Raw genomic sequence first — 72,089 nt, 5'->3', positions numbered from 1 at the left:
CCAGTGGAGCATCCGCTGGCATGCCTGCGGGAGGTCCACCAAAGCCGCGGTACCAGCGGACCTTCCGCAGTCATGCCTGCGGAAGGTCCGCCGGAGCCGGCTGCCGCCCTGCCAGCAAAATGCCGCCCCAAGCGCACACTTGGCGTGCTGGGGTCTGGAGCCGGCCCTGGTCAGAGGGCGGGGAACAGGGGCATTGAATGGGAGCAGGGGTCCCGGGGGAGCAGTCAGGAAGGAGAGGCAGGGTTGGATGGGGCAGCAGGGGGCAGTTAGGGGTGGAGTGAGTGGGGGTGGTCAAGGAGCAGGGATGGTTGGATGGGATAGGGGTTTAGGGGGCAGGGCAGTCAGGAAGGAGAGGGGGGTTGGATGGAGCGGTGGGGGGCAGTTAGGGACAGGGGGCAGTTGGGTTAGGGGGTCTGTGGGCGGTCACAGAGAAGGTGTGGTTGGATGGGGCAGGGTCCCAGGGGGACAGTCAGGAAGGAGGGGGGGGGGTTGGATGGGGTGGGGACAGAGAGCAGGGCGGGTGGATGGGGCAGGAGTCCCGGGGGATGCCGTCAGGAGGCGAGAAGCAGGGGGGGTCAGATGGGGGGCAGGGGCCAGGCCACACCTGGCTGGTTGGGGAGGCACAGCCTCCCCTAACTGGCCCTCCATACAATTTCAGAAACCCGATGCGGCCCTCAGGCCAAAAAGTTTGCCCGCCCTGATCGAATACATAATAGCTAAGAAATGTCCCTGCATACTGCTAATGATGTATGTGTTTGATTTCCCTGCAATTTCATGTTGTTATGTTAGCTGAAATAGACTAGTTAGATCTGTTAAGTACTCGAAGTTGCAGACTGGGGGGGACTCTAAATCTGAACTTCGATCCATTGTCATTTTTTGCTACTACTTGAGGGAAAGGAAGAAAGTGTGACTGTATTTTTGAAAGCTGCTTGGTTTCACTTGGCCATATTAATACCTGGTATAACTCTAATGTGACTCATTTTTCATCAGGAATAAATTTGACCCATTATCTTTAACTGCTGAGAATTTTGAAACACACAAAACTTGGAGAATAAATTTCCATTTATTTCAACAGGCTGATCCTTGACCGTTTTGTGACCTATCCCTTTTTCAAACCTGTTTTCTCTGTTAACTGGGAATTGATCCATGACGCCTGGTGTGTTTGTTTTAAAAGTATCACGTTAACCTTTGTGACAGACTATTTTGTTGAGGTTAGTTGGTTATTTGGACTAGTCAGCTCTTTATTCTTGCTAGGCAGTGTTGCCTAGTGGATAGGACACTGGACTGGGAGTCAGAAGACCTGGGTTCTATTCCTATCTTTGCCACTGATCCACTGTGAGGGAATTGCCTGAGCTCGGTTGCCTCAGTTTTCCCATCTGTAAACTGGGGATGCCATCCTCCTTTTGTAAACTGCTTTGAGAACTACAGATTAAAAATGCTGTATAAGAGCTAAGTGTTGTTCATTATCTACTACTATTTATTGTTTTGATTTTAGACCAACATTTTGAAAGTGCATCCAAACCCTGATTTGCACAACTGTGTGTGCATAAAATGCACAGTTCCAAAAATTTAGGCCTTAATGTTTTGCATTGGTGTTATTGTGTGATGCTTAAATACGTACTGACAGGCACCTGTACAAATGTTCTATAGAATTATAGTGTAGAGCAAATGTATGCTCTAATGTTTAGCAATTCATGTTACATGCTTCTTTCCTTTTCTCTGCATTGAAGGTGAGCGTTGCAGCTAAGATGGCTCAAAGGATGTCCTTCGGCTTTTATAAGTACAGCAACATGGAGTTTGTACGGATGAAGGGGCCCCAAGGTAAAGGACATGCAGAAATGGCAGTGAGTCGAGTTTCAACCGGAGACACTTCTCCATATGGAACGGAGGAAGATTCGAACCCAGGATCTCCTGTGCATGAGAGAGTAAGTAGTATATGGAAAAACTGGATGGCTAAATAAACATTAATGCACCTTGCTTCAGAAACCAACATGTGGGCCAAGGCTGTGATTAGTCACGTGTAGACTCTGAAGTTTGCTTCTGCATGTTGTGTACAGCCAGTAGGTTGGTTGCTTTCTGTGCCCATTGCTCTTGACCAGATAGTGTATATAGAAAGTTATCAGACTACTCCACAGTTTTGGAGGGATATTTTAATGAAGCAATAGTCAGGGTGGTACAAGTCAAAACTGAGGCCATGTCTCCTTTGTGCAGAAATCAAAAGATCCCACTGCAATTTCCATAAGAGATGGGGGTTCCCTACTGAAAGGTGCTGTAGTAATTTAAAGTATTGTATGCATTACTACTAAATCTAATAGGACACAGCACAATGAGGAGGAACTTTCAGGGAATTTTGCCATAAATGTGACTTTTAGTCGGGGACCTGTGTGTTATTAAGGCAGAGATGAGGGCCCCGATCCAGCAAAGCACTTAAGTACATGCTTAACTTTTAAGCATGAGGCTAGTTCAGGTGACTTCAGTGGGCCTTCACTTGGAGTAAGGTACTATTCCATGTGAGAAGAGAGATCACAGTCTGCCCATAATTCAGTTATAAGCACAGTTTCAGCTAAGCTGTTTTGCCTGGCAGGTAGGGGTGATGCCATACTGTGTTACAACTATTTTTAAGAGCCAGGTCCTAGCCTAGGCAGTTACTGACGTATTTTCCTATACACGGTGATGGCTTATGGATGGAATACACTACCAGAAGAGCCCCAGGAAACAATGACTGCAAGCCACTGTATTCTATAGTCTCAGCAGTGGGCTCTGCCCCTCCTTCCTCAAAGTCCCTGTTTCATAGATTAAGGTGAGAAGGACACTTCTGCTCATCTGACCTCCTGCATGAAACAAGCAATCTCGTTTGGTCAAGGAGAGCTGAACAGGACTTCAAAGCTCATCCATGCTACCCCTTGGCCACTTCAATGTGAAAAGACCTTCCTGTGTCCGTGGCTTCCCAAAGGGGCAAGAAGAACTGCCACCACGGTGCTCTCCATGCTTTGCTGGTCTGCAGCGTGAAAGATCAGGCTCCTTAACCAAGCCTGGTGTCTCATATCCTAGAGTAGAATTCGTTTCCCTGCATTGCAACTTTGACGAGCCAGGCCTAGAGGGAGTTCCTGGTCTCTTTGTGTCTCAAGACTTCCAGTGTTCTTACTTGATGGTTGCTTGTGTCTTAACATTACCCTGCTGGTAATGGTTTTAATTATGCATAGTTTGCTATTGTTTTTCCATGTATGTGTTATATCTAGTGTGTACAGAATAAAGAAAATGCTTTTTCTAAGGCAGCCAGAAAATAGAGACTAAATACAAAAACAGGAGGATCAGATGGGAGTAAAAAAGCTTTTTAAATTTTTCATATGAATAAAGAGAAATGATGTGGAGGGATTCTGCAGTGCACCACCAACCTGGCAGACTTTGTTGTCATCCTCAATCATGTGTCACATAGCTCTTTATATGAAGGGACAGACACGAGCAATGTAAGACTGCATCCTACAAGCCGCAGCAAAATTGTTAAATTAACTGTGTAGAGAAGAAAAGATGAGATGGGGATTTCTGAGGCAGCAAAGTAGTTATCCATTTTTTCACTTGAAAAGAAACCATTAAAGTAATACTAGCAGCAGCACTCAACCAAGGCAGTGAAAGCGTTCCTGAACTGGTCAGTCCTAGTCCTGGTTTGGCCCAAGAGAAACTGTCTTTTCAAGTGCAGGATTTCTTTACTTTTCCATCCTCTGGCTTTTCTTCACTCTAGGCAGCTGTCTCCATGCAGTTGTCATCACTTAGCCTAACTAATCATTACTAGTCCTTTCCGCACATTTTCTCATCTGCCATAATGATGTACTGACTCCTTAGATCAGCATCCTGGTCTAAGGAGTTGCTTCCTGCCCCTGCCTCTGAGACAGAATGCCCTTCCTAAAAGATTCTATAAGGCAAGAAAAGTCCACCCCATTTCCAAGGCAAGGTGCATGTGCCATTCATATGCTAATCCACAACTTTAATAGTTGTTCATTCTTGTTTTCTTCTCCATTTTGCCTAACTTTTTAATGTTAAGTTTGATATATTTTTATTGTTACCCAAATCAGTTTATAAATCTTTTTTTCTCTAGTTTTGTTTCCTATGAATGAGGTGCTCAATAGACAGCCCTGAAGAATGAAGCCCTCTCTTTACTCACAGCACAAATAGCCGCAGTGCCAGACACTCTGCACTACCTCCACCTTGACAAACACTTCTACGCATAAAGGGTTGTCCAGTCACCATTTGCTTCTTGATCACTGTTCTGAAACAACCAGTGAGAGTGCCAGCTGTGGTGGTGATTTTTGCTAGCCTTCCTGAGACAACCAAATAAAAAGAGAGTTCAAACAGGAATTAATTCAGGGAAGTCTCCAGGCCAGTGTTATACAGAAGGTCAGACTAGATAGATCACAGTGGTCTCTCTTGGCCTTAGAATCTGCGAACTCATTACATAGAAGCAGAAGTCATCAAATAAAACTCTGCCTCCAAAAATTCTTCTGTTCCTATTTCCCTTTCAGGTCACATCCTTCAGCACGCCACCGACCCCAGAGCGCAACAATCGACCATCCTTTTTCTCCCCCTCCCTCAAGAGGAAAGTGCCCCGAAATCGGATTGCTGAGATGAAAAAATCCCACTCGGCAAATGATAGCGAGGAATTCTTTCGAGACGATGATGACGGAGGTGAGGGAGATTACATCAGAGAACCCAAGTGGTCTGGCTTAGGGACAGAGCTCGGGAAAGAGATCAAAGCTGGGATTTTCAAGGGGCCCTAAGCAAGATATGCACCCAACTCCACTGAAAGTGAAATACGCAAGCACTGATTTTCATTGGGCGCCTAATCCCTTTAGAAAACTTCTGAAAATCTGAGCCTGACTATTCCTACCTGCTTCTAATAATACCCTCCTTTATCTGGGGAAGAATTGTGGGAAGAAAATCCTTCATTTCAGATGCACTTTCCAAGGCAATAATGTACAATAAACTCATTGGCAAGTCCTCTAAATACCTTGTGTAATAAAGGCCTGACCCAAAGCTGATTGAAGCCAATGGAAAGGCTCCTATTGACTTACATGGGATTTGGATCAGGTCCTAAGTGCACAGACAAAAAGTCTGATACTACTAATGAATTGCATTTATGCATGTAATGATTTAACACTTCATACAGATCTTAGCATATTTTCTCTCTCCATGTCTAATTAAATTAGACTTGGTTATTTAATAGAAAAAACCAACAAGATTAATATTGAGCCCCATTCAGAAGATAAGTGAATACAATCACCTTATTTTCCAGATCATAATTTTATCATATAAAAACTCAGTGAGGAGAAAGTCAGAACTGTTTTTCATATTCAAAAATGTATTCAGTAGGAAAGCCAACAAAATTAGGCCCCTATTGATATGATAATATGTAAATACAAAGGTGGTATTTTCTAGATCACAAAATGTTAATAGAAATGATCAGTCACTGTTATTTTATATCAGTCAAATTTCAATTAATTTTGACCAGATTATCCAACCAGAAACCATGCAAAATTAATCCCTAATTAATGTATTGGTAAATACATTCATTTCTAGATCAGTGTGTCAAATAAAAAAGTAAACTTAAGTAACAACATTCCATTCAAATTCTGTGAAATAAAATCAAGGCACTGATCTTCATCTAAATTCTTGAAATGTTCATCCACGGACACCACTCCCTTTCCCTTAATTTTACTATTCAAAAAATTCACCACTTCATCATAACCAGAGAAGATATACTTAGCATACGTGACTAGACAAAGTTTAGCACAAGAGCCGAGGCCTGAATCCTGTACTGTGTAGTGTGTGGGGGGAAAACTTCTGTGACTACACAGAGTCCCACTGACTTTGTTGTGTTCCTGCTGCATGCAACACACTGTGGGATAGGGGCCTATGGGACTAATCCTGCTGAACTTGCAGTTGGTTATAATGCTTACTGTGATATCAGTGGGACTAGACTCATGATCGTCTACTCTGATCTCCTGCACATTACAGGCCACAGACCTTCACCCACCTACTCCTGCAATAGGCCTATAACCATTGGCTGAGTTACTGAGGTCCTCAAATCTTGATTTAAAGACTTCCAGACACAGAAAATCCACTATTTACTCTAGTTCAAACCAGCCCCAGATCCATGCACCATGCTGCAGAGCAAGGTGAAAAACCCCTAGGGTCTCTGCCGTTCTGACCTGAGGAAAAATTCCTTCCTGACCCTAAATATGGTGATCAGTTTGACCCTGAGTATGTGGGCGAGACACCAGGGAAAGAATTCTTCCCAGGAATTCAGAGTAATTCCCCATCTAGTGTCCCATGTCTGGCCATTGGGGATATTTGCTAATAGCAGTCATGGATGGGCCATACATTATCGTAGGCCACTTCGTTATATCATCCCCTCTATAAATTTATGAAACTCAGCCTTGAAACAAGTTAGGGTTTTTGCCCCATTCTGTTCTGTTCTAGAACTTCGCTCCTGTGATGGTGAGAAACCTTCATCTAATTTCAAGCCTACACTTGCTGATGGCCAGTTTATATCCATGGTAGTAAAATACTTTACTCGGTAATGTTTTGCAGAATCAGACTCTAAAACAGTAAATCCTAGTGACAAAAATTCTCACTACTTGGGGTCTCTCTCTTTCTCTTACTCCCTAGGAAAATACAGATTTGTTTACCATTATAATAAATCTTGTATTTTAATCTCAAAACCACTGAACACAATCTCTCCTGATTTTAAAGGGACACAAATATTACAAGAGTAGTTCAGGTTAGAGCGTTAGAACCAGATAGCATTACTGGAATTTTGTTGGGAATCCAGACATATTTTAACAGGTTGTAATAAGGGGTTAAATTTACCCATAGATCTAGAATTTAAAAGTAGATAAGTAATGTACATTAATTTGGTTCGTGGACTTCAGAAACCCAAGAATCCTAATGCTATTTGCTTAGAAAGTTGTTGAACTTCAAAGGCACAGCACAGAACTTACAAACCAGGGGGAAGGAGGACTAAGCCACCTTGGAGCCCTCCCCAGTCTTGGGCTGCTCTGGGAGAATGAAGAAGCCCTCGATATTACTTAAAGATCGTTGGGGGCTTGTCTAAGTTGTGGCAGCCTCTCTGCATTGCCCTGTAGGCCTCCGCATAGCCTGGAATGTGTTCAGTACTGCATGCTGCCACTGGCAGGATTGGCCACTATGCCAGGATTTGCAAGGGGATCCTTGGAGGACAGCCTTTTGGCTTTCTTCCACCATGCTTGTGCATGGGGAATCCTGCTCCAGACAGAGCTTTTAGGGCCCAGTTATGGTGCTGTGGCCTTTTTTACCAGGCATAAAGGGACCAGAGCAGTGGTGAGGCTCTGATCTCAGGATTCTGAAAGATTGACGAGCAATCCTCTAAGAACCCCTACTTTTTCCTCTGCCTTAGTTTGCAGATGGGGCATATTTCCTTCCGCTCGTCTTAGAGACACTTCTGCTATCTCTACTTTATTTTTTTCTGGAGATATTATTCAATCAGAATTTAATCAATTAGATGTGGGGTAAAGTTTTCAGTAGCACCCAAGTCATTTTTGAACATTAGTTAGGCACCTAAGTCACTTACATGCTTTTCAAAACTTTGTCCAAAGTCGAATTGAATTGAATTGGTCACGTACTAACCAAATTGTTGATAATACTCTTTTGACCCTATAATGCTAGATCTATGTATATTTGGGTTTTCTACGGCATCTCTTGGAATGGTATCTGAGTGGGAGGAAAAAATAGATTTATGGGCTGAACACCTCTAGGTCTCTAACAGTAAAGAGGAAAGATGAGACTGTCTTCTCACATCCTTTGTTCTAGGTGTTGCTGGAATGGCCACTCCTAGACATTTTTCTACTGTTAAGGCCTTTTGGTTATGATCTACCTTTGGGTTTTGAGCAACTCCCTCCTAGAGTTAGGATTTCAGATCCCAAGATTTTGTTCAGCCCAATCTCTACTTTTAATCACTGTTGTTCCTTATTAAGTCCCTGTTGTTCCTTCGAGAGCCTATTTTTGGAACTGTAGATTGACAATATAAATAAAGCCATATGGCAGGGGATCCCGGGCTATGGTCCATGGAATATTTGATGGAGGGGTGAACTGAACTGGCTCAACACATGATTCTGCCTCCCCTGGCTTCCAGGTGTTGATCTTAGTTGAGAGCTAAAAATACATTAATTTTCTAATACTACTTTTCCATATAAGGAATTTCTGTACAGGGATATTTTGTGATCAAGAACATCTCTGTATCCAACATTCTAGAAAAGCCCAAGCTCCACACTGTTGGTGGACCACTAGAGGAGTACCCCCCAGCTAATGGGTCACTCTGTTAGTTCAGGTGGTAATGGTATAGGCCGTGCAAGACCCTGCTTTCAGCTGCTACTAATGACCTCTGCCTGATGAAAGTGTATCAATGCCCTGCATGGAATTCAGTGCTAGATGATAATTTACAACCCCACCACTACCATCCTATTCGTGATGGGTTCTTTTCAAGATGAAACTGAGATCTGAACATGCCAGGGACATGGTGGATATAAAGCACAATTACTTTAAGGTTATTGTCTTCTACCTTGACAGATCTGCAAAATGCTTCGAATCTAAGGTCACGGTCCTTATCTGGAACAGGACGGTCTCTGGTTGGCTCATGGCTGAAGTTAAACAGAACAGATGAAAACTTTCTACTCTATGCACATTTAACCTATGTCACTTTGCCACTGCATCGAATTTTAACAGGTGAAACCTTTCAGAAATACCAGAAATGGTCTAGTCCCCAGGTGACTCACACCTGTGAGTTAGCTAGTGTCTTAGGGTTACGCTTCCTATAAAACTATCAAATTGATATTTTCTTTGGTTTTTCCCCATATTCATGTCAATTGAATACTGCCCAGTTAGTTGACCTATGTCACAGCCATGACATAGGCTTTCAGTAGTGGGGTTGGACACCCTTCATATATTTTGCTCTTGACAATCTATGTAGAACTCCTAAACACTCCCCTCCCATTGCACTATTTTCAAGGGTTTCAAGGACCATGGAAGTTGATATACAAGGTGATATATGTACACCAGTGCACAGATTTATATCCAGCTAACTCCCATCTGTCTACTAAAGACAGAAATTGTTGATGGACTGAGGGAAACAACTGGAAGGATCTGCACTAGCGCAATCAATCGAGGGAGCATACAAACCTTTCCATGATAAGGCTATCAGTCTAGAGTTCCTGTAGGATCCTGGGCTGCTTATGGATGTGGAGAAAGCAGCAGTGATCAAGAGTTCTTGTTCATGTCGGTCTGGAAACTGTGGCACTTCTCTTGAGGCAAACCTAACCATGCCCCTTTCAGTTCCAGATTGGAGCATTGTAATACCCTGTCCATGAAGGTACCCTTTAAGACCACTTAGCAAGTTCAGGCAGGGCAATATTTAGTTGTCCATTTACATAACGTTTCATGCTATAATACAACTGTGCTCCATAGTCTACACAGACTCAAAGATATTTTTTTGGGTGCAATCGAAGGAGCTGGTTTTGATCTGGGAAGGTATTTGTTACTTGGACCTCCTGTATCTTAGAATTCATCTATCTCTCTTCATGCTCCAGTCCAGCAGTTGAGATCACCTGGGACATGTGAGCTGATAGGTACTAGATTGGTTTGTCTGTGTGCAGAACTTTTACCTAATGAAATCACTTCTTGCAGTTCCAGTAAAACCCCAAATTTATTGCAATTCAAGGAACATTATAAATGTTATCTATTTGTCAGGGTCTTCCTGTGAGGTGGCTTGAAGAGGGGGTGGACTTGTAATAGGGGAGCTTTTATTACATATCCAACTAACGCTGAAAGAGAGAACTGACGTGCCTATCATGCCTCCAGTTGCACTATCCTATTATAATAATAGCTTGCAACTATATGCTAGTTTTTATTCAGGGATCTCAAAGCACTTTACAAAGATGCATCAGTATTAGCCCCCTTTTACAGACTGTGAAACTGAGGCAGTGGCAAATGCTGTAGATAGCAATGATATATATATATATATATATGTGTGTATGTATGTGTGTGTGTGTATATATATATGTGTGTATGTATGTGTGTGTGTGTATATATATATATATATATATATGTGTGTGTGTGTATATATGGATAGCATTTTGCCCTTTCACTGAATACAGCGATCAGTGTAATTCAGAATAAAACTACACATTTAAGTTCTATTCTTATAGTAACTATTTATTTATATTATAAAATCACCACTAGGTTGTTGAGAATATCTTTCTGCTGCATAACTGGAACCTTCACCAAGACCCATCTCTCTTACTATAAGATTTTGGAATAAGTAGAAAGTGTATGGTTTCTTCTGGCATTTAATACTTGTTTATTGGTTGGCATAAATGCCTCCATCCTTAAATATTTGCTGATAGCTCACACACCCTTCTGAGGCTCGGCATAGGAAAACGTTTAAAAGGCAGGCTTACAAGAATCTGTGTCTACATCAACCCGCAGCTGAACAGAATCTATATCTATATATATATATCTGCGGGCGGTCAGCATTTCAGCATCGAAGAATCTGCCATGTGGGATAGCTCTTTGTGGGGAGGATGTTTAGCTGTCTTTGCAGATAATTCCCAGAACGAGTGGCTATAATCACAGCTACAGTGATCAGAGGGGAAAACTGGATAGAAAGATGTACCTGGTTTCATTGTTTACAAGTGTGAGTGGGAGCTAGTGAGAATCTCGAATCCGTACTAATACCTGATTTTTGCAACTTTGTGTGAACTTATTTGATCTGCCTCCTAATTATGAAATATAAATCAACCCTCTTTTATACCAAATATTAATCGTTACTCTTTTTCTGTTGCCTAATTAAGGAGAGACTGGCAGTCCAATTTCTAAATGTTATTAAATATCTCAGGGTTGTGAGTTCAATCCTGGAGGGGGGCCATTTAGGGATTTGGGGCAAAAGTCTGTCTGGGAATTGGTCCTGCTTTGAGCAGGGGGTTGGACTAGATAACCTCCTGAGGTCTCTTCCACCCCCCTGATATTCTGTGATTGTAAATACAGATTTAAGTGTCTGCCTTTCAATGCCCATGTTGAAAATGAGGCCTGACTCTCAAAAGCACTCTTCCAAATTAATGTTTTGCTGGATTAGAACACAGCAAAAATGTTCCAAAATCCCTTAGGTTTTGTGTTGTCTGTAACCAAGGCCAGCAGTCAATGTTTGTCTCTGTCTCTGAGTAGGGTGACTAGATGTGACATTTTTATAGTGACAGTCCCGTTTTTTGGGACTTTTTCTTATATAGGTGTCTATTAACCCCCCACCCCCGTCCCATTTTTTCACAGTTGCTTTCTGGTCACCCTATCTCTGAGGCTTCAAGAAAACCAGATGCTCCGTTGGTCTGTGAGAACAGAATTTGGGTGCATTTCTCAGTGGCAGCAAAAGCTTGTTTTGCTGCAGTAATTTCTTAGTGATGGGGCTCCCACCAGTTCCCTTGGAAGACTATTCCACTGTCTAACAATGTTATCTGAAAGGATCCCCATACAACTGCACCTTTCCTGTCAAAGAACCCCATACCACGATAAAAAGTATACATTGAATCAGTTGTCATCTCTCTCTGATGACACATAGCTCTTGTTTACCACTACACTGTTATAATGCAGAACAAGAAATTAATAGGAATTTGGCGGTATACGATGTGACAGTTCTGCTTTTTAATCCCCTTCTGAATTAGTGTGAAAACAATTTGACTAACATGCAATCCATGAGTAGATCACTGGTTCCTCTGACTTGCTGTTTAACAATTATAACTTTTGCTAGATATTCTCAGTATGGATTGTAACTTGTCTTCCCTTGTCTGTTTAGATATTCTGGAAGTGCGGCAGAAACCAATTCTGATGACATAGCAGAGCGCTGGGCACTGCCTTGGAATTTTGCTGCCAAGTGCCTATCCATGATGGTTTTCTGTGACAACGCTACCATCTAGTGTCAGGAATATAAACCTACACAGAAAAAACGGGAAGTTAAGAATACCAGCCAATTAAAGTGCCTCTCTCTTCCTTCCTCTGCTGTCATACACCGTCTGCACACAATAGTAATACATCTCTTTAAAGTGTTCTGACTAGAGGACTTTCAAAAACAAAACCAGAAGGGGCTGTGTTTAAAAACAAAATCAATGCTTTATGAACAATTTGTTACCGTGTTTACTTTATAACTGAGAAACCAACATGTACAGAATGTGTTGAACTTTATTTTCGTTGAGAGAAACAACTTTAGGATTTCATAATGATGTACCAATGAACTTTGTTCATAGACTCTTGTCCATGCCCTCCTTGTTATAATGGCTTTGTGTGCATGTGTTTTGGGATGCAAGGGACAATAGAATATTTTGCTAGTCAGAAGGGGTAAGGAAAGAGATGCAACCACGGTGTGTTGTCGTTGTGGTATGTGCATTTGGTCAGGATGGAGCTAAAATAATGCTTTCAATGCTCTTTTTCTGTTGGTGTGTCGTTCCTGAATTCCTAAGATAGCTTTATTCCATGATGACCATTTCCCCATTTACCAAAGAACAGTGAAGACTTCCTGCTCTAGAATGGTCTAAGGGAAAGAGCCAACATAAGAAGGGAAGAAAATGCTGCTCTAGAAAATCTGTAGTCCAGTTCCAGTACTGCTGCTGCTATGATGTAGGAGTAAACCCAAGTCTTAATGTATAGAGCAATGGGAGAGCATAACTAGACTCCAGTACCAAACACGTTCAGATTATTATTATCCTTCTGCAATCGCGGGACTGCAGCGTAAGGAGTTCTCCTCCCAGAAGCTTTTGACTGACTCAGCAATTTCCCTGGATTCTGTGTGTGTTAGTTTCTGTGATGATTCACTGTACTGAAGCACAAAGGGTTTTCTTTAAAGACAAGCTTAAGTATAGTTCTTCTCTGAAAAGTAACTGAAATGACCTTGTGGGAGGCTTGCGGTTGTGTGCTGTGTTTAGCAGTAATGCATGTTTTTCTAAATAGCACCCCTGTAAACTTCTCTGGGAATCTGAAAGTTCAATTGGTAAATACTCTGCAACCAGCATTCAGTTAACAATTCTGATGGGGGAGCCAGAATATAGCATGGTTCCCTTTCTTAGCACTGCAGAGCCAATGCAGTAACTGGCAGACTCTAAAATACACACAGGAAGGAGATCAGTTGAGAGAGCAGATGCCATTCTTAGTTACTTTTCAGGGCTTGTCTACATGTATAAACAAGCCCTCAGAATATCACCACCCTATGCTCCATGCTGGCACTGCGGTTACCAGCATGGCATGTGCTTAAAGCCTAAATCTTTGGTTTTCCCCTTGACCTTTTCCCAAACTGCTTTGTTGTTGTTCTCTCAGTAGCATCAGGTGAGATGCTTCATTTCTGCCCAGAAGCCATGGAAACGGTTCCACTACAGCTTAAAGGTAGACTGTATTGCACACCCAGGATGATGGCTCCATCTGGTAAAATATACTTGTCAGTCTGTTTATAGTTACACTTTAAACCTAAATTAGAATATGCATTGTTGGAGCCTTAGGCTGGAAGAAGTCAACTTAATGCAAAGTGATGGTATTTCTAACACTGGCAATGTGAACATACTACAAGAAACTGTAGGCCAATTTCCCATTGACTTTAGGCAAACTATTTCAGCTCTAAGTAACTCATTAACCAGTAGAGTTTATTTTGTTAGTGCTAACCAATATTACTGCAGGTTAGAGACTGTCGTAAACATTGTTCCTCCAATCCCTGTGTCAACAATTAAATCACTTTTGGCAAGAGAGCAACCTCCAGTCTTTGTCTTGAGCCTCTGAAAATGCCCTAATTCTGCACTTTCATACTGCTGGGCTAAGCAAATCAATGCAGTTTTCCTTTAACTGTTCATTGCAGTGGGGAGGGAGAGGAGAGAGAACATTTGTACTTCTAGAGGCAATTGGAACATTGGAACCAAATACTCTGAGATTAGTAAATATTATGAATAGGAAAATGTATCCATTTGGAAATGTGACTTAGGTGTCTGAGTACTGTTCTGTCTCCAGCCATTTTCCCCCTCTCCTGCCCCCAGGCTGACGTCAATATGGTAGGATTAAATAACCTAAATTCTCATGGGCTGGAGGCACATGCTGTGTATATTTTCAGGATAAATGGCAAACACGGCATGATACTAAACTAATCAGGAATGTACGGACAATTCTAGGAGCAAGCAGTACAAATTCTAGAGCCTTATGCAAGACATACTGTCTTGCTGTAGTGTGTCTGGACTGGAGTTTTGCTAATGTCTAGTTTTTAAAGGGCTAAGAAAGTCAGCCAGTCATTTTGGTATATTTTATACTGTGTTAACAGATCTGCCACAGGCACTCTGAATGAAGTCACCTTTTTGACTAGCCGAAATGGGCTGTAACTGCATGAGCTTGGACAACCACAAGAAATACAAATCCATGTGTTTTGAATGTCATTAGTGCTCTGAGGAAATTGCTAGATGTACCAGACTGTAAAAGAGCCCTTCTAAAAATCTGAAGTAGAACTCTCTGTACAGCTCTAGTCAGTTGTTTTCTGTCAAGTGAAAAGCTTAAATATTTGTAATGAAACCTAATACTCCAGAGTAGGAGGATTTGGGTTGGTTTTTTATGAAACCCTAAGAATCAAAACCTACAGTCCTCGCAGGCAGGAGTCCCAGTGACGTTAGCAGGAGCTTGGCTTAAGTGAGGCTGGCATATTATTTGGACCTTGAGTCTCTTAAAATGCCCTTACTCTGCACTTTCATACTAGACCTTTAGCATATTATTGCACTACACTACATAAGAGAATGTGAGGTGGGAGCTCCTGATCTTTTTATTTGGAATTTTTCCATCCTGTAGCTCCAAAGCATTAAATCAATGGAGCTGAGGCACCACAGGAATAAAAAAACTACCAAGGAATGTACTGAAGTGTTGTTGAGCTCCATAAGTATACCATATAGATGACAAATATGAGTAAACAGGGTTTTGTTTGCCCAGTTACTGTTTTGACTATTGAAGCAGCAGCAATTTTAATGATGTATACTGAAGCTTGACAACTAGAATGGAAGTTCTTGTAGTATGAGAAAGCACTATGGTTAGCATGAGCCTGGAAAGCTTTGCTGCTCAGGTCAATCTGTTAATCAGTTGGTTATTCTTGTTTGGTCTGATAGCTTTTTCCATTGTGCTGCACAACCACCACCTCTGGAGAGCTGAAATTTGCCATATCCATCATCCTCGGGATAAATATAAAGACAGATGTCAAATACAAGCGTGTAAGAAATCTGTTTAGGTTCAAAAACTTAATAAGAGCTTATTACACCTTTAATGTTACCATTTCAAGACATTCTCCGTTATCAATTATATTGTATTAACAGGGCGGTGATGTGCCTTAAAGACCACAGTGTATGTAAAATTCCATTCAAAGTCTTTGCAATTCCCCCCAACCACCACAGGATGTCTTCCAAGTCTGTCCAACCTCTCGCATGTGTCACATCATTGATAGAGGCCATTCTAGAAATGTATAAGCTTGAGCAGGCTTGGTTCATCTAAACTTTGAGAATGGGTTCACCTTCCTTCTCATTGGATTTACTCAATCTTGAGGCAAAGCTTGACTGAGTCAAAGCCACATGAACCAACCTGGGTTTGCATAGTCCCTGTTCAGAAACATAAGTCAGGTCACCTTGCTCACCAGGGCAAACCTGGCTTTGAAAGGAAAGTAGGGGAGCCTCAAGTTTTGCATAGGTTGAAGTGTGATGTGACCTGAATCATGCTGTTATCCACAGCCCTCCACTTGCAGAAAGGATGTGATGGGCTTTTCTAAAAAGAGGGATACATTTAGTTTGACTTGCAAGGGGAGATAACACATTAAATTTCCAAAATATCTTCTTGTACCAGCATTTAGTTCTGAAACTTCTAAGGCCACACTGGATCCATGTAGCTTATATCCACACATGCAAGTGCTTGTAAATCCCCCTTGACATTGCTTTCAGCCAGTCACTGTAAGATTTTGCTTTCCAGCTGAGTTTGTTTTGTCACCTACTTTTTCCAAGTCTCAAATCTTCCTGATAAAAATAGATGTAGGGTAAAACTTTCCAAAGTGCTTAAGTCCCAGCAACAGTCAATGGGACTTCAAAGTTCTTAAACGCATGGAACAAAGGTACTTGTGAGAATTCTACTAGTGCTACAGGGACAGCCGTACTTGGCAGGGCTGGCTATTTCTTATGGACCCATCTTATACGCATTAGCAAATGGTCCTCATGGCCTCCACAGAGTTGTCACTCAAAAGCATTGGGAATTGGGTTCTCTGTGATCACAGCCCAGAGTTATCTGGTGCTACCCCACTTTGTATTATTAAATGTGACTGAACCAGACTGTGTAGAAATCGTGTGTGTTGAAAGTAAGTAGAATAGAACCCATGTAGAGAAACGGCTGAATGAACAAGTTGCCTGTACACCAAACCTTAAATGAAAAAACAGTATTTTACATCAGAATGTAACTGTACAGACGCTTGGTCGGGATAATATAAGACTGCAAGCAGGTTACAGTGTTCAACGTTCTCTGTGTACATATATAAATATATTCTCAGACTAATTTTAACCAACTAACACTTGTTGCATGGTTTTTTTGCCTCATTGATCATTGAGTGACAGATGATCAACTGAAAATCATGCTGACACTGCAGCTGAGCCCCTTGAACAAAGAGCGGTGAGAACACCTTTGTGCACCAAAAATAAGACTAATGTTACTTATTGCAACATGAAGACAATGTTGAACCCTGCACCCAATAAACAAAGACCTCTTCAATGACCATATGTTTTGTTAACTGTATTTTCTTTGTATTGTATCCTATATGTTTGAGGGTAGTATGAATTTATATTTCCAGAACATTACAAGTCTTTATATTAAGCAGCAAGTTAGAAATTGGTTGGGATGATAATGTGAAACATGTACGAAGGTCCACTAAATAGGCAATTATCTGAAGATGAGTGTCCCATTTACTGTTTACTTTCATTTGACCTTGAGTAAAAGAGATTCATCTTGTGTGACTAATACTGGCTCCTTGTGTGATCACTTTAGTATTTAGGGGGAGAAGGGAGGGGGAAATACAACACATTTTTAAAAGGTTTTTCATATTTTCAATTAAATACAATAGTAAAAAAAATCTAGTATCTTTTAAAATTGTGTTTTCCTTGTAATTCTCTGACTTAATGGCTACATAACTCATTTATGTATTTATCTATTGGAAAGGTTAAATAGAATGGAATATTGAGCCATGACTAGCTGGAATTTTTTCTTTCCTGGCAAGTTCAGGTACTTTTGAAGTCTCCACATGGTGAGGTATTATTAACATGAAACCAGATTAACATGGTTTGTTGTTAATCTGAATCAATGTAAAAGAGATGAGTTGTCCGTTTGGAATTGGTTCACAGCAAGAAGCTAGAGACATTGATTCTTAAGTCCTTATTTAGGCAAAATTGGCATGGAGTTCAGTGTCATCCTTGTTGGGATAAGGAATGCAAGGTTTGGGTCTTTACCCCCCATTTTAATTTTATCTCTGAGCATCATTTTAAAGCACCGTGAGTTAGATTTTAAACACTTTTTTTTTAAGCACCATGCATTTTTTTAAAAAATCATGGTAGCTTCCCCATGTTAAAGAATCAGAATTTTGAAGAGACAAGGCACACCACAATGCAGCCCCTCCAGCCAGTGTGTACTGTAGCATACATACACAGCAATACCTAATAGCTTGAGAAGAAATGGAGAATGGTGATCCATTATTCAAATTAAAAATTGGAAGTGAGGGATGAAGGAAAAAGAGAAGGGAAATGGGACACGTTAGGTAAGAATCCCAAGTGAAGTTTGGTGAGAACAGTGGCTTTTTTTTGCAAAACATGGAAAAGGATCACAAGTGGTCAGAAACTTAGTGTTCTGCCTCTCCTGGAAGAACTTATTCTTCCTGTGGAATGACCGGAGGGAGGAGGGAGAAGAGTGTAGAACCTACACTCATATCCCCTAACAAAATTATTTAAAAACAATGTTTTTTTAAGCTGTGGTCCATGGACCCCTGGGGGGTGGGGGGAGGTGCAGACTGTCAGATTTCCAATGGGGGTCTACCCTGGGGGGGGGGGGGGCGCGGGGCGGGAAAGAAAGTTTGAAAAAACACACTGCCCTAAGCAGGCTCTGGAGCCAAGCAAAGTTATTTGGCCAGCTCGTGGCATTTGCAGAGATACTCCATATATGTTTTGATAGTGTATGATTCATAAGTTTGCTTCCTCTTCATAGTTTAAGATTCCCTTGAATTATCTTTCTATTCAGTGATGTAAACAAAGTGGCAACTCACTCCACAGATCCAGAGTGTGTTTCAGGAGAAATAGACCCCTAATTGGCAGCTGTGGTGGATACCTTGTGTGCTGACACTCTTAGTATGTGAAAGCAAAGCCTGTTGTGACAGTGTGCGTAGCCCAAGGCTAACACCACTCAGTGCACTTTGGAAGTGTCCCCACCTGGGGTACATTGCTGAGGTAATAGTTTTACTCCTGAGTGAGTCATCTAATCATCTGCAAACAGTTGAAAAGGGAGGCAGAAGGACATAAGGGGGGGGCAAGAAGAGAGGAGGGGGAGTGACCAGAGATGCCCAAGATTTCAGAGGTGAGAGATCTCTTCAGTTTTGCTCTGCATCTGGGTAGTAGGTAAAGTCTTAGGGTGAAAACTTTAGGCCGTGGGGAAACAACTGTTTATGAAGCACATTGTAAATAAAGCACATGGTGTTGAACTTGCCTTTGGTGTGGATGAGGACTGTTTGCACTAAGAATCCAAGGCAGGGGAACCCCCACATGTTGACAGCTGCGTTGTCACTTGTTCCACTGTTTGTGCTTCCTAGAACATACCAGGTAAAAAGTTGTGGGGGAGGGTTTGAGGAGACATAAGGGAGAGAAAACTAGGAAGATTCTGGGCCTGCTTCTCCTCTGTGACTCTGACATGAATTGAAAATCAGGTAGTAGCTCTGCCTTAGTTAATAAGCGTGGATAAGCCCTTGGTAAGGAAAACACAAAGATGAGGACAAGTCTTGCCTCCAGGAGTGCTCAGACCATATCCCTGGTCCCATACAGCCATATCTGGCGGCAAACACCCCTTAGCTAGAAATGGCTAACAGAGCAGGCTGTTCTAATGACTTACTGTGAAATTTGCATCTGAAGAACTGGGTTTTACCCACAAAAGCTTATGCCCAAATAAATCTGTTAGTCTTCAAGGTGCCACTGGACTCCTTGGTGTTTTTGTGAAATTTAGGTGTGTGAGGGAATCTACTCCCAACTTAATCATGAGCAGGGAAGTACTGCTATAGAATTTGGGTTCTCTCACTGCTCATTTAGTATTAGCAGCTCCTGCGTGTTCAAAACCAGCAACAGTGGGATTTGTCAAAGTGTAGAACTATTTCTTTAAAAACTGTCTGAATATAAAAAGGAAAAGGAAGGAATCAGTAAGTGTTCTCTGGGCTGCTGGAAAGGTGATTTGTAAGGATCCCCCTCATTAAGAATCATACCTTAAAAATTAATTTGGTTAATGAACTTTGTTTTGGAAAATAGACAAATACACTTTTAGATCCTGTAGATAATTTTCCCTACCTGTTACAAACAGGTAAGGCACAAACACTTATATGCTAAACAATATTAGGGCTCTTAGCCAGAAACTTCAAACAAACAAGCCATCCCTCTAATTAGAAATAAAAGGAGAAACTTAGTAACTGGCACCAAAAAGCTCTTTGAAATATTTGCTAACTTTTTCCATACTTTATACAATTCAGAACTTCCAACTCCTCAATTTATAAATAGATATGAGCCTTGCGAAACTACCTCATTGCTCAGAGGATGACATGGTCGCTTTTGATAGGCAAATTTCTGCAGAGGAAGTTGAAAATGTAATTAATTTAAAATCCAGTAAAGCTCCAGGTTCTTAGAGGTTTTCTGGAGAGCATTACAGAACTCTAAAGCGAGTGTTGGGCCCTATTTTAATTGTTTAAAGATACATTGCAGAGGAATGAAATTGCAGATTCTTGGAAAGGAACAAAAATGGCAGTTATTCCTAAAGAAGAAAAAGATCCTACCCATTGTGCATCATACACCCCTAGATCTTTAACTGATGTGGATGCTAAAATGTATGCCAAGATATTAGAAAAGAGATTGTGTCCTCTTGCCCAAATATATTCAGCTGAACTAGTCTGGTTTCATTGCTGGTAGGTATCTAGCCAATAACAGCAGCAGAATTCTGAATTTTATCTCTAATGTTAATTCTAGCAATTCTTTCCATGGGCTGCTTTCAACAGAGAGTGAGAAGGCCTTCCACGGGCTAGAAGGCAAGCACTTCAGATTGTGGTAAGCTTTGGTTTTGGGAATCAGTTTTATAGGGGCATATCAGCCCTCTACTCATCTTCAAGCATCTACTGTGGTAAGTGGTCAGCAATCTCCTCATTTTCATTTGTCTAGGAGAAGACAGGTGCCTTTTCACATTTCCCTCCCCCTTCGTCAGTGGAGTCAGCTGCAAAAAATGGGAGAAACAGCCCCCTTTTTAAAAGGTATTAAAACACTGTCTGGACTAAACACAAACTAATTTTGTATGACACTCATGTTCTATAATTTTTAATGAAGCTTCTGCTCCTGCAAATATAGTTGATGTTGGAATTGGTGCAGGTAGCAGGCTTCAAAATAAACTACAATTGTCAAAAGCAACATGTTTGCTACATAAGTTTAAATGGGGAAAGGAATAAAAAATATTTAGGAATAAATATTGTGGAGAAACAACATTTTTAAGGCAAGTTACCCACCCGTGTGGATAAAATTAGCAGGAATGAAATAAACATGCAATGTTTCAATATACATAATTTATTTCTGAAAACTTTCTAATTCTGGACATAGAACAAAACTCTCAACTCCTAGGCGCTCTCTTTTTCCACTGAGTCCCAATCTTCTAATCTAATATATGCAGGGGCATAATCACACCAAGTTATAACTCCCAAAATTAGTGGTTTTGGACCAAATTAGTCAACGTCCTAAAAACAAATCACATCAATCCTCAAAGATGATCCATGAGTTGCAGAAGTGTATAGTCCCTAACATTGATTCATATCTTGTCAAACATCCACCAGATGCTCATTTTCTAAGTGATGCAACAAATTTGCACTTGCTCTTCCCACACAGCATGTGTACATTCAATTAACCTAAAGTGGCAGTAAGCATCTCATTGCAATTCCCTCCCCACCCGCTCAGAATATCCCCTTCCCTAAAAATCTGATTAAAAAAGCTTGCCATTGACTGAGAGCATATACATTGGCAAAGGTAAACCTTGCTAGGCTCCCCTTACTTAAAATATATCCGACTTTGCACTGGACTCTAAGACTCCATTGCTCCTTATTTAATAGCCCAAGGAAGTAAAAAGTATTTAGAAAAAATAAAAGACATCCTGAACACAACGCCCCTCACTCTAGCTCACCGTTCCTGTTGGAGTTCAAGATGGCCCCTCTGAGTTTAAGTAGCCGGGCTTTCCCCTGCCTCATCAGGGTCCTGCAGTAGCTTCCTTTTACTTGATCTGGCAAAAATGACTGAAGACCAAATAAATCAGCTCCTGCCCTTTACAACAGCTCAGTCCCTGTCAGCTGGCTCCTGGATCAGCCTCAACAGGTGATCAGTCCCCCAGCTGGTGCCATCTTTCCCATGCAACTTCTTCTCTGAAAAAGCAGTTCTGGGTGGAAGCTGGTGGATTGTTACAGTGTTTGTATGTGAACAAAAGACCATCCCAATTTAATTACCCTCCTGGTAGCCCTGTATTACTCTCCCTTGGAATTTCAGTCCAACGTAGACAGTACTGGGAGAAGTTCACAGTTCCAGCATGCTGCTCTGCCTTATCTCCACAGCAATCAGCTTCAAATTTGACCAAGTACAGCCCCTCCCACTATAGCTATGCCCTGCTCAAGGTGATCTACAAAAGGAAACAGTTTGGTTGTGTCCCTCCCAGGCTAAGGAAAGTTCACCCTTTTCCCCCTCAACTGTTTTTTAAACATTTTACTTTTGAAACTAGACACCCGGGTCACTCTGCCCTTGGTTTGCTGCAAGGCAGAAAACTTTAGCAGAAAGGTCTTTTCCCCTCTCTTAAAGTTAAAGAGATTTCAAGAAAATATTTTTGGCAGAATAAAAATCACTTCCTTTCATCCAGTTTTCACCTGCATGGTTTGAGCTATTAAATTTCAAGCTGAATGATTACAGTTTGGCAAGATAATCAACTGAAGACAGGACGTGTTAATTGTAGACCATATTACCAGTTCCATCTACTTTGATGACAAGTATTTACTTTACCATTTTTACTACTTCTTCTTCTTCACTCCCTGTAGAGCATAAGGCACCAACCACTCTCCTCCATTCATTTTGTTCTTGAGCGAGACAGCAGATTTCATCCCACTTCATTCCCATACCTTTCATTTCCTCTTCAATGGTCCTTCACCACGTCCCCAATGGTCTACCTCTCCTCCTTCTTCCTTGTGGTGTCCATCGTAGGGCAATACGAGGGTGTCTATCAGCATCCATTCTCAACACATGCCCCAGCCACCTCCATCTTCGTTGTTTGGCTTCATCCATTATATTGTTGATGCCCGTTAATCGGCTCACTTCAACATTGGTGATACGCTGCGGCCAATGTATGTTAAGAATTCGCCTAAGACACCTTCCTTTTTACTTATTACTAGTATGTTAAATCTGGACAACCAAAAGAAGGGAGAGAAGAGGCACACTTGGCAAATATCTTTGCCTGCACTGTAATTCTCTCCCCTCCACCCCCAAGCTATTCAGTATAAGGCTGCTGGAGGTGGAGTTGCAGTTTCTGGCTTTGCTAGTAAAAGCTCCTGTTGAGACCTGGATTAGCACAGCTATAATCCCTGGTTTTTGTGAAAACTTTTCCATTTTCACTTGGCCTGGCTTTGCTCTAAAGATCAAATTAAACTTTGGTACAAACAGGTAAAATTCCCTTGTAGTTAGTTGTTATCCCTACTTGCACCAGAGCAGAATCTGCCCTTCAAGCAGCTGTCACTTCCCCACTGGAAGTATTTGGCATTGCAGTCATAACCAAAAGCGCAGAGTCAAACATAAAAAAGGGTTGTTACATCTCTCATTTTATTCACATTTTCCATTGAATTTGTACATTTTCTCAGAATGTATTAGAAATAACATGTAAGAAGTTACATGACAAATCTATTATTCAATAAAAGATCAGTTCCTATGGAAAAATGAGCTTTTTGGTCTATTTTGACAACAACAGTGAATTGTTACATTACTCAATTCAGTAGCCTTTAATTACTGATTACTAATTCATGACATTTGAAGTTGTTTAATTTTGCTTGCACATGTACCAGCCACAAAATTTAGCAAACGCAAATAACTTAAGGCATCAGAAAAGTCTTGAGACATTTGAGAAGTCATGGTGCTGCAAAATGATCTAAATCAGGTAGCGTTCTTAACATACATTACCTGTTATGCTTAATTACACATTCAATTTAAAGATGCATCACTGTAGATTTGTTTAACTAGAATCTTGCTAGATTGCCATCAACAAGAGGGGAGTATGGGGCAAAAGCATGTACTCAATGACCCACTTCTTCGCTCTGAAAGCAAGTAGTTACATATACAGACTAAAAGATTGCAAGAGGAAGTTATAGGATTCACAACATAAAGGGTTTTGTGAAAACAGTGGTTTTAATCTTGTTCTTTTTTATGGGGGGGGGAGTATATCCAGAAGGCCAGAGCTCCAAAATTAGAGCAACAACCCTCAAACCTGTAAAGATTTGAAAAAAACAAACTTTACAGCTGTAGCAATGAAACAGATCATTTGTAACTCAGATTGGGAAGAACTCCCTTGCACAAATGTGCAACAGATAGCTGGTACTTAATGTCACAACATTGAATCAAAGAAGTGTAAGACTAGAAGGGACCAGAATAGGTCATCTAGCCCCATTCCCTCTGCTCAAGGCAGGAGTACGTAATAACTAGTCCATTCCTATCAAGTGTGCTAACCTGTTCTTCAATGACAAAGATGGCAGAACCTCCCAAAGCAATTTGTTCCAGTGTTTAACTACCCAACAGTTAAGATTTTCCGAATGTCTAACCTAAATCTCCCTTGTTCCAATGTATGTCCACTGCTTCTTATCCCATCCTCAGAGGTTAATGAGAACAATGTTTCCACTCTTCTCCTTGTAACCACCTTTTATGCATTTGAAAACTTATGTCTTTACTCAGTCTTCTCTCTCCTCAAACCCATTTCCCCCCCCCCCAATCTTTCCTTGTAGGTCATGTTTTCTAGTCCTTTAATCATTTTTGTTGCTCTGCAATGGACTTTCTCCTATTGTCCACATCTTTCCTGCAATGTGGCACCCAGAACTGGCCACAATAGTCCAGTTGAGGCCTTATCAGCACAGAGTAAAGTGGAATAATTACTTCTTGTCTTACTTACAACACTGGTGCTGATATATAGCAGAATGTTTGCTTTTTTTTTTTTTGGCAACAATGTTACTCTGACTCAGCTTGTGATCTTTTGTAAACCTCAGATCCCTTCCTGCAATACTCCTTCCTAGTCATTTCTCATTTTGTACATGTGCAACTGATTGTTCCTTCCGAAGTGGAATACTTTGCATTTTTTAATCGAATTGTATCCTTTTTACTTCAGACCATTTCGAATTTTAATCCTATCCTCCAAAACATTTGCAACCCCTCCCAGCTTAGTATTGTCCACAAATTTTATAAGCACACGCTATACCATTATCTAAATCATGTATCATATTGAACAGAATCTGACTGAGGACTGATCCCCTGCAGAGCTCCACACATTATGCCCTTCCAGCTTTAAGGTGAATCTCTGATAACTACTCTCTGGAACAGTTTTCCATCCAGTTATGCACTCACCTTCTAGTAGTTGCATATAGGCTATACTTCCCTAGTTTGAGGTCATGCAAGACAGTATCAGAAGTATTATTAAAGTCAAGATATACCATATCTACTGCTTCCCCCTCTTCCCCCCCACATATCCACCAGGCTTGTTACCCTGTCAAAGCAAGCTGTTAGGGTGGTTTGACATGATTTGTTCTTGACAAATTCATGCTAACGGTTACTTATGACCTTATCTTCTAGGTGGTTGCAAACTGATTTGCTCCCTTATCTTTCTGTGTACTGAAGTGAAGCTGACTGGTCTGTAACCCCCCCGCCCCCAGGTTGTCCTTATTCCCCTTTTTATAGATTGGCACTATATTTGCCCTCTTCCAGTCTTCTGGAATCTCTCCCATCTTCTACGAGTTTTTGAAGATAATCACTAATGGCTGAGATCTTCTCAGTCAGCTCCTTGAGTATTCTAGAATGTATTTCTTCAGGCCCTGCTGACTTGAACATATCTGACCTCTTCATTCCATTGTAGCCTCAGATCCTACCTCATTTTCACTGGCATTTGATATGTTAGATGTCCATTGTGACTAACCTTTTTGGTGAAAACAAAGGCATCTAACACTTCTCTTACCACATTTTCTGTTATTGCCTTTCCCCTCTCACTGAGAAACAGGTCTACTCTGTCCTTGGTCTTCCTCTTGCTTCTAATGTATTGTAGAATGTTTTCTTGTTACCCTTTATGTCTTGAGCTAGTTTAATCTCATTTTGTGCCTTGGCTGTTCTAATTTTGTCACTACATGGCTTTTGGATTATTTTATGGTTATCCTTCATAACTTGACTCCGTTTCCACTTTTTGTAGGACACTGAGTTTCAGATCATTGAAGATCTCCTGGTTAAGCCAGCATGGTCTCTTGCCATACTTTCTATGCAGTGGAATAATATGCACTTGTGCCCTTAATGGTAGTTTTTCAGAGACAACTCTCGAACTGTTTTTCCTCTTAGACTTATTCCCATGGCATCTTACCTACAAATTACCTGAGTTTGCTGAAGTTTGCCTTCTTGAAATCCATTATCTTTATTTTGCTGTTTTCCCTCCTGTTCATTAGAATCTCAAACTCTATCATTTCATGATCACTTTGACCCAAGCTGCCTTCCACTTCCAAGTTCTCAACCAGTTCCTCCCTATTTATCAAAAATCAACTCTAGAAGTCTCTCCTAGTTGCTTTCTCAACCTTCTGAAACAAAAGACTGTTTCCAGTGCATTCCAAGAACTTGTTGGATAATCTATGCCCAGCTGTATTATTTTCCCAACAGACATTTGCGAAGTCCACCATCAAAAAGCCTTATCCACCACCTTCCTGATTAGGAAGTCTACAGTAGACCCCTACCATGACATAACCGTGGTTGGTTTTTTTAACCTCTTTTATCCTTACCCAGACATTTTCAACAAGTCTTGTCTTCTATTTCCATCTCAACCTCAAGGGTATACATCTTTGATATACAAGGCAACAACCTCCTCCCTTTCCCCCCTACTTGTCCTTCCTGAGCAAGCTGTACCCTTTTATACTAAATATTCCAGTCCTGTGTATTATTCCACCAAGTCTGTGATACCAACTATATCACAGTTGCGATTATTCACTCGTATTTCTAGTTCTTCCTGTTTATTCCCCAAACTTCTGGAAAGAAGACAGCAATGCTCTATCTACAAGGCAAGATACAAAAATTATTTATTGAATTAGAATTCTAAATAAGACAATCTTTTATAATTAAGTAGCATATGACAGACACCCTAATGGTAATTGTCTAACAAACTATTTTTATATTTGCTTTAATAAGTTTTTAGAGCTTAATTTCTAGTTAAATTTTCATGCAAACAAACAATAAAATCCCCAGATTTTGACATCTGTAGACTAATCCCAGAATCTACTTTTTAGTTGTCTCCCTCCGAAAGTGCCCTATGAACTACAAAAATCAAACCATAGTGCCAAAACATTCATTTTTATAACTCTGGGAGCAAAATAATTTGTGCTGTACAATTGAACACAAGTAAAAAAGTAAATATTTAAGTTCTCCCTATCTCACAATTCAAATAACTGAAGTCAATATAAGATAAATAGAACTTTTAATTAGACAGATCAATTTTACACCGGTCAAATCTCTATCACTGTTCCCTGTTTAATTTTGTTTTAAAATATTAACAGCAAAGATCTGTTGTAATAATAACTGTAGGATTACGATCTTAAATGAAAAACACTGTTTTTAATATTATTAGACCCAAGACATTTCATACATATACTTTTCTTTTTAAGGGAGACTTTATATACTCACATCTTTACATTAGGTTACCCTATACTTACCTATTCCCATCTCTCCCATGTGATTCTCCATGCCATTTACTGATACCAATACATGCTTAGCTAAAGAATAAACACCTCCTTTACTCATTGTTTCCCAAACTACAATAGAAAATGTGTGCATTTGCCAGCTTGGGCATTGTTGGGTACAAAGTTTCCAGCATATTAGATTTTCATTAAGTAGCATCTGTCCCATTCTCCTTCCTGTCCTCAACACCTACCCTCAAACATAAAATCACAATTTAAACAATGTTTTAAACAACTCTTGTAATCACAGTTACAGCAGGACCATTCATTGGCCTCTTCTACTTAGCCTACCCGGCTTCAAGAGCAAGCCAAAACATGCACATACAAAAGTCCCAGATTTCACTCATTTCAGAGGCAAACATCACTCAGGAGGGCTGTGCAAGGGGCACGTGGAAAGTTAGTTACATTTGCTTCTCCTAATGAATTTCTGTGCATCTTGTTTATTGGTCCATATTGCAATTGATGGAAAGCACATTACTACACATCTTTGCACACGAGGAAGTAAACAAGTACCAAGCACAATACCTCTAACCGTCTAATACACAATTGCTCTTAAAGTGTGAGGTGCATAATGAGTGATCTGCTCATCACAAAAGATTATTCCCCTCCATGTGCAGTGACTGGCAGCCTACAAAACAATTTCTTCACTGAAATTTATTTATTAAGATACTGTTTTCTAAAAACAAATGCAAAATTATTTCAGCCCTTGGCCCTTCAACCTGAGCCTGTAAAAACTTGTACACATTATGATTTTCATTCACAGAATTAACATGCAAACATTTAAGTTCTGACCTCTGAGCTATGTACCAGCATGACATTCGAAAAAAAAACTGAGGAAACTAACCCCCGCCCCCCCTCACACACACACACTTACTTTAGTGGCTAAACACAAAACCAAATGCAAAAAAGGCACCAATTTACATTTAAAATGGGTATGTCTATATAGCATCTGAGCTTCCTTCCAGGTTAACACTAAATACTTTACTCACACTTTAAGATGTTTCAGTAGTCCAAAAGACAGAACACTGCAGCCAACCCTACTGCTATATTTGATGCCAGCAAGTAGTATTCTGCTGCTTTATCACATCACAAAGACAAATATTTAATAGTATAGTACCCAAGTTTACACACAGACTCTTGGCCATGTCAGGAGACATTTACAGCACAAAGATATTTTTTAAAACTTAATTTGATGCTCATGAGACACGCTTAGTACATTTTATTAACAGATAGGGCATGTATCTGCCTTGCCCAGTTTCCTCCACCAAACTGCTTCTGCTGTTGATGTGTCTCAACCATAACCTGGAGAGAGTAGGGAAGAATACTTCTAGAAGAGAAAGTATTGGAGTCTCCTCCCTTGGCCTCTAGCTCTGTCAACAAGAAAACCAATTATAGGGCCAGTCTGGTTGTGGGTTGAGAGCTAATAGTCTTCCAGTTGTCTGCCGATACTATTGCACACCATTAGCTTGCTGCAACAGTAAGCACAACAAAACTGAATTGTTTGCAGCAGAGCAACATTAAAGTCAACAGGAATAATGCAAGCAAATCATTTGCTTTGAGGAACCACAGATGCAGTCTCTGAATCCCAACAGTACATCAAATTTCTTAATTTAAAAAGAATCTACAGAAGCATTGTTATTCAGATACATGATTATTCAGGTGACAGTCCGAAAGATTAGATCCCTTACCAGAAGCTAGCAGACACTTTTTTTTTTTTTAAAATACAAAATCAATCTATTCGGTCTAGAAACAGTTTTAAGAGTTAAACAATTTAGCCTCCTCCCTGTTCAAAAAAAGGAGGTTGCTGCACTTCACCTTAAAGCCTGTGAAAAATGTGGTACAACATTTTGTACTTTGATTTCAGTCCGTCCAGCAATCACTTTAATTTAAATGTACAAATTTTATCCAAATATGGTTCATACATTAGATATTCCAAAAAAAGGAGGGAGGACAGATGGACTCTTGTGTTCAGTTAAAGCTTTTATTAGCCATTTTTGCTTTTCCTCACAAAAGCTTTTCAGAATTCCTGTAACAGTTCTTAGAATGTCAGAGTAGAGAGTTAAGCAGTTAAAGAAAAAATGAGTAGCAGCAGTTTAGCAGTAATTTCTCAGAGCATTTGACTGCAATATTTTTAGGCCTCCTTTTTCTCCAGTAAAATTTTGTGCAACTCATCTGCATCCTCACTTGTTTTCACTCTTATTAACATAGTGACAGGGACAGTGGAATTCTTCTCATCAATTGGTGGATTGGGAACACAGACTATAAGAACGTTGTTTTTTCCTGTTCTTGTGCATGGCATCTTGGGTGGAACCAACACATTCAATAGTATGTTACCTGCATTTGTAAGAAAAGAACATATTAGGTTAAACAAATTATTGGTATTGTAAGAAAATGTACATATTAGTAAGCTTACAGAGGAGGAATTTAAGCTTTAATATGGAATGAGGGATACTCCCTTCCCCCATTTATATTCATGGGATTCTCCCACCAGTAAGGGTTGTAGGTATGCTTTTACTTTAGGATTCCTTGGGGAAGCAACAGCAAATTGGTATGGTCCATTTCATTCTAATTATCCATTTGTGTGCAAGTGGCAAAGCTTGCAGATGTGATCTACTACAGCTGCTGGAGATGCTCCTGTGGGGAGGAGACAAAGGAATTTTGTTTCCCAAATAATATCTATTCCTCTGCTATTTCTAAAACGATGCTTCACTAGTGACCCAGAAGAGATTAAATTCATGGGTACTTCATCAGATTCACTCTGCCACTGTCAGAAAGGCCTCAAGTGGAAGTACTGACCAACTGGCAGTATTAGACAAGTTTAGGTCCAAGGTTAGGCCTCTGTTCTTCTGCCAGTAGAGACTGGGGTGTGTTGATCTTTGTTTTATAAAATATTTGGCTTACCAACAGAGCATCCATAAGGCACCAGGGGCCTACATCCCACCTCTTAGCCAGAGGTAAAATTTCAGTGATTTGTAGTTCACAGGAAGGAAAGAAATGTGAAACCTTCCCTCCAAAAAAAGTGAGAGAACAGCAAAAATAAGAGAAGCTGGAGGAACAGTATTAGGGTGAAGAGCAAACGTGGGATTTTGTTTTTAGGAGGGTGAAGTGTCCCTATGACCAATTTAAACCTCAGCTAAATGAGGAAATGCAACACAAACCGAAATCTGAGTGTCCACATTACGTCTATATAAACTAAAAACATAGCAACTACTATTCCAAGACATCAAGCAGAGTCCTTAAGCAGTAGAAAAAAAACGCACTAAACATACAGGAGCTGTTAATATAGGACTGGACATGTTGTAGTAGAATATAATTTTTTATGGTTACCACTGTTCATTCATACAACATATGATGGAAATAGAGAATCACTGTTATAACTCAGGCATAAGTTAACATATTAAACTACTAAGTGATTTAAAAAAATCACATTCAAAGTTAGTGCTGTATTAGAGTAGTTACAAATTTAAACTCAGCAATATGCATAAACAAACAAAAAAATGTTTTCATAAACCTAGGAAATAATTCACAAAACTGTATTAGTATTAGGGGAGGGGAGGAATTCAGTCTTCCATTGTACCATACCAATTACATATTAGAGGTTTTCATGCTCCAGAGCTCAGCAGCACCCTACATGCATGGAATTTCTAGTGTACAATCTAATTAAGATTTTAATATAGAAGACCACCCAATAACAAGCCCATTCTCCATCCCAGATGCAGAAGTCCGGATTTCTACCTCTTCCTAGTGCCCTAGTAGTCACCATTTATATCAGAATCACTGAGACATTATATGGCAATTTCCTGCCATATCCCTGGAAAACCTTATTGAATTAAGTTTAAACATCTTTGTGGGTATATTGTATTAAGTGAATGATTTATATATTGTGGTGGCCCAAGATTGTAGGTAACCTCTCCGGGGGGGAAATATGATGTGAACCCTAGAAAGTGATATGAACTTCAAAGGAGTGTTATGTTTTTATGTATTGAACAATATACCAGACAGGAATGGATTTTGGGGATAGCATCAAGTGGTTTGCCTGGGGAATCTCTAGGGAGAGCTGAATGCAAATTCCCCACCTTCAGTTATGCAAAAACCCAGCCTTTTGAGCTGTGCCCTGAGGATAGGACCATTATCTGCTGATAAGCTGTTCCCAGGGTCTCAAGATCAAAGACCCAAGCCTTATAATGGACAAACTAATCCATTCACTGATGTGCTAGTTCTGAGCTAAGGCTGTTACAGACTTATAGCCATACAAAAATCCCAAGTAGGGTCTGAAGGACTGACTCCTAGTGGAGACCCTGTTGCAGTTGGGACGTAATCTCTGGTAAAAACTTATTAGCACGTGTGTATTTGTTATTTTTAATGTTTTCTCTGTAATGCTTTCACCTTACGAATAAATGTGCTAGTTTATAAAGGGCTGTGTTGTTACTTATAATGGCTGGCAATTACTGCTATTCATAGCCTTCAAAGCAGAAGCAAAATGCAGAAGCTGGCTTGTTTAAGCAATCTGGCTTGCTGGGAATATCACTGTGTAGGCAGGGAGAACTGTGCAGCCGGTCAAGAAGACGACACATGCAGGTCTCTACCTAAGAGGTGATGACTGAGGAGCTGGAAGCCAAGGGTGAGCGTTTAGTGGACCATGAAGGGGAAAGCAGGTCCAGTTGCTCTGAACTGATCATATCTCTTATTTGAGTACTTACACATATTGAGCACACAAGTATATCCATTTTTTAAAAATACACACACTTGTGTGCTCAATATGTATAAGTACTCAAATAAGAGATACAATCAGTTAGTTACAGTGAAAGCACTGGATCCTTTAGAAAAGAGCACCAATGTAGATTTCACTATAGAGCATTATCAGGACCAGCAAGACAGACTCAGAAGAAAGTTACATACCTAAATTGGTGTCTGCTCGTACCAGCAGTTGAGTTTTTTCATTTCCTGCAGGTTTTAAATGCAGCGTTCCTACACCCTTTTCTTTAAATTCATTATCTTTTTTGTAGAACAGTTTGCACCTATAAAACAAGTCAGACAGAATATACTGATATATAAACAAATTTTTAAAATCTCCCAGATAATACATAATGGAGGATTTGATCTACAGTTAAAGTCTTTTCAATAATTTAAACCTGACAATTAGAGATTAAAAAAAACAACAACACCAAAACCCTACACATGTCCAATCTCCAAAACCACAACAAAATATATTATTTAGGTTCTTACTGCAACTACCCAGATGATAGATCCCATAAGATGGGTAAACTGTCCATATTAATGTTGTTTCAGGAAGAAAATGTGTCATTTGGGCTTTAAATTGTTGACTCAGCTACATTTGAAATAGTCTCAAAAAAAAAAAAAGGTGTGACATTTTGACTCTCTTATAACAAAGGACTGAAAGCATTCTAAGTTAAAACTTTATGGAAAATAAGGCTATGGAAAATTTGAATAGTTTCAGAAGTTTTATGAAGATACTGGGCTTGTCTACACTTACCAGAGGACTGATGAGTGGGGACTGATGCATCAGCGGTTGATTTAGTGTGTCTAGTGAAGACCCACTAAATTGACTGCAGATCACTCTCCTGTCAACTCCTCTATTCCACTGGATAGAGAAGAGTAGGGGGAGTTGATGGGAGAATGTCTCCCATCAACATTGCGTAGTGTGGACCCCGCGGTAAGCAGATCTAAGCTACGTCAATTTGAGTTACGCTATTCCTGTTAACTCCAACTGCGCAGTTTAGATCGAATTTTCCCCGTAGTTAGACAAGGCCACTGAAAACTTGGCAAGAAAGAGCTACCTAAGTCCCATTCGGTAAACAGCTGTGATAGCCGATCATCATCTTCTCAACAAAATAAAATAAAATATGCAAGATACTGTAGTTTCAAACCACATACCATAACTTGGTGTCCTTAAGTGAAAGCCAAATGACCATATAGTATATTAAAAAAGACCTGAGAAAAGCAGTTAAACAATAAAGATTTTAATACATAAAACTCTTGACCATTGCTTGAAACGCTAATTTTACTGCAAAACTGGGGAAAAACAATCAGCATCAAACACGATGCAGTCGCAAGTTAAAGTGTAAGAATAGATTTTAGTAGGACCACAAAGCAAAGATTTCAAAAATGGGAGAGCTGAACTTGAAAATATTAAAGGTTAAAGTCAAAATCCCAGCATTTGCAATATAGTAAATTAAAACGTAGAACCTGTTATCCTAAAACAAGATCTTGTGTACTTTGTAAACCTTGCTTCAAAATATTTAAAATTTACAGCCCTGATCCTGCAAAGATTTAATATGGTACATACTTCACTCACATGAATAGTTCCTTTTATGTCAATGGGATGGCACACATGCTTAAAGTTAAGCATGTACGTAAATGTGTTTGGAGCACCAGGCACTAAAACTGTATTTTAATTAAACACTTCTTTTAATAGGCTTAAAGTCTGAATTCGAAGCAAATTTGGTTCCGTATTAACAATGAAATTTAGACTTAAAATACCTTAAATATTGTGAATTATTTCATATACAGACCCAAATTTTCAAAAACAAGTCTAACTTTACACTCCTATGCCCAGTCACCTCTGGAAGGATTTTCAAAAGCACCTAAGTGACTTAGGAAAACAAGTCTCCAACTTCAAATTGCAAACCCTGATGGAGGAGTATAGCTGGTCAAAGTGTTTCAGCTTTCTTGAGCTGTGGAACTGCAATATCAGAATGTGGTGTTGGTTGCAAATAGAGCACAAACTTTTGTTCATCAATTCTGTTTGAACATGTGTTGTTCTCACAGTAAGGATGTTAATGAGGACCTAGACATTCCACATAGATGAGCTCAGATGAAACTTCACAGAAAAAAAAAACTTATGTAAAATCTGAAGTTTAACAATTAAGAAACTAAAAAAAGTACAAACATCAATTTCAGCAATTTAGGACTGTAGAATAGGAAGAAGGTACAGAACTTGCAATATGTAAATAAAAACAGCGACTTCCATTTTAAAAAAACAATTTAAATCTATTTTCTTTTTTTTTTAAAAAGTCATGTTTTTTATCCACTATGGCTTGTAAACATTAAAAATGACCACTCACTTCTTCGAGTAGAAGGCATCATCTTCTTTTACCTCGTTAACAACTGTTTTTGGTGGCTCTTCCTCTGCTTCATCTCCTCCTTAAACAAAGAAATGGTTTAATACAACCCAGAACAACGTTGTGCAGATACCACTTAAAAAATATTGTTTTCTTCACACTGTATTATTGATAATATACAAACATACATATTTAGAGTGCACATATACAGTCCCAAGATTGCCAAAAAAACATTTTAAATTGATTTGTGTCTTGGAGGTAAGGCAACTATAAGAAACCTTCTATGGTCAGTAAGTCTAGTGTTTTAATAGCTACACCAGCTAAATGAATGTGAAGATCAGAATGATGCTAATTACATTTTTGGAAGTTTGAACAGCAGCTAGTTAATTATAAGGTTGGTTTGAAAAGAAAAAAAAAAGGACCTTTTTGGTTGGGAGATTTAGTTATAAAGTAAAGAGAGATTGATGAGTAGTTCCCCCCCCCCCCCCCAAAAAAAACCCCAGGTTATATGGAGGGCTTGAAAAGTATTCTAGGGGGAGGAAAGCTACACCAATGATATCAAGAGACAACAGCTTAAAAATGGGTAAGAGCTCAGCCTCTTTCCACCCCCCCAACACTTGCTAGGAATTCTACCAGGATGCTGTGCCTGCCTCTGCTGCTACTCACAACTTTTCTAAGCAGTAGCAGAAGGAAACTGACAAGATCTTTGGTAATTTTACTGCTCCCTAAATACTTATGAACAGCAGCAGTGAAACTGACCAGAATTTTATTCATTTCATTCTGCAGCTGCTTGACAAAGCTACTGAGTGCTGCAGTGGGGCTGAAACTGCCTGACGACTTGAAGGCTTTAATGTACCACTGTACAGGTGGTTCACATTCAGAAAGATCAGAAACTTAGTTTTGTTCAAAAGTTTACATTCCACAGAAACTGAAGTTTTAGGGCCTTTCCCCACCACACTTGCAAGGGAAGCTACCTTCCATTCCTCACTTTAACAAAAAAAAATCTGAAGTCCTAGATTATGTAACTTTTATATAAGCACAGACTAAAATGGTGTGTACAAGCAAATAGAGTTCCAGCTCCTATATTAAACCTCAAAAGACAGCCATGGTGGACAGGGGTTATAACGGAAACATTTTCACAGTACTAATCACCAGTCATTTTGTTCCAGAATAAGTAGGGTATAGGGAACCAAGAGTATTCTAATTACCAACTTCAGACATAAAATAACACTTTTGCATAATAATTTAATCAGTATTTGACAGTGCTATTTAAAATTCAGCACTATTATAAAATTGACACAATGGACCACACTATGTTTGTGAGTCATTACTTATAATTTTGTGGAGCAGTATTTAAAACAGATAAAAGGGATCCTTCCTTTAATAACGGGGTGGGGTGGTTTACAGTCCCTTTAATTAGATATGCAGGTTCCAGGTTAAAGTTACATTTGGTTTAATTTGAGCTAGAGATTACAATGTAATTAAATTTCATCGGTGATTATACTTATATTGCAGGGAGAAATGTGCCATTTTTAGGCATATACTAGTCTGACGTATTAGAATAAATCAACACAGGGTCTGGATTATAAATTTGGTTGAAATTTTGGATGAACACAAGTCTATCAATTTCAATCATAAAATTTCAATACTTACATAGGCAAATAAATTGCTTATGTAACACTGAAAATATGCTATTAAAAAGTACAAATCCAACTAAAATTTATAGTTTCTTACTGTCATGACAGCAAGACTGAGAAATTCAAGATTAGAGACAAAGTTCTGCAATTGTTCAGTATTGAAAATACAAGAGCAAAACGGGGAATAAACCTATACAAGCCCTTGTTAAGCTTAATAGCTCACTACGAAGAAGCCTTGGAATATTAAGTTAAGCCCCAATATTCAAAGCCTGTCATTAGTAAAAGTTCAATTTATCAAAAATCAATATTTACCTTTATCCTCACTACTTCCACTTTCTGTCTGAGTTTCCAATACCCTGGTGGAAAGCGTGGAGACAGACTTTCCCTGCTTTGCATCTTTTCCAAATACACCCGAATTCCCAGGGGAGAATGAAAAACTAGTTAGTGTGCCAGAACCAAGTGAACCCAAAATAGAACTATCAACATTCTTGCCAAAATTAAATGAGACATTTGATGCAACTCCTAATGGCGATTCCCTGTTCTTTTCCGATGTAGATTCAGTTTTCTTGTCTGATTCATCCTCAGTTTTGTTGCTGTTAAACAAAAATGTTGATCCTTGCTGAAGTTTCGAAGTCCCAAACGTAGGAACAGACTGAGTTCCAGTTGTTTTGTTGCTTTCATTTTCAGAGCCACTATCACTACTGCTTCCATGATGTTGTTCAATGCTTGCTAAATATTTCTCATAGTCTCTAAATATGGGTGTCAGATCACAGAGTGGATTTGTGTTTACATGCTTTACTATCCAGTCACGTACAGAACAGTTTAGAGCTGCTAACTGTTTGTGATAAACACTAGAGCTGCACATTTTATTTTGAGTGTAACCAGAAGATGAGGATTGTTGACTGCCACCATTAGCTTTTGTGCCTGAAGCCTTTTTCTCAACCATTGTGGTGGTGGGACCATTTGATGTCACGGATCCTATTGAAAAAAGTAAGTAATTAAAAAGAAACAGTAATCTGGAAGATATACAAACTTTGAAGAAATGTATGTATCAAATCATCTATGTTCTTGCTCAACTATTTCTCTCTGTGAACTCAATTTAATCTGTATCACCACAATATTTAAGGCCTGAGGGAAAAGGAGAGGTGGAGCAGTACAAGTAAATATACAATGCTTTAAAACAAGTCCAGTGTTTGCAGTCTGGAGTTTCAAAATTGTATGGAGAGTGATTAAAGGTAAGAGGCAAAAATTCCAAAAAACAAAATAGTACAGAAGAATTAACAAGGCTAAACAAAGTACAATTAATAAAAAAAAAAAAAAGCAAGCTGTAGAAAAGTACTAAGGAAATACAAGGGAAGATTCTAGGTGTAGGTTAGTTTTCAGTCACTTATCTGCTGCATCCAACATGATTAGCTAATAAAAACAAGAAGATCCAAGCTATTACAAGTTTAAGGATGGACATTTAAAATCAGGAAATGCAGAAGTTACATACACAGCAATATTTACTTGGCTATCTTGCACAACTGCATATTTCACAATACGTTGTATATACAGTAATTATATTCATCTTCACACACAGGCCTGGTCTACACTGGGGGGCAGGATCGATGTAAGATATGCAACTTCAGCTACGAGAATAGCATAGCTGAAGTCGACATATCTCCCGTCCTCACAGCGCGGGATCGACGGCCGCGGCTCCCCCGTCGACTGCTTCCGCCTCTCGCCCCGGTGGAGTTTCGGAGTCAATGGGAGCGCATTCGGGGATCGATTTATCATGTCTCGTCTGGACACGATAAATCGATCCCCAATAGATCGATCGCTACCCGCCAATCTGGCGGGTAGTGTGGACGTACCCACAGGACTCATTGAAGTCAAAAGATTGTTCTCACTGAAGTCAAAAGATCTGTCATTCACTTCAGTGAGAGCCAGACCAGTCCCTTAAATCAGAAAGGCAGGGATATAAAATACTGAATACATTCAGTACAGGAAACTTAACTTTGCTTTTGAACAACTTTAGCTTTTATATTTTCTCTCTTCAAGAGAGAATCTAATTGCCTGTTTTTAGCTTTAATATTGAAATGGTTTTTAACTGAACTTTCCTACCTTACTGCTATTTGCCACAACATTTTTCTGCAAAGCTTGTAACAGGGCAGCACCTATCTGTAATAATTACACCTTTACAACAGAAAGTTATTTGTAAAGTTAAAAAAAAAATCTAGAATTTACAATCTTTTAGAATGTGGCAAAAACAAACACTGCAGTGATTAAACAAATTTTACTAGATAATCTTTGTGCTTCATTAAGGTAAATTTAACAAATTGTCCTATGCCACCTGTTTAGAGCAACCTGAATGTAGTAAATCATATCTTGTTTGAGCAGGAATTTAGAGGGACTCCATAGTAATCTCACAATGGGCACTGGGATTAATTTTTGCTTAAAACATGCCAAGTGAACACGTTCAGAAGTTGTTGGTTTTTTTTAAAATTGATCATAACTCTAAATAAAGGCATTAATCAGGGCAGACTAAGTCCATGCTAAATTTCAAGCATTAACCTAAGTCACAGACTAGAAATGGTGAAAGTTATTTTAACAAAAAGCATTTCACTCTTCTGTATCTAACACAAGGGATTGGGGAAAATAAAAAAGGTTACTATCCCTCTGTAACTGTTCTTCAAGATGTGTTACATATGTCCATTCCACGCTTAGCGTGTACACACCCTGCACACAGTCATAGGAAATTTTCCCCTTAGTGGCACCTGTTGGGGCAGGTGAAAAGCCCTCTGCTGTTGCACACCACAGTCATCCAGCTGCTCCACAGCCCACTCTGTTCCTTTTTGCCTGACAACTCCAATGCAGTTGGGTAGGAGGGCAGGTTGTGGAATGGACATGTGCAATACATATTGAAGAACACTTACAGAAGGTTAGTAAGCATTTTTTGAGTGATTGCACATGGGCACTCCACTCTGACTCAAGGTGTAAAGTAGAAGAGGGGATTGGAGCTTATGCATACACAGACTGGAATACAACTTGTCCAAATTTAGCATAGTCTCGAGTCCTGAGTGATGGCATAATGGGATGGGAAAGTGTGCACCGAAGACCAGACTGCTGCTCTACCACGGTCTTGGATAAGGACTTGCACGAAAAATGACACTGAGGCCTCTTGCAAACTTGTAGAATATGCCGTTATTTTGCTCAGTGGAGAAATGCCAGCCAAATCAGAACATACATGAATACTGGAAGCTATCCACAATAAAATTATTTGTGAAGAGACTGGGAGACCTTTCATCCTGACTGCAATAGCCATGAATAGTTGGGTTGACTAACGGAACTTTTTAGTCCTGTCTAGAACACGAGAGCTCTTCAAACATCTAGGGCCGATTTGCCTGGTACTGAAGTTAGGCTTACTCACAGGTAATTGCAAGGATGGCCTCGGAGCAGTGTTCCCGCTAATTTTTCCCTACACATGTGCGGAAAGAATTTAGTTATGTACACCAATATGGAGGTGATGTGTGATGCAACCTCCATATTGGTGCACATAAAATTCATGTGGCAGGGATGGGACTAATGGGTTTGGAGTATGGAAGGTGGCTCAGGGCTGGGGTGCAGGGGGTGATGACTCTGCTGCGGGTGCGGGCTGGGGTGAGGGGTTTGGGGTGCAGACTGCTCCAGGGCTACGGCAAGGAGAGAGGGGGGGGACTCTCCCCTCCCCAGCTCTCTCCCCCCGCAGCAGCACGTAGCCTTTGGGGAGAGGCACCTCTCCCCACCATGGCAGCTCCAGGGTTGGGGCCATGGGATAGGTGCCTCTCCCCCAGCCGCGTCAGGTCCAGGGCTGGGCTGGGGCGCCTCTTCTCCATCCTCTGCAGGTCTGGGGGCAGGGGCCAGGGGAGGGTCACTTCTCTCCCATGGTCCATGGCAGGTCTGGGGGAGGATCGCCTCTCCCCAGGCTGTGGCAGGTCTGTCCACAGTCCAGGCCGGCCAGTGACAGTCCACCGTTTCGGGCTCTAGACCCCAGGGGAGCACAAAGCAGACCACCCCTCACCAGCAGCCCGGAGGAGCAACAGCAAATCTGGGCTCCTTTCTACCTCCCCCACTCCCACAGGCAGCCAGCAAATGCGGAGAGGAGCCCTCAGCCAACTGGCTGAGAGGAGTGGAGGGGTGGAGCAGAGAGAAGTCCTGGGGCTGGTGGGCCCATAGGAGCGCAGAGATGTCGTCCAGAGAGGAACCAGCGCTGTGGCCACTGGGCCACAGCACAAGTGGAGTGCCAGGCTGGGCTGGGCCACCACAGCAGGTCTGGGGCTGGGGGAGAGGCATCTCTCCCAGCCACAGCCCTGAGCGCCTGCACGGTGCTTCATAGGCTGCTTCACATCCACACAGCTTAGAGGGAACTTAGCTCTCGAGTCTTTTTAAAAAACTGGTGTCATATTAGGTATCCTCCAGTTATCTGGTAGAGAAGCAGCTTCAAATCACAGGTTACATGCCACAGTCCTGAGATGCAATCTGGCATGATGGATTATGTATATGCATGAGGCCATATGCCCCAGGAACCTTATACAGTTTTGCACTGTTGTGATTGGATGAGCCTTGAGATCTGCAACAAGAGATCAAATTGTTTGGAACCTTGTGTCCAGAAGGAAAGCCCTGGCTTGAGCAGAATCCAGAACTGCTCCTATAAACTCCATCCTCTGAACTGGAGAAAGGATAGATTTCTTTATGTTGATCAGCACACCCAGAGCTTTGAAAAGTTGACCGGATGAGAGCTACACTGGACAGTACCTGAGCCCCGGACTCACTTCTGACTAGCCAACTGTCCATGTAAGAGTAGACTTTTACTTCTAGCACATAGGTACCACCATCATGCATTTTATGAAAACCCGAGGAGTTGCTGACAGGCTGAAAGACAGCTCAGTGAACTGGTACTAAGAGTGCTTCACTACGAATCTGACATTTTCTGTGACCTTGATAAATTGTCTCATGAAAGTAGGTGTTTTTTACATTGAGGGCAGCATACCACTCTCCAAGGAGGGAATGATGGAAGCTAGGGGGACCATGTAAAATTTATTGGTCTGAGACCTCTTTGCTTTCACAATGAGGAAACAACAGGAATAAAACTGCGGAATCTACTTTATGGCTCCTACTCAAAAGAGAAAATGAACCTCCTAGAGAAGGAGCTCCTCATGAGAGTAATCTCTGAAGAGGGACTGTGAAGGAGGAACATAAAGAAATTAGAGGCTATATCCCACTTCCACAGTGTTTAAGACCCAACATCCGAGTAATCTAGGACCAAGCATGGAGGAAGTGGGCAAGGTGGTTTGTGAATATAGGGGGAGACTGAATCTGACTTCCTGGAAACTGGCATGCGTCCTTGACCAACCTATCAAAATACCATTTTAGCACACCTCCCCGGGATGACTAGATGGAGCATTGATGCAGAAGCAGGAGGAGGAAGTGGTCTGCACCCTAGAGTCCTTCAAATCATGGAGTTTAGAGTCTGTTTAATCTGAAAAAAATGAAGACTTTTCAAAGGACAAGTCTTGTGTTGTTTATTGGCCCTCTTCTAGAAGACCTGAGCTCCTGGCATGGAAACTACAGAAGCCATGGTCCTAGCAGCAGAGTCCACTGCATCTAGTCCAGGTTTCAACAAAGCTGACGCTAAAATATCAGTAAGGTAGTGGGAGGACTCCTTAACCACTCTCCTTCACCTTGATCCCCAAACTTGAGGTCACCCTCTTCAATAGCTCTTGGTGAGCTTTATAACCTTTGGGAGGGGGTGAGATGCCATCTGAGGAAGTGGCATCATCATGATGAGGATGAAGAAACTAGCACAGGCTGAGGCTGCTGCTCCTCGTCCGCTAGCTGTCCAGCAGGGTCCTCCTGAACTGCCTTTGTCCACTCACCACTGGGCCTACTACTGGACTCAGGAACAGGTGGCAACAGGAATAGGAACTCAGGAACAGGTTAGTCAACTCCCCACACCTCCAATTCAGAGGAGGGTGAATCACCCTGTGCTGACCGGGGGTGTGTGTGTTGCTCCCAACAGTGATGCATCAGTAAAGCGTGTAGAGCAGCCAACACTGCAGGCTTACCCTTTGATGGTACTGATGGGTGTGAAGACTTGAGGCTCACGGTACGGAGAATTCTGCACCAATAATATACCAGCAGACAGAAGGGTGCAAGTACCAGAAGCATGGTCTCCTGCACTGCAGGGTATACCAGTACCGATAGGCTCACAAGACCTCTCACTGCCACAAACGTATTCTGTGTAGGGGGTACTGAGATGTTCTCTGAATGCGTGGTACCGCAGGCGCAGAAGGCATCTGTTGGGGCCCCACACTCCACGGTACCTGCCTTGATACCAGAATTATTGGCATTGGTTTTGGTACAACTAGTGAAGAAGAATGCTTGGATTTCAGCTGCACTCTGCTCTCCTCCCCATGCCCAGATGATTTTAGTGCCAGTAACCTTCTTTTCTTGGTAGTCTCTTCAGATCTCTCATGTGTCTTCATACACACTGGGGAGGATGGGCGGTTCAGGGTCACAGACAGCATAGGAGGTGCATTTCTCCCCAACGCCAAAGCACTTGGTGCAGAGTCCAAATATCTAGGCTCTGACGGAGGTCTCAGGGAATAACTGGTAGGCGCATCACTAACTGAGTAAGGTATGGGAACCATGTTTGTCTTGGGAACTATGAGAACTATTTACATAACCTTTGCTCTTTCTTTTCTTATCTTGAGCAGGACCTTTGATATGAGAGGAACTGAAGGAAAGACATAAGGAGACCCGTATTATAGTGAAAGAGAAAAGTGTCTGAGAATGATGAGCAGAACTGGGAACATTTCTTGTTTTTGACCTTGGAAAATAAGTCTCTTTCTGGGACACCTCAATGCAGAAACATGTTGTGAAGAACAGGGTCCATTTCTCATTTGTGCATCTGCAAAAATTTCCTGCTGAGGGTGTCTGCTCTCGTGTATTCTTGGAAGGTAGGCAGCTGGCATGCTGATGCTGTGCCAAACACATCAATTCCACAGTTTCACTGCCTTGGCACAATGGGATGGTGATCTTGTTCCTCCCTAGAGATTTATGTAAAACATACATGCTACGTTGTCTGTCAATCTTTATGTTTGCCTTTGATCAACGATACCAAATGTGAACAGGCATTCCTAATCACTCTGATAGGTTGATATGCAGTGTTGATTCCAAGGGGGACCATTTACCTTGAACCGTAGAGGTTGTCTAGATGAGTGCCTCAGCGCAGTAAAGATGCATCTGTTGTCAGTATCAATATTGGAGGTTGTGGAGTGAAGGAAACCCCTATGCAGACATTCTGTGGAACTTGCCACCATTCGAGAGTTTTTGACTGTCGAGGGCATTGACAGCAGTTTGTTCAGTCTGTCTCTGGTGCATATACTGCTTTGAGCCATGCACGAAGGCAATGCATGTGGAGTCTTGTGTCACTTATTACAAAGGTGCCTGCCACCATGTACCCCAGTAGTTGTAGGCAATTTCTGGCTGAGGTCTGAGGGCTGGCCTGGATTGCGTTAAGACAGGTAAAGCGTTGAACCTTTATAGTGGGAGGAAGGCTTTGGCCCTTCACGGCATCTAGATAGGAGCCTATGAATCCTAGATATTGTACAGAGTCACAGTTGATTTTTGAACATTCAATTTTTAGTCCCAGCTGCATGAATATATTTATAGTATTTTATGTGGCCGATAGGGCATAAAAGGATCATGCCATTAGTAGGCACTGGCAATGGATATCACAATTCCTAGTGTGCAAAGATGTGCTGCTACCACTGACAGGATCTTTGAGAACATCCTTGGTGCAGATGATGATAGGCCGAATGGAAGTACCTTGTAGTGAAAATGGTCTTGACCCAAGGTGAATCTCAGAAACCTACTGTGGAATTTTCCTGCCAGTCGTCTTTCTAGTCCTTGTCATCTGGTGTCGATTTATGTGGTGCTGTGTGCCATGTTCATTTACAGCATCTACCACAAGAGAATTTGGGTGTGGATGGGAAAATAAAGTCCACACCTTTAGAGGGGATGTCATTTTTTTTTTTTAATCAGCCCTTTTACATGTGAGCAGTATTGTGGCTGGTGTTTGCCAGATGGTTTTGGCTGGGTCTAGTAGGGCCTTGTTGATAGAAAGGGCAATATCAGCTAACGAGGATGTATGCAGGTTGTCAAGCAGCTTGCGTTGTGATTCCTTCCCTTCTTCGAGGGGGGATCTGAAGTGAGTCTGCTCTTGGTGAGTTCCTGAAACTATTTGACATCATCTACCATGGTTGGTGGCGGAGGTATAATGGCTTCATCTGGAGAAGATGATATGTTTGTTGCTGGAGTAATCTTCTCCAGTCTGCTTCCTGGTGCTCAAAAGTTCCTCTTCCAAAAAAAGATCCAGGGGTCTAGAAAGAGAAACTGAGGGAGATTGTCTCACATCAGGATAGAGGAAAACTCTTGAGATTCTAGAGAACTGGTATCTATAGGTTGCCCATGGGACCCAGTACAGTCACTGGGGTGGTGAGAAGGGCATGGGTGTCCATACCAAGTGGATAGGCCTTGTCTGCCATATTGATACTTTTCAGAGTAGCAGCCATGTTAGTCTGTATCCACAAAAAGAACAGGAGTACTTGTAGCACCTTAGTCTCTAAGGTGCCACAAGTCCTCCTGTTCGTATTGATACTGTGGCTCTGTGACCATTTCTAGGTGACTGGTCCCTTGACATTATCCTGTGGAGCTTTGCACTGAGACTGAATATGTATCATAGTCATCCACCTCTTCTTCATTAGATAGAGGTGGAGCAGACAAGAAGGCTGATGGCGAATTGTCTTGGTACCACGGGGAATTCAGGGGATCAAAATGTAGTCGGTACTGAGGTCATGCCAGCACCAACTAACGGGGATTCAGGTGTTTCTGAAACCAATAGATCTTTGGAGAAATGGAATTCTTGTGATACCATGGTAGCAATCAGTAACATTAAAGTCTGCAGAAAGGAGATCATCGTTATCAAGGGAGTCAACCGTACCTGTAATCTTCTGTGGTTTGATAAGTGGGCAGAAGAAGTTGCTCTAGTCTTGTGTGTAGTGGAGATGCTTGGTACCAAGGCTCTCCTTGACTCCAGCAGTGTCATTTTAGAGGAGCTAGTGTGCTCTCTATCACTCCTCTCCTCTGATGGTATAGACGTCCCCATGCCTTTCAGGTCTTTAGGCTTACTGGCAGTACCTGTACCTGAGGAGCCTATAGCTTCATGGGTATCCAGTAAAAGTTCGGTTGATAATGAGGTGGACAATTTTGCCAGGGATCTTTTTCCTGGTCAATTCTTTAGTCTGGGGACTTGTAGCTCTCTTTTTTGAGGTTTTTTGAGAATCACTAGATTTCCTCTTTGAGGCCACCTGAGTGTGATGTCCTGAGGGCACCAATGGGTGTGTTGGGAACTATCGTTCTGCGGCGGTCCAAGTGAACTTTCCATCATGAGGAATCTGATATTCAGTTCACGTTTTTTTCCTACTCTTGATTTTAATTTCAGGCAGAAAGTACACTTCTGTGGTACCAGACACTCTCTGAGGCAACGAATGCCATGTGAATGACTGTTACTGACCGGAATAGCTTCTGTGCAGGAGAGAGAGCATTTAAACCCATGGGAACCAGCCATGCCCCTTTTCGGGTTTCACTTCCCAAATGGGAAGAGATGACAAACATCAGTTATGGACAGGGAGATAATTTTGAAACCCCATCCCCCCAAAAAAAATTTAAAGGAAAAAGGATAGTATTAATATAACGTAAACTCTACTAGTTATAGTATCTAATGGAAATATAGTTCAGAAATAAATTCTCACTTGGACTCTGCTAATGCTTCATTTCAGGGCAAAAGTGGTTGAGAAGGAACTCAGGGTGGATGACCCATGCAGCGCTAGATAGCCTTGAGACAGAACATGAGACAGGGAGAGCGCATATGCAGGACAACTGGGCACTGCTATCTAAAATATCCAATCTGAGGAATGTGGATACACCTATAGTGGAGCACCCATACCGACACTACTCAAAGATGGCCCAAACTTTCAAACTGAAAAGTTCCATATTCCAGCAGAGAACATGTAAAGAATTCAATCCTAAATGATCATTTTGGAAAATGGTGGGAAAATGAGGGTTATAAAGAGAAAGTTTTACCACCTTCACTATAGTAAGCATGACCAGTGCTGGCTATTAAGATGATGTATTGAACAGTGCCCCTCAAGGAGTGTTGAAGATTGCTAGTTGTTTCAAAGTCTGGATCAAGGTTTGTCAAGCTATTTAAAATTTCTTAAAATTATAAGTGTCATAACACAATGTATGAACGTCTAGTTACTAGGATAGTTTTGCAGTATAATATATTGACATATTGTAAATGCCAAGATTTTATTTACAAGGTAAAGTGTGCATGTTTACAAAATATTGGAAAAATGCTGAAGCCACAAGACTTGTGTGCTGGAAAATATAATCTCAAAATAAACTGAACGAGTACCATAATGAAGAGCCTAGACTAGGATTAGTACTTTTGTTTATATACAATCTATATTTAAAATTATATCTTTATACATTCTAAATTTATCATCTTATTTATAAAACATTCTCTTTCTGATCAATTCACTAGAGAGCATAAAGTCATACAACTCTGGGAATCAATTATCCTGAAGTCTGCAGCTAAAATGTCCACAGCTCCACCTAGGGTTTCTATGGAGCAAATAGCAAAATGTGTTTTAGCTCTTCATTCAAGGAAAAATTTAAAGGATGACCCCACCACCAGAAGGAAATAGGACACAAGCATTATGAAAACCCAAAAGTTGTTAGTTTGACTCCAGAAAACTAGAGCCAAAAGTATTTATATACAATATACAAAAAAAGATGGTTTACATTTGAAGCCTATCATCATTAGTTCAAGTTTGCCTATAGGAAGCTGCAGTACAGAAAACCGTTTCAGATTATTGTACCAACAGGTTTTCAGTAGTTGTCACAAGTTGTTTCAGAAAACAATTCATGATTCTGGCCACCTGATTCTATATTTTAACATTACTTTGAAAACACTATAAAGAACACAATGGCTACATTAAAAAAAATGGAGTATTCTCTTTGCCGTGCTGAGCAATCCACAAGTAAAATTTCTCAATGTGCTCAGTTCGATTTTAAGTAGATTAGCAATGTGTTTTATACATAACAAAATAAAAAAAAGCATAGCTTGAAAGTCATTTAAATCTCTTCCCTTAAGATCTAAACACTATCTGATCCATCTTTCAATAATGAGAGCTGCAACTGAAGCAATCACATCTGATGGGTTACTTTCACTGAAAATTTTATTCCTCTAAGTTGTGGAATTTAGGAAAAATGAGACACGTTCAAAATGAAAATTAAAATACTTTATCAGCAGGATTTCATAAACTTGGCATGCTATACCATGTTTCAGTCTTCCATTCCCAATCATTCTTTTTTCAGAAAGCGTCTAACTTCTACTTAATCTATTGCAAAATATGAATGAGTTTCCAAATTTCACATCTGGAGATCAAACTGAGTATATGGACTTGCCCTTCTCACTTGTTTAAAGTCTTTGTAAGAAACCCAACAGAGAATAGTTTTTTGAAACTTTCTTTTACTGTTACAATGAAAAACTGTCACTTAAAGTTTGGACCACCACTTTAGCTTAAACAAATAATTAATAACTTTGGACACTTTTTTAATTGCATGGCAATTTCATTTAATACAAATAAAAGTATGTCAACTTACCAAATGCAGGCTGTACTTCAGGAACAGTCTTTACACTAGTGAAAGAGGGAGTACTAGAAATACCACTGCTTCCATTCGACAGCCCTCCTAAAGGCTTCATTTCTGTACCATTACCAAATCCAGTGAAGCCACCACCTCCTTTTCCAGAAGGTAAAACAAAACCTTTAAACCCTTTAAAAGCTCCTCCATTGTCAGACTGAAATAAAATTAAAAAATACAACCAGTTACATACACCTCACCCACAAAAATTCTTTCATCAAACACTACTGCAAAACAGTCCCCCTGCCCCCACCCAAAAAAAAAAAGAATGGTACCGAATCCCTACAAAACAAAAACAAAAAAACCCCCCCAAGTACTATGTTTCTGTAGTTTACTGCATTTGACAAATAAAAATAATTTTCTAGCCACTCTATTTACAGAAATCAGACATCAATTTCCTTCCAGTTCATACATGCTTTGTTTTCAACAAATGTTTATAATTACTGTACTTTGGCTCAGGCAACTGACAATATATGAGTACAAAGGTACATAACTAAGCTTAGCAGAATTCTATATTTTTTTATTTCAATAGATACCTGTTTAGTTTTAAGCATTTTAAAAATCTATTTACATTTTCACAGTAGTCAGAAATTGGGGAACAGGGAGGTCAGACAATTATTTAGAGACAGTAGACGCTGATTCAAAAACTTAGAGCTCTATAACTATTAAAACACAAATTGCCAGCATATATATATAAAATATACAAAATAAATATCCTTAAATCAAACTATGTTTTCAAGCAACATTTTCCTTACTTTGCCTATCTGTAAATTGAGTATTACTAACAGAAATACATTTGCGTTGGTGCGTGCATATGGTGAAACAGACGTTTATCAACATTTACCAATAAAAATCTAATCCTTCCAAGCCCCTCCCTCCCTCTCTCTCTATATATATATATATACACACACACACACACACCCCTCACCTTACAACTAACGAAATGGTCAGAATAGGAAGACCCATTTGAGAACAAAATCTGCAGGACTAGTAATGAATGAGTAGGAAAATGCCCTATTTTAAGAAGCACATGTTGTACAGTATGTGGAAATCAGGCAGGAAGACATGATGTTAGTAATTAAACATTGTACTAGCATTGTTGATAAACACAATTTGATCTACTCCCACAGCAAGAATGTATCTTGCATTAAAGAACCATTAATAACTTGCTTTGCTGAACACATGGAAACCTATAACTACATAATAATTTCAGATAAAAACATAGAAAATGTATTTCCCACACATATACCTTCTGCCTGTTTCCAGAAAAGTTCTCCAGAATATTTTAATATTGGCAAAATTCAATGTATTTTTCCTCTAACCTCAGCCTCATAAATGGATGAATGTTTTGGCTGAAATTTCAGGATGGCAAATTTCAACCCAAATGGTTAAAAGTTTAACAAAATTATAGCAATTGAAAATAGGGTATTTCAGGAAATGTCTGGTAACTTTAATAATAGGCAAGTCTATCAGCCCTCCTCTAACACTAAGTTATTGTTAAAATCTCCAAAATGTTCCCACTGCTGGAAAACTGAAGCTATTCAAATGCTTGGTTTCCTTTTGTCTTTAGAAATGCTAGTTAGTTTTCTATAGTGCAAATTCAAAATGTTTTAAAGAACTTTCACCCTTCTTTGACCATGGCATTTGTACTGTCTATATCCCACTCCACCCTTACCATTGCTATGTGGACAGTTACTGAAAACATCTTCTGCAGCAAACATGGATTCCTGTATTTGAACAGTGTCCACTATAGTACCCTTAAAAAAAGCTTGCGATACAAGTTAAATTATAGGGGAAAATGTACAATAATCATAAATAGAGCACAGGCGGCACATTTTTCAGTATTAAAGATTGAGAGTCTAACTATATTAGTCTTAAATGTTAGAGTTACCTCAAACCCAACATTTCTGCGCTTTGCTTTCTTAATAGCTCTGTTCTTCAGGACTTCTTCACTAGCCACTGAGAAAGTTCCCACCTGTAGGAAAAGTACAAACTGTGGAACGCCTGGTGATGGTCTGAACATGCAGGGTCAATACACCCTGGAAAGAAACCTACTAGTGGTATTAGTCTTCTGCATACCAGCAGTTGTAAAAACATAAGAATGGCCATACTGGGTCAGACCAATGGTCCATCTAGCCCAATATCGTGTCTTCTAACAGTGGCCAATGCCATGTATTTTAGAGGGGAAAAAACAGGCAATCGTTGAATGACTTATTTCCTGTCATTCACTCCCAGCTTCAGTAAAAACTACTACTACCAACAATAAGATACATTGCCAAACTCCCAGAGGTCAAAACTTTACACATGAAAAGTGGAGAATAAAATGGATAAAGAAAAGGGAAGAAAGTGTGTTTTTAATAGTGGAAAAGGAACACTGATTTTATGAGCATTTATCTTATGAATGCCTAGTAATATGAACAATTTTTCTGCTGTCCAAGTCATCTTTCTGCTGCCAAATGTGATATCAATCCTTCAGCTGACATTCAAGCAACCGTACAGATTTGAAGAGCCCGAGTGATTTGGCAGCAAAGAGATGCAGTTCCCTAAAATAGAGAAATACATTTCTCTGAAAGAAAAGAATCAGGCATGCTGTATAACATTTGTCATCACTCATTATGTACCATATAGCTGCTCTTTGATTTCATTTTTATTATGGCAAATTAATGACTTCAGAAATTCAGCTTTTTGAGAACAGAGTTACACAATATTGATGCTGAAGAAGTAAATCCCAAATCATTAGCAGCTGCCTGCACTACTACTCTTGTGACCTTAATTTTGGCCTTGGCCTGTTAGATATAGATGGTGCAGTCATAAGTCATCACCAATCTTCTGCAAGCTGTTGCATTTATAAGGCAAAACCTGACCACCACCACAGAATAAATGGAGGACTTTAATACAATTTGTTTTAAAAATGTATTGGTAACTTTAGATTTCTCTCATTTTCCACTAGCCTAAGTTTTTACATTTTGAGTACTGTATAAGCTAGTATAACCAAGCAAAGTGTTGCAAGGTAAATAACACAAAACATGTAATTCTGAGGTGGACCCATATAAAAGCTAAGTGTGATTCGAACAGAAGTTCTGTACTTGGCTTTATCTATGAAGCCTCAGTAATGGCATAGCAACTCAGTGACTTCTATCTGTATCTCAAGCAGTAAACGCAACGGTCCCTACCAAATTTGGATAAGTATTGTAAAAGCTCTCTTACTCCACATGCATCTTAAGAGCTCAAAACCCTTAAGCATTCTAACAAATTCACAAGTCTGGGTTCCCACTGTAAATTTAACATCCTCTACTCTGTGGAAAAGGACTTGGGCTTCTGAGGAGGCTAGTTCCCTTTCTGTAATTCTAGTGACATAGCTAGAGGGCTGATCAGATTAAGATCCCAGGATTTCTTAAAGTATTTTTTTCAGCTTACATGGCACACAGAAGACCAAAATTCAGCCTTTTTTTAGTGTGATCTATCAGCTCCAGGAGGCCTTGTTCCTTTTATCATGACTGAACACAGTCTTCTCCAAGACTAAAAGGAAAGTGAAATAACTAGTGAACCCCATAACCTACATGTATCAGTCCTATTTGAACGAGTGTAATACAGGAACTGTATGATACTATTAAAAAGTAGCCTCTGAAAAGGACTTAAATCAGGACATGTGAACTACTATTTTGTGTTCTGCCCTAAAGAAGTTAGAAAAAAGGAGATTTTGTTACCCCAACATGCATTCATTTTAAGCTGTAAATTAATAAGCCATTTGAACTGTTCATTTTCTTTTTCAACAGTTATAGCAAACAATTAACTTAATTGCAAAATACATCGGGGCGGGGGGGGAGGACTATGATAGGATATATATCCCATCCTAACATTGAAAGGGTTAAATGTGGGTCTGCAAGAACAATTAACTGACTTGGCTGCAGCTGGAGGATGGGCCAGCCCTAATCAAAGATAAATCCCAGTTCTGAGATGAGCTGAGTAGTTAGTATAAAGAGAGGAAGTCTGGAGTAGGAGGTGGCAGCTGCAGTCACTGTTTAGGACGGGGAGTCAAGGGGGAGAATTGGGATCCTCTCAAGTAGAGAAATCTGACAGGAGACCAGGAGAGAGACAGATAATACTGGGTGGTGGAGCAGGCTCCAATGGTGAGGAATCCTGACAAAAGGGCAGGATCTGGAATTCCAGGGAGTGTACTCTTTGAGGTGTTCAGTGAAGAAACAGAGCAAGGGGAACATAAAAGAAACATGAATGGTCAAGTCCCTGGAGCGTGAATTTGGTTTAAGTTTATATTTCTGGTTGAGGATTTACTGGAGGATTCCAGGGGAGAGCCCTGAGAGTCCTGGCCCTGACAGAAGGGTGAACTAAGTGAGAGACCAGCTGACAGGCTCCAGTATAAGCAGGACAGCAGCAGCAAGGAATCAAAAGGAACAGATTTTGCCTGCTAGTTACAGGGTCTGTGAACTGGAACCCAATGTAGTGGGAGGGCCAGGGTTCCCCTAACAACTACTGTGGAAGTTGGTGTGTGAAGCCCCTGAGAAAGGCATATGAGAGAAGGACATGAGGACCACAGGACCCATAGTTGAGAGCTGAAGATCCTTTTTTAAGGACACTGGACTGTAATTTGTTGTATTCATACCCCAGAAGAAGTGAGACTAAAATATGACATGGCTGGAGGGCCGAGCCACAAGAAGAGACCACGGCAGGGCTGCAGCAACTGTTGGCAAGGGGCATTGGATGAGGAAAGAGCTGCTATGCGTGGCTACAAAAGGGCACACCAGTGGTGAGTCAACCCTTTTATTACTCAGTAATTTTTCCAGCTTGATCTTTTATTTCTTGAGCTTTATCCAGTTTTACAGAATTAGTGTACATCTCTCACACATACTTGTTCTATACCTCATGGAAAAGACCTCACTGTTGGCTTTGTCACAGGCATTTTATTATCTTGCTAGGAAATGCAAAAAAGCCCTTTACCTCCTCAGTTTCATCCTCCTGATCCCAATTTCTGTCAGTCAACTCCTTCTCTGCAATTCTCTTTGCCATTTTTCCACACCTGTCTAAGAATTTCAGTAATCAGCAATTTGTATTAAAAGTGTCAAACTGACTGTAAAAGGAACCAAAAGTTAGTTAGAAGGATCTTCAATTTGTATTAATAAAAACAACAATGGAAAATTTGAAGTTTTATACCAAAGGCATGTAAAACTGGAAATCTGAATGAAGACTTAAGCACACTGGAGCCTCAACTTACAGCATGTCACATCAGAGAAGATGCATAATAGTTACTATTTGACACTGTTTAATCAATATTGCTATGACCATGCTGCTTTGCAAATCATATGTTCTTATACACGAAAAAGCAGTTTTGTTGCATCTAAAATATATACTGTAGTAGACCTGCAGAATTTTTGGCTAAATGTAAAATCTACTGACGAGTCAAGACTAAATATGTTGCCCTTTTGAAACCAAATTACGGAAACATTATTTAGGAAGTTGGGAAACTTGCACTTTGCTTCAAATGCCAAACTGTAGCATAGGGCAGGATGACACTTCGAGTGACTTCTGAAATGTACTGGGAGGGGGAAATTGGCTGTTCATATTTGTCACTCTAATGATCATTTTACTGGTCATCTCTGCAACGTAAGAACCTTGTAACGTTTGCCAGGCATCTAACAACTGAAAGCTTCTGCACTCCAGTTTAGCACAATGTTCTGAAAATGTATGTATAATCAAGGCTATACATTTAACTATTTTGCCCATATCGTATGTTAACAAAAATGTTTGTAGATTTAACCACAAACAAAAAAAAAATGCTCTAGAAATTTATATAAGCATTTTTTATACAGAAAGGAGGGTTGTTGTCCCGGTCTCCCCCTCTAGCCCCCCGCACCAATATTAGAGATAGGAGTCATTCTTACAATATCATACGACCTCAACAATGGAACCACAAGTTCAGAAGAGACTTAATATATTAATACCAGTTATTTCTTTTTGTAAACAATCCAGTGCTTAAGTTATTAAGAAGTTTCAAAAAAAGTAAAAAGTTCCAGCATCATTACAATACAGTTCAATGAACTATGATTCTAGATTCTCTTCTTTAGTTTGAATCTATTAAATTTTATTTGGAGAGTTAGTTTAGAGATTTAAACCAGTGTTTAGAACAGCTTCTAAAAGGAATTAATTTAGTTAAGGCTGAAACTGATGTAAGAGGAGTTAAATTCTGAGATTGGTAAAATGATCTAAGATCTTGGTTAGTTAAAACTCATTTTAAATATGTAGAATTGGAAGGCTCAGATTTAACAATCATTAAGTTTGAGATATGTTGCCGGTAAGAACGTATACATTTAACGCAGTGTTTGTTTGGAGCAAAGCTTTAGAGTATCCTTTAACTCAACATCTTGGCTAAGACCTGTTGCAAGAGGGATAGCTCAGTGGTTTGAGCATTGACCTACTAAACCCAGGGTTGAGAGTTCAATCCTTGAGGGGGCCACTTAGGGATCTGGGGCAAAAATCAGTACTTGGTCCTGCTAGTGAAGGCTGGGGGCTGGACTCAATGACCTTTCGAGGTCCCTTCCAGTTCTAGGAGATAGGTATATCTCCAATTATTATTATTAAATAAAAAGCTTTCTACTAATCTCAAATTCAATTTCAATACCACAAAATGATTCAACATCATAGTAAACTGAGCACTTTCTACAATTAAATCAAATTGTTTAATTTCTATAAGACAATTAGTGTAAGAAAAGGTTCTTAAGCTTTTCACATTGAAAAGGAACAGGATGTTATTTTGTAGAGTTTCAGTCAACTTTTCACCCTGCAAAAATAAGTGAGGCTAAGTGATAACGAAATCAATGCACTACTGCAATTCACCAACATCAAAACTACCTTGCTTTTGATAAGGTGATACTGGGGCTTGACCTCTTCAACAGCAGGTATAAATTTTAGTGCTTCCTGAAAGAAACACTAAGTAGATAGTGGGTTAAAAAAAAATAAAATAAAAAATGATGGGTTCAGTATTTCTCACTAATCCCTAAAGCAGAAAATAAAATGAGATGCTTCCTAAGGTAATAATTGGAGATATACCAATCTCCTAGAGCTGGAAGGAACCTTGAAAGGTCATCGAGTCCAGCCCCCTGCCTTCACTAGCAGGACCAATTTTTGCCCCAGATCCTTAAGTGGTCTCCTCAAGGATTGAACTCACAACTCTGGGTTTTAGCAGGCCAATGCTCAAACCACTGAGCTATCCCATTATACCATATTCCTATCCTACCATATCACATCCAGAGACTACGCTATAGGCCGGTCTACACTACAGAGTTAGGTCAACACAAAGCAGCTTACATCATCCTAACTATGTAAGTGTCTACTCTAAAATTCCACTCCCGCCAACATAATTGCTGCTATTATGACTTAATAACTCCACCTCCAACAGAGCCTCAGAGTTGACATAGTTAAGTCGAGGCAGTTTAAGCGTGGACCCTGTGTTGCTTACATCAACCATTAATAGCTTTCAGAAGCTGCCGCACACCGACAATACAGCCAGTACAAGTGCTCCTGGTGAGGACAAGGAGTGTAGGGTGGACAAGCAAAAGCCATTTAATTATTGCAGCAGCTGTATACAGACATAACTTTGGTCGACATAATTTTGTAGCGTAGACATGCCCTATGTAATGACCTACATGGTTTAGTCAGTCAATACCATGTTTACAGTCTACTGTGAACCATGAAACGGTACTTCTGTAAGAATTACTCTAGAGATACAAATAATCAAGTTCTGTCAAGTGTCATGTTAATTGTTTCTCCATGAACCGTTTTGCAAAAAAAAATACCTAAATTAAGTAACGGGGATGAGTAAATCAAGTAACAGAAATTATTTGGTACAAGAGTTGGGGAGATTCATCTTGAGACATGATAGGTGACTGCAGTCCATATCCTACCCCCAATTATAAGCACAAATATAACAGGAATAACAGAGCCTGAGCCCTATGGCTTTTGAGCCCCAAAGCTGGGCTGTATAGTGAGTCACCACACCACTCAGGGACCTTGGTACTTACTAATGATTCTGAAGAATCCAAAGGGGGGGGGGGGGGAAGATATCACAGATCCAGTGACCCTTCAGAAGCAAGAGACAGGTTGCCACAGCAGCAAAAAAACAGCTGCTCTCTGAATCAGAGGTTAAGAGTGATAAACTTAGGTCTGAAACACCCTGTATGTTACCCACAAAGGCAAATTCTTTGGGTTTTAGGAAACTGCAATGAGTTCACCATGTGCCCACAAAACTGAAACTTCTCCCCTGGAATCCACACATTGGAGCCCGTAGGCTGGTTAAAGTGAATAAGGGGACAGTCTGTCATGAAAGCCCCTCAGTCTCCATCTATAAGAAAGAGGGAAAATGCCAACTGGTCTGGGCCTCAAGCTCCTCCAATCACCCACTTGTTTACACAACTCCTCTATTTCAGTAAAGGAGCAGGAAAAAAAGGATAAACTCTGCTTTAATAGGGTGTCTGTATCCATCTGTTGTCTCCTGTCTTATACTTAGGGCATTGTTGCAATTGTGCCTCTGCAGCGCTTTAGTGGGGACACTACCTATACCAACAGAAGGGGTTCTCTTGTCAGCGTAGGTAATCCACCTCCCAAAAATACAGTAGCTAGATTGGCAGAGCAGAAGAATTCTTCCATTAACCTAGTGCTGTCTACTCAGGTTGGCTTAACTATATTTTTTCCCCCCACACCTCTGACCAATGTAGTTAAACCAATCTAATTTTCTAGCGTTGACCAGGCCTTAGATTGTGAACTCTTTAGGTAAGTGACATTATCCCCCCGTCCCCATGTCTAGGCAGCAAGCAGCCCAGTGGGATTCTGGTCCATAACTAGGGCTACTAGGCACTAGATAATACTAATTAACAATATCAAAATCCTAAACAGGCTGTTTCACAAGTTAGAAAATAACATAAGACCACTCTACCCTAAAACCTATGTGTATATATACAGTGGCCAACCGTGCAGCTCTTGGCACAAACTCTAGTGGGAGCAAGGCAGAGCAGTATGAGAGGCACAGGAGGAAAAAAAATTGGTTTTATTTTTAAAATATAGGTGTGTATTAAATTAAGTACACAAACCTATTAATGTAATTCTAAATTTGTCTCCTTTATTTTACATCAGGAAATGCAAAGGTTAAGGCTATCTCAGCAAAGTTAACATTAGCATTTCATATACTACAATATAGCATAAGCAGACAAACTAGAAAATTAAATGCAAAAGAAGATAGTCCAGTATTAGTGCTGCAGTTTAGTTTATTAGGAGTCTGTTTTATTATATGTATTTAATGTAATGTGCACAGGAAGTAAAATTCATGCAAGTTCATGTTATTAGAACCAATCTTCTTTTGGGCACTGAATCTTTGTTTAATATGTCCCACTTATCTATGCCAAGGGCCCGTGACCATGTGTAAACTCAAGATTTAAAGTGGAGGGATTTTTTTTTAGTAGTTGAGCCAAATATTTCCAAAATGAAAAACTAAATGGATCGGTCTCAGACTGTATCCAAACTAAGCTATTGGGATGCAGCATTGCCAAACCCAAATGGTCAAAAACCATGAACTAGGCCTCAAAAAACCACCAGCTTGACTTAAAAAATCATGTTTTTTAAAAAAAACAAACACGCAATTGGACTTTATTATTTGCCTTCCTGTCGCTCAGCATTTCTAGGGCGCAGTTTTTAAAGATGTTCTCCGCAACCAGGAGGGCTAGAAAACTAGCAGCAGATTCTCCCCTGGTCACGTCTCCGTAGGAGGACCCTTCCCAGGGGCACTGTGAGACTCTTAATACAAACCGCAGTGGGAGCCAGCCACCCTGGGCCGGGGAGTTTTAGGCCCTGCCGGGAGTGAGCGGGGGAAGGGGTGAAACACGCTGCTGAGATAACACCGTCTCCGCGTGCACAGCAAGTGCGATCCCTGCCGCCCACCCCCAACCTCCGGGGGGGAGGACCAGCCCCAGCCCCTCCCTCAGAAACGGGCGGAGAAGATGGGGGAGGGGGTCGCGCTGCCTCCCACCCCAGCGGGCAGCACCGCCCCGGGAAGCCGAGCAGGGGAGACGGGAGAGCCGCGCAGTGCCGCCGCCGCCGCCGGGCCGGTACCTGTCTCGCCGCTTCCCTTTCACTCCAGTCAGGCGGGGCCGGCGGATGCGGGGCCGAGGCGCTGGCTGCGGGGAGGAAGCGGAGTCTGGTTCGCAGGGCGCCTGGGCCACGAGCGCGCTCACGCCACCCCCCGGCGCAGGAAGTCCCCTCTGCGTTCCAGTCAGGGCCTTGCCCCCACTCTGCTTCTCGCGGCCGCGGCCATTTTCTTGTACCCCTCTAAATCATATTCACACGGGAAACCGTCGGTAACCGCAGCGACCCCGACTCCCATGCGCATGCGCACTCACCCAGCCGGAGCCCGGCTGACTGGCGGGCAGCGCACAGGCCGGACAAGCCGCGCAAACGCTGTAAAGAAGAGGGCGGAGATTCCGGAGAGTGACTCGCGCCCGACAGTTGGAATGCCGGTCGCGTGCCTCCGACAGCCAATACCCTGGGCTGCTCCTGACTCATCCCACTAACGGCCTGCGCCGGTTGGGGAAGGGAGGGGGGTGGGTTGCTCTCGCGCCTGTCGTTCGAATTCTGGTCACGTGTCCCAAGCGGCGCGCTATATAGAGAGCGCCTTAGACGCTCCTGGCCTTTACTCTTGGCCTTATCGCCTGAGGGAAGAGAAGGGTGGTGGCAGTAGGGTGTGTGTGGATGCCTTAGTAGTAGTGATAATAAGGGATGGGAAAAGAGCTCTGTGCAGGCCCAATGCTTGTCTCGCTCCAAAAGAAGTTGGTCCAATAAAAGATTTTGCTTCCCCCCACCTTGTCTCTCATGTCCCGACCTTGCAAGCACCAAGAGAGGATTGTTCAGAGGGTTGCATCTATGGGTGGCCCCTGACTGGGTTCAGTCACCAGGGTTTGTTATTGTGGGAACAGGGCCACCCAGAGGATTCAGGGAGCCTGGGGTAAAGCAATTGCAGGGGCCCCTTCCATTAAAAAAAGTTGCAATAGTATAGAATACTATATTCTCGTGGGGGCTCCTGCGGGGCCTGGGGCAAATTGCCCCACTTGCCCCCCAGGGTGGCCCTGTGTGGGAATGGGATGTCAGATACAGGTGTCCAGGTACTCTAAGCACACCCTGCTAATAGCAGCCGCATCAGCCCTGCCCGCCCATAGCCATAGGTGACTCACTGCTCCACCACCTCAATCCAGGTTAAATCAAGGCAAGGAGCTTTTGTTTACAGAGCTCTTTCTCTGACTGACCTGTCCAACCCTGGCCCATTTACTGGGCTGCCTAGGGCTCTCCATTTTCTTTGTCAAATATTACACTCAGGGTGTGCCAGATGCAGAGCCAGAGTAATTCCAGAGGGGTTAATCCACTGTAGTATAGATTCGGGGGGGGGGGGTGTGAATTATATTTGTATCAATAAAATGTTGGTAAACATCAATTTCACTGTGTGCACACAAACTGAAAAAACAATTCCATCGAGAATAATCAAAATTTACAGCTGGGCAAAATAAGAAAAATGCTGCTTTAATTTGAGAACTTATTAGAGTTTGATTTTAAGGACATGCGTGCTGTGTATTTTGACATGTGACAGTGTGCCTTTCAATGGTGGTAAATTGAAATTGATTGGTAAATGCTTTTCCAATCTCAACAAATGCTGTCATCTGGGCCCTTTAAATCGCCGCCTGGGGAAGCCGGTCTTGTACACTGGACTGGACCGGACCGGTTTACTTTCACCTCTGCCTAAGGCTGATTAGCATCTGCTAGAACCATGCAACTTCTGACTCCCCTCCATCCTGAAGGGGACAGAGCCTATCGAGGACCTGTCCAGGAGGGCTTTTGTCATAACCAGGGATTTGCATTTTTCTAGAAAATCTTTAGTTTTCACACTTTTGAAAAAATTAAAATGTATACTAACTATGACCTACATTTTACTGAAAGTACCAGTGTCACTGGTGATATGGAGATTTGTGATGCTATTCAGAGGGTGCTGCTGTACGGAGTCATAAAGCTTGGGAATGCACAGAAAGTTACTGATTGTGGGTTTGGGATTCTGGGGGGATTCCAAACTGTAAAGGAACTATTGATGGCTGTCTTTGCCCCCACATCAGTCTAAAGACTTTATCAACAGGAAGGGATATTTCTCCATGGTGCTGCAAGGCCTGGCTGATTGCCAAGGAATGTTCAATATTAATGTAAGGTGATTGTTAGAAATTTAGGCCTTTTTTCTGGAATGAGTCAAGGGAATTTTTGCTCCCCAGACCACTATGTACATTAATAGAGTTATGATTCCTCCTGTCATTCTCATAGGTGTGGCCCCGGCTTCTCTCAATGGGTTCGTTGTACAGGTGATTGCCCTTGATAGGCCATTAAGCAGGCTGGATAGTACTTATGCCAACCTGTCTGGGAGTGTCACGCAGAAACACAGCACAAGTTTGAGATATCAATATATCAAAAATATGTATAACTCACAGGACAAAGATGATACATACATATAAACATGATTATTATATTTGGCAAATCATAACTTTTCCATTGATACCTTACGTGGCATATCCTGTAAGATTCATTGCAATTTTGTAATATTGGTATCAATATAAATGGTCACCCATATTCCATACAGCGTCACACACACTCAGTCTTCTTTTCTCAAGACTAAACATGCCCAATTTTTTTAACCTTTCCTCATAGGTCAGATTTTATAAACCTTTTATAATTGTTGTTCCTCTCCTCTAGACTCTCTCCAATATGTCCATACCTTTTCTAAAGCATGGCATCCAGAATTGAACACACCAGTGCCGAGTAGAGTGGGACAATTACCTCCCATGTGTTACACACAACGTTCCTGTTAACACACACCAGAATATTAGCCTTTTCAAAGCAGTATCACATTGTTGACTCATGCAATTTATGATGCATAACCCCCAGATCCTTTTCAGTAGTACTACCAGCTAGCCAATTATTCCCCATTTTATAGTTATGCATTTGATTTTGCCTTCGTAAGTGAAATACTTTGCACTATTGAATTTCATCTGGTTGAATTCAGACCAATTCTCCAATTTGTCAAGGTTGTTTTGAATTCTAATCCTGTATTCAAAGTGCTTGCAACCTCTTCCATCTTGGTGTCTTCTGCAAATTTTATAAGCATACTCAGTGACATACCAGGGTACAATCCAGGCCACTAGGGGTGGGGATTGTGTCATCCCTGCCCTGTAACCTGGGGTGCCTTGCAATGCCTTGCTGTTATAGCCTCCAATTTGGACTGCTCACAACCAGCCTCCAGCATGCAGGTCACTCCCAGATGTGTTTGTGTAACTGCAGCCTGCCAGTCACATCCTGGCTGTCACCAGCCTTGTTTATACTGCAGGGTGGCTCCAACACACTCCTAGTCCCGGACTTTCCACAAGAAATGTTTTGGGGTTTTTTTGTATTGCCCAGTCCTTTCCTAGACATTCAAAATATATTAAGTCATTATTCCTTTAAGGGAATAATATACACTAGCCCAGTGGTTCTCAAACATTTTTTTTTCGTGGACCACTTGCAAATTGCTGAAGGTCTTGGCAGACCACTTAATGATCTTTCCAAATGTTGTTTGTGCCGTTAGCTAACCATTGTAAAGCGCTTTAGATAAAAATTGCCATATCTTGAATTCTGCGTAACACAATGTCATTTGAAAGAGGCACACAATATAACTGCTTTGCCGTCCTCTCTCCACAAATTATAAGCGCAAGTTCTTTAGCTGCAGGCAGAATAATTTCTTCCCCAGTAGTGTGAGGCTTCCCTGCTTTGGCAATTCGAAGGCTTGTATGAAATGAAACTTCCAGGGCCTTTAAATTTACCTTTGCATGAGCAAACATTGTTACTTTCCCTTGTTTCAACTCATTCAGTTTGTGCTGAAAAAATTCAGGAGGTTTATCTTTAAAAGCAGCATGATTTGTCTCCAAATGACGCCAGAGATTTGCAGGCTTCAAGCTTTTGTTAGCCAGCACTGCATAGCATAACACACATTGTGGTCTTGGTTCATCTTGTTCACCAGTCCATGTGAAGCCTACATTAATATAGCTTGAGTGGTATTGTCTTACCAGTTTTCAGGATTTCAGGGTATTTTCATTACCAGTACTCGTACTGGTTCCTGGTAAACATGAGTCTGCACTCAAAATTTCCTTTGCAGAAGTATGTTCGCTTGCTGTACTCTCATGTTCGATTTTGAACTTTTCACTGATCTCACTGTCACTAGTTTGATTATTTGTTGTTGTTTTCTTTTTCCAAAATCCAGTTTTCAACCACAAATCTATATCTGGGGGTTGACTATTACCCTACTTACTGGACTGACAACTGTTACATTTTTTTAAAAAGCACTAGATTCTGGTACAGTCAGTACTTTCTGTGGTAAGATGAGGCCCTGAAACATAAGCCATTGTATCAGAGGCCCAGTATGAGGCCTGAGGCCTGAACTAAAGTAATGATCAAGATTTTGCTGACATAATGCAAAGTTAAGCTATGAGCCAGGCAGGGTCGGCTCACAGAAGTTGGCAAGAAGAGGGCGGATAATTGCACATATACACATACCAAAAGGGTATCAAGTACTAATAGGATAAATATGTGCCAGAATGCACCAGAACAGTCCGGTACAAACACATTCCACGGAGATAATGAGGAACAAGCTGACGCATCCTAAAAGAGAGGCTCAAAAGGATAATATGGATAGACTTGTTTGTTCAAACCAACGTGTCCCAGGAGAGAGGCAGCACTCCAGCGCGCAGAGGGGTTGTACCTCGATGCATCAGCAGTGATGTGTGACTTGTTTGTATCTATGTATAAGAATGCATCCCTGAGTGGATGTCTTTGTCCAGCCTAGGGGGCAGTGGAGAGTCCCGCCACTGACTGAGCTGCGTCCATTGTCCGGGAGCATATATGTACTAGCAGAACCATAGACATCTGATCCGGGGAGCTAGAGACTGTGTTTCATTTGGCAATAAACCTGGCCGGGTGCCTTCATACCTTATTGGAGTCTGTGGTCATTGGGGGTTTTCTCAGGGTCTGCTGTGTCAGCGATCTGCGCAGAGCTGGGGCAGCACACAGAGGGAACACACGCATGCAGCCGACTGTTATCAACATTGAACAGAGCAGAACACCACACCGGTGACATCTGACAACACTTTCCATGTTACAGTGATGCCCAATCAATACAATAGGTAGGTTAGCTGAATTGCATCCAATGCAAGCCACGCATACACAGCTGAAAAATGAAACCAATTAAAACTATGTATGTAGTGTAATAGGGTACCAATTTAAGGAAACACACATTTCACTTCTGGATTAAATATGAAAATAAAACAAAATAACACCAAAGGCCCAATTAAATAACTTACTCCTACCATACACGACTAAATCTCTCCACTGGGCTGTGAAGGAGGTGTGTGTCTCTCCCCCACCGCGACAGCCACCAGGCTGGGAAGAGTTGTGTGTCTATCCTGCACTGTAGCTGGGGCTGGGAAGGAGGGGGGTGTCTCTCCCCCACTGTAGCTGGGGCTAGGAAGGAACGGGGGGTCTCTCCCCGGCTGTGTCAGCCATTGGGCTGGGAAGGAGACGGGGGTGTCTCTCCTGCACAGTAGCTGTGGCTGGGAAGGAGGGGGAGTCTCTCCCCCGCCATGGCAGCCACCGGGCTGAGAAGGAGCGGGGGGCATCTCTCCCCCACTGAGGCTGGGAAGGAGGGCCATCTTTCTCCAGCAACCGCAGTCCCTACACCCCTGCAGGTCCTAAATTCCCCCCACCCCATCTTCTCACCCTACTGCCTCCCACCTCCTATTTCCCCCACCTCACCCCATCTATCCCCTATTCATGCGCAGCTCAACTTACAGGGAACTATCTGCGAACCACCTGCATTGTGGTCTGCGGACCACAGTTTGAGAACCTCTGCACTAGCCTGTTATCTTCAATACAGTTACCGAGACACTTCAACTTAAACACACTGGATTAGATAAAACAAGTTAATTAACTACAAAGAGATTTTAATTGAGTACAAGTAATGAGGCATAAAAGTCAGAAATGGTTACAAGAAAAATAAAAATAAAATGCTTTCATGTGCCTAACTTAACAAACTATTAATTTCAAGCAAAATGTCTCACCACATATTACGAGCAAGATTACTGACCAAACTCTTCAGGTCAGGACCACGATCATCCTGAGTCCTACAGCTATTTCCTTTGTCTTCTCAGGTGCAGAGAATGCAATGGGCAGGGAGAGAGTACTCCCGAGGGAATTCTGCACCAAAATATTAAAAATTCTGCACCAAAATATTAAAAATTCTGCATACAATATTTTAAAATTCTACAAAAGTCTGCATATTTTATTTGTCAAAATAATGCAATATAATCACTCTGGTTTCAATTATTTTGGTAATTTATTTAAACTACAATATAATCGATGAAGAATGGGAGTGGGGAGCATTGGAGGAAATCCCCAACCCCCCCGTGCCTAATAGTAATGTAGCTAGGTTTGACCCTTTATTTCTAGTTATTAGTCAACAAATATATGCAGCAACTGAAGAGAAAGTGAGGGCTGGGGAATGACACTTACAATTTATAATGGCTACTGACCATCTCCAGAAAGGTCAGTAGCAAACAGTTGATGGAGCACATCTTGATAGGAAATGTTTTCAGTCCAAAAATGTAGACCAGTTCTAATCACTAAAGCACCATAAACACTTACAAGGCCATTCTGTCCTTTACACCACTCTGGCAATGTAAAGGATCCTTAAAACTTTTACACCTGTTTTATACTCCAGGGGGAATTCACAAAGACAATGGGAATAATTCATTAAGAAGGCAGGCTGCTACATTCTGCTCTGCCTGAGGGGACAGAGTCTTCCCCATGCCTGCCCCCTCAGAAATACGCCGAAGCCCTGCTCCTCCACAGTGAGCGTGCTGCAATAGCGAGTGAGAAGGAAAGAGTCTCTCTCTCAGACGCCTGACTGCCCAGCCCCTGCCCCTCACAGCGGTGATTTATATCTCTACCAGATGCTCCGGGTGCTTGAACCAACCTGCCTGCGCTGCTGTGGAGGGGCACATGGCTGCTTTTGTGGCTTCAGAAGTAATTTGTCTGCAGAGAAGCAAAGAAATTTGTGGGGGGACATGTATTCTGTGCACATGCAGTGATGCAGAATTCCCCCTGAGTAAGAGAGAGAGGGGTCCTTTGGGGTGTTTGCCCCTCTTTTTTATAGTTTCAGTCCTTTCTTGAAAAACATTTCTTGCTGAGAACCAGGAGACAGTCTATGTGGAAGGATATTCCTTACTGTTTTTTTTTACCTGTTTGAATTTCCTTTGTTTTCCCTTCCTGCTTGATGACTCTGTTTACGGCTTAAATGCAAATTAAGGCAAGCACACGTTTCTTTGTTTAGGACAGACCTATTTGTAGACTTCTGCCTGGGCAGGATTTTGGGGTTTGAAACATTTGCTAACATTATACAGGGGAATCTTATAACTTCACATACAAATCCTGCCACACACATTTTATCAGGACAATACTGACCAACAAATTGAGTTTTTAGATGATACCTTACATGATATGCCTTGTACAAAGACTATTGTAATAGTGTTTAGGATGTGAATACAGAGATGTATTCCAACATGCTTTCTACCCTATAATCCAAGACATTAATGAAAATATTGAATAGTACTGGACCCATAGGTAAACCCTCCATTGAAAACTACTCTTTTAACCAGTTGTGTACCCACCCTATAGTAATTTAATCTAGACCACATTTCCCTCGTTTGCTTATGAGAATGTCATGTGGGACTGGGTCAAAATCATTACTGAACTCAAGATAAATCATATCTACTGCTTCTCCTGTATCCACCAGGATAGTAAGCATGTCAAAGAAGGAAATCAAGTTGGGTTAGAATGATTTATTCTTGACAACTCCATGATGGGTATTCCTTATTATCCTCTAAGTGCATATAGATTGTTTTTATAAGTTGTTCCAATATCTTTCCAGGTAATTTCAAGGTCTTCTTTGTTCCCCTTTTTAAAGATATGTTTGCCCTTCTCTTCTTCTGGAATTTCACCTGTCCTCCAAAGTTCTCGAAGATAATTGCTAACAGTTCTGAGATTGCTTCAGTTCCTTAAGTACACTAGGATTAATTTCATGGTGCTGCTGACTTGAATACATCCAACTTACCTACATATTCTTTAACCTGATCTTTCCCTAGTTTGGCTAGCATTCCTTCCCCTCTCCTTGATAATATTAATTGTATTTTGGTCACCCTTATTCTTGTTAGTGAAGAGTGAGACAAAATAGGCTTTAAACATCTTGGTTTTCATAACGTATCAGCTATTCTCCTTCTCTGCTAAGTAGAAAGGAGCTACACTTTGCTTTGTCTTTCTCTTGAACTAACATATTTAAAGAATCTCATCTTACTGCCTTTTATGTCCTTTGCTAGGTATAACTCATTTTGTGCCTTCGCCTTTCTGATTTTGTCCCCATATTCTTGTTGTTCTTTTGTACCCTCCTTAGCAATTTGTCCATGTTTCCACTTTGGTAGGATTCCTTTTTGATTATCATGTCTTTAAAGAACTCCTGATAAAGCCATATTGGCCTCTTACTATTCTTCCTACCTTTCCTTTTCATTGGGATAGTTTGCAGTTATGCCTTTAATATTGTCTCCTTAAGAAACTGCCAGCTTTCCTGAACTCCTTTTTCCGTTAGATTTTCTTCCCATGGGACCTTCCTGTGCCTACCAGTTCTGAACTTGTCAAAGTCTCCTTTTTAAAAAGTCCATTGTCCTTATTCTGCTGCTCTCATTCCTTGCTTTCCTTAGAATCACAGGTTTCAGTGGCAGCCGTGTTAGTCTGTATCAGCAAAAAAAACGAGAAGTCCTTGTGGCACCTTAGAGACTAACACATTTATTTGGGCATAAGCTTTCATGCTACAAACCCCGGTGCCAACTCAAAGTGGCAATTCTTCAACAAAAAACCCAGACTCCAATGTGAAGCTGCAGAACTGGAATTAATTTGCAAACTGGATACCATCAGATTAGGTCTGAATAAAGACTGGGAGTGGTTGGTTCATTACAAAACCTAAACTTAATTTCCCCAATACTTATTTCTTCCTACTGTTACTCACACCTTCTTTTCAACTGTCTGTAATGGGCCACTCTCTTACCACTTCAAAAGTTATTTCTCCACCCTTGGTATCCTGCTGTTAATTGATTTATCTCGTTAGACTGACTTAACACTTGGTAAAGCAACCCACATCCTTTCATGTATTTATACCTGCTCCTGTATTTTTCACTTCATGCATCTGATGAAGTGGGTTCTAGCCCACAAAAGCTTATGCCCAAATAAATTTGTTAGTCTCTAAGGTGACACAAGGACTCCTCATTTTTTTCTTAGAATCACAGACTCTATCATTTCATGATCGCTTTCACCCAAACTGCCTTGCACTTTCAGATTCACTACCAATTCCTCCCTATTGGTCAGAATTGACTCTGAAATGGCTTTCCCCCGATTACTTCCGCCACTTTCTGGAACAAAAAAAGATGTTCCCAATACATTCCAAGAGCTTATTGGAATTTTTGTGGTTTGCCATATTAATTTTTGAACAGATGTCTGGGTAATTAAGTCTCCTATTACTACCAGATCTTGTATTTTGGATATTTCTGTTTTGTTCTAGAAATGCCTCATCTATCTCCTCTTCCTGACTGGTGGTCTATAACAGACCCCGACCAGGACATCACCCCAATTATTTTTTACAACTTTTATCTTGGGCATAGTCAACATGTTGAGTGCTCATTTTAGTCCTGTAGGTAGGGTATTCAAAACTGTTCTCTTTTTCCATGACCGGGGGGTTGACTGGTGTGAAAGGACATGAAATTTGGTTGGTCCAGAGTGAGGTGCTAATATGGTATGTTCTCCATAGTTTGCAAGACGCGGCTAGTTTGGGGTGCCATGCTTGACCTTTGTAACAAAATGTGATCCAGCACATTGTGTGCAGCATATATGTCCCATTTCAGGAACCTGTGCTCCGTTTCGAGCCTATGGAATTTCTCCAGGAAACCATCCTCCACCCTTCTGCCTTCGTGGCCTTCTGTTGGGATGCAGTCACTAGTTTCCTGAAGATCTTCGTTCTCATATTCTCTCATTTCTTGTACATGTGGGCTGTGGTGTTACAGGTGCTAAAGGAAATCCAAAAAGCACAAATATTTATTGTCCCAATACTTGTCTCCGTGCCAGCAATGATCAAATGTTGCTTTCCCCACAATTCTGGAATGCCATTCCCATCTCTTTTCCTACTCTGGGGTTCAAGATAAGACATTTTCCATTTTTCTTCCACCCAGCATTGGTACCTGGTCCTATATAAGGCCTAGGGGGGATGTGTGAGTTGGGAGGACAGGAGGCAGGTTAATAACTTCATGTGCATCCCTGCAGGCTGGCCTTATATTAGAGCATGCTCCTGTCAGGCATGTCTCCAGGAGACACAGAAGGGTCTTGTTCAAAAAAAAAAAAAAAAGAGCAAACCACGAAGATATGCACGACTACTCTTTACCATGATGGTGTTGCCACAGCTGGTACAGTGGTGGATGGGAAACGCTAGCTATATTGGCAATTAACTATGCTGAGGGAATCATTGCAAGACATTTTTTTCTATGCATTTTGAAATGTCTCTGTAGCCTGACTTTTGGCAATTTGCATCATAACATTCAATTGTCCCTAAAAACTCTACGCACTGCTACAATTATGACCCTTGGTACACTGTCTACTGCCTTTTCCGTTTCTGTATCTGCTGATACAGTAATTTTTTGCCATACTTTTTTTTTAAATCTATGTGATGCTGACATTTTGAACAGGAGGGAGGCTTGAGGGTGTCTGTGCAGTCAACTGGGAAGGAGAGTGACCATCAGGTGGCTTGGAAAGGGTGGAACTGGGGTGGCGTGTTTGGCTGATGGTTATCAGATTTGCTAATTCAGGGAAATAAAACTTTTATAGCTTTAAGTATCTGGTGCATGTGCTGTTTTGAGCATGGCTTGTTGTTGAGGATGGGGAGAGGGGTGAGGAGTGTGACCCAGAACCTCTCAATGACAAGTGGCAAGCAAGGGGGTTACAAGAATATCCTGATTCTGGTATGTACATTCTGGTTCACCAAAGAATGACATGTGAGGTATTAAATGAAAGCCAGGGTCACAGTGGTCATTGTTAAATGCATGTACAAATACTAGGTAAGGAGTTATGTATGTGTATACTGAAAATATGTTCTTGGATTCTGCACCACAGCAGAGGGGGAGAAACAGGTTTCCTGTCAGACAACAGATGTTTATTCACCTGTCTGTCAGCATGTAAATTAAGCATCATAAGCCAACACAACGGATGCACATTTACATACATCAGAGATATGAAATCAACAGGGAAGAGCACACAGGAAAAACAAGCAACAGGGGATTATACTGTCTCTGAGTATAGATAATGAACTTTGGGGCTATAAGGAGAAGGGAAAGAGGATATCCCCTTATTCTGCACCTAGGCAGTAAATAGGCAGTGCATATATACACTAACAGGGTGTGCCCCAAGAGACACCATTGTCTGCTGACCACCTGTTATGGAAGGATCAGATCAGAGCCCAAACTGCATAAAGGAGTGACTCAGATTCATGGGCGTACTTGTTCTGAGTTAACAGTTATGAACAACTTATGACCACTGGAAAAACCATTGGTGGTGTTTGAAGGATTATTAACCAACCAGAGCCCTTGTTAGATTTTTGGGTGGAGGGGGGGGGAATCTCTGATAAGCTTATTAGCATGTATGTAGGTTGTTTTAAATATGTTTTCTCTGTAATGCTTTCACCTTAAGAATAGATGTACTTGCTTAGAAAGAGCTGTATGGTAACTTAACTAGCTAATCACACTTTATAGCTTCTGAGGAGAAAAGCAAAACAGGCCTACTGAGGCAGTTTGACTGTGCTAGGGAATTCACAGTGTAGACAAGGAACTGTGCAGCCTGGAAATTCTTTGGTCAGAAGTGGGAAGAGATGCTTGTTTGTCCCAGAAAAGTGACAGCTACAGAGTCCGGAGCTGAGAGTAGTTGCCCTCGCTGACCATGGACAGGAATACAGGGGCAGTTGCCCTGAATTTTGATGTCTGTACAGTTCCTAGCACAATGGGTCTGGAGCCCTTAAGCATTACTACAATACAAATAATCCACACTAATACTACTATTCTCAGGGGTGGGGAGGAGGAGGGTTCTCACCTGTTCTCTGAAACATTAGGCTGGGTTCTAGAAGTTTAATAAGGTAAGATTATATAGGATAAGATTGTATCTTTATTTAAATAAATATTAAATATATATTGAAGTCAATCAGGCTTCACAAGTATGTACAGTATGTCAAGGAGAATTTAGCCCTTGAAATATAAACTGGGGCTGAAGTACAAAAGCTGGGAGAAAGAAGAAGTCTGTGACGTCTTCCCCCTTACCAGAAAGTCATTTTCAGTGTCTGTTTTTTGGAACCTGAATATGAGACACCCTGAAGAGGCCTGATTTCCAAAGGGTGGGAGCTCAGCACTTTCTAAAAATCAGGCCTTCAAGGTATCTCAGGTTGGGGCCCCGAAAGCGGAAACATCCAAAATCACTAGTCACCTCTGAAAATCTCGTCGATCAGTAAATATTACTGCAGATTAAGAGCATACACTTGTAATATGATAAAAGGAGTAGCTAAATATAGATGTATCCTTTTCTAAGTTACTATTGCTGTAAATTGCATCATAATTTTTATGTAGCTTCTGTGTGGTTACAATACATGAGGGCCATAAGGCACTGTTACTGGAACATATTCATGAACTGAAGTGTGAAAAATTATAGACTAATGTACAATTATAATTCTCAATTACTTAACACTTAAGCATTTCAGTAGCAATAGGACTATTCAAGTGAATAAGTGCTCACAGGATTGGGGCCTTTTTTTATAAAACCCCGCTCCTGCAATGAGCTATAAGCAGGTAGTCCCTGTGCCCACAGTGACATGTGACTGGGAGTGGCTGGGCCTAAGGTTGTAACTATTAAAAGAGTGGTGTATTTATTTACTTACTGCATTTACAAGACAATTGCTCTGGCCAAACAGAAACAAAAAGAGTAGGTTAACTGTTGAAACTACCAATCTTGACAGTATTATTTTAGGAATGAACGAATGTGTTTGTTTATACACAACTTATAGAAGGGAGAACCTAAAAAGCTTATTCAATTTGATTATAGCTTTTATATAGTCCCATAAATCTATATTTTAATCTCAAAATATGGAACAAACAGATTGAGTTCAAGAAATAATGCGTTTTTGAGAAAATACATAAATAGTTCAGAGGCTCTGCAAACTCTTACTTAGGTGAGGGATCTCTTTCACTTCATTGGACCATGCATCCATGTAGCAGTTTGCAGGGCTGGCCTGAGATTCCTAGAGACACAATAAGAATTGACGTCAATATTATCCATGTTGAACTTACACCAGAGCTCAACCCTTTAGTTTAGGAAGGAGCCTCATTACCTTTCAGTGTGGGAGAGTAAACTGTAACAAACACAAGTGCTTTTCCTTTGGTTTTTGGTAGTTCAATTTTAGCATTAACATTGGAGAACACTGACATTTGCATTCCATGAAACAGAATAAAATTATTGTGAAATCATCAGTGTTCTGCATTAGAAAGGCCTCAAAATTCCTCCCCTTAATTTATTGCAGGAATAAGAGGCCAGATTCCCAAATCCAATCTGGCCACTTTGGGCTACCTAGGTTGCCCAAAGTAGCGGGACCGTGGTTACATCTAGCCATCTGGTATTACTCTGGCAGATGGGAACTCTCAGCTGGCACAAATCTCTCAGTGTATAATAAGCAGGAGAGGGTATGGCTGGGGTGCTGCTTCATTTCATGAATTCTTAGCTGACAAATGGTCCTTTGAGAACCATTGCCAGCTGGTGTAAGATAGACCATGCCTATGACTTGCACAGGGCCGGCTCCAGGCACCAGCGAAGGAAGCAGGTGCTTGGGGCGGCCAATGGAAAGGGGCGGCACGTCTGGGTCTTCAGCGGCAATTCGGCAGCGGGTCCCTCAGTCCCTCTCGGAGCTAAGGATCCGCTGCCAAATTGCCGCCGAAGAAGTAAGTGGCATGGCTGAACTGCCGCCAAAGTGCCGCCAATGAGGGCTTTATCTTTTTGTTTGTTTGTTTTGTTTTGTTCTGCCACTTGGGGTGGCAAAAA

At 41.0% G+C, this 72,089-nt stretch overlaps 2 protein-coding genes and 1 long non-coding RNA gene across 9 annotated transcripts in view; 2 read left to right on the top strand and 1 right to left on the bottom strand.

Moving 5' to 3' along the window:
- The window catches only part of KIAA0930 (KIAA0930 ortholog), a 145,037-nt gene extending 128,212 nt beyond the window's left edge, over positions 1-16,825 (top strand). For both annotated transcript variants that reach the window (XM_044995299.1, XM_044995292.1), the window contains exons 7-10: positions 1,731-1,925; positions 4,518-4,680; positions 8,599-8,754; positions 11,870-16,825. In XM_044995299.1, the coding sequence (XP_044851234.1) occupies positions 1,731-1,925; positions 4,518-4,680; positions 8,599-8,754; positions 11,870-11,910 (555 nt within the window). In that variant the 3' untranslated portion in view covers positions 11,911-16,825. The remainder of the gene's footprint in view (positions 1-1,730; positions 1,926-4,517; positions 4,681-8,598; positions 8,755-11,869) is intronic.
- Positions 16,826-18,543: 1,718 nt separating this feature from the next.
- LOC123375403 lies at positions 18,544-20,704 on the top strand. Its single transcript, XR_006581431.1, has 3 exons — positions 18,544-18,666; positions 20,310-20,387; positions 20,499-20,704. It is a non-coding gene; the product is annotated as an uncharacterized LOC123375403 (long non-coding RNA).
- Positions 20,705-27,946: 7,242 nt separating this feature from the next.
- NUP50 (nucleoporin 50) lies at positions 27,947-58,402 on the bottom strand. Of its 6 annotated transcripts, none has more exons than XM_044995170.1 (8): positions 58,217-58,402; positions 52,773-52,855; positions 49,708-49,791; positions 47,778-47,973; positions 36,339-37,004; positions 34,393-34,468; positions 32,207-32,325; positions 27,947-29,641 (listed from the first exon to the last, which is right to left on the bottom strand). In XM_044995170.1, the coding sequence occupies exons 1-8, from the start codon at positions 58,377-58,379 to the stop codon at positions 29,439-29,441; spliced, it is 1,590 nt and encodes a 529-aa protein (XP_044851105.1). In that variant the 5' UTR covers positions 58,380-58,402; the 3' UTR covers positions 27,947-29,438. The 6 variants fall into 6 exon arrangements, with proteins under 6 accessions (XP_044851105.1, XP_044851095.1, XP_044851123.1 ...); XM_044995160.1 differs by having other exon boundaries at positions 34,393-34,471; positions 58,217-58,399; XM_044995188.1 differs by having other exon boundaries at positions 34,393-34,471; positions 52,773-52,851; positions 58,217-58,345.
- Positions 58,403-72,089: the final 13,687 nt, after the last annotated feature.

The sequence above is a fragment of the Mauremys mutica genome, chromosome 1, assembly GCF_020497125.1.
Source record: "Mauremys mutica isolate MM-2020 ecotype Southern chromosome 1, ASM2049712v1, whole genome shotgun sequence".
NCBI classification, from domain to species: Eukaryota; Metazoa; Chordata; order Testudines; family Geoemydidae; genus Mauremys; species Mauremys mutica.
Note: the sequence above shows the minus strand (reverse complement) of the source record. Positions and strands in the feature narration are given on the sequence as shown.

Excerpts from the sequence above, each read along its gene's own strand:
- NUP50 (XM_044995160.1), bottom strand. The coding sequence starts at position 58,379 with ATGAGTCAGGAGCAGCCCAGGGTATTGGCTGTCGGAGGCACGCGACCG. Across the intron at positions 49,792-52,772 it reads AGGAGGATGAAACTGAGGAG|GTGGGAACTTTCTCAGTGGC; the intron begins GTAAAGGGCTTT and ends CTTTTCCTACAG. Across the intron at positions 32,326-34,392 it reads GATGCCTTCTACTCGAAGAA|GTGCAAACTGTTCTACAAAA; the intron begins GTGAGTGGTCAT and ends CTTGTTTTATAG.